Raw genomic sequence first — 72,089 nt, 5'->3', positions numbered from 1 at the left:
AATCCTTCAGAAACTGACAGAAAGCTCAAAATCTACATTGGTTGAACATTTTTCTGTCCAGCCTCTCAATTCAGCGGTTCCAAAAGACTTCATTGAAGATTTTAAGAAGATGAAAGATCTTGGTACTGACCAATTTCAAATCAAGAAACTAAAAGGTGAGAGCGAAGACTTATTTCAGGAAGAACTTGATCTAAAAGTGTTTCCAAATCTTTTCCCGAAAGGCAAATATGGCTTGCGTGACAAGGCAAGACCATTTCGGATTACGAATGCAGAATATTTTAAATCAAGGCTTCTTAGCAGACATACTAAGTTTCGTCTTGACAAACAGTTTCTTTTTCACAGCTTCCAATTGCAAGAATTCTCTTACATGTGTAATAGCGTCGGTCATATGTTGCGGACTGTGAAACCAAATCAAAATGCTCGTCAGTTTATAGACAGGCTTCATTCCCGTGATGGAGAGATGGAAGCGACTTTGTTTTCTGTTCAATCAAAAATCAGAGGATCTCAGCAGTATTTTCAATCTCTTTCCTATAAAGTAAAGTCAATGACTGAGCAATTGGGTCCACCGACTTTGCTTCTGACAGTTTCATGTGCTGAGTGGTACTCTCCTGAATTTATTGACTATTTACGGACTCTCCATAAGAACTTACCTGGTGTAGCAAAAATTACCCTAGCAGAGTTGACGTGTCTAGATCCAGTTGCAGTTTCCATGCACTTTGACAAAAAAATGGACACCTATATTTAATGAGCTAATTTGTTCAAAGACAGATCCTTTGTTTGGTAAGATTATGGATCATTTCTGGCGTATCGCGTATCAGAAACAAGGTGCACCTCATGTTCATTGTGTATTGCGGATTGAAGATGCTCATATTATTGGGAAATCAATAGTGTCTGAAGTGATTCAGTATATCAATAGTATTATAACTTGTGAAATACCAAATAGATTAACCAGTCCAACTCTTCACAAACTGGTCAAAGACCATCAAGTGCACCACTGTAATAAATACTGTCAAAGAAAATATAAGAGAAAAAGAGGGAGATGGGTTACGTATTGTAAGTTTGGATTTCCTCGTCCTACAAAGGAACGAACAGAATTATATGACATCCTTGACTGCTTGGCTCATGGTACAAACCGTAAAAAGCCAAGAAAAAGAATATATCATCTGCTTCGAAGAGATGACGAGCGTTATATAAATGACTATTCTCCTGCGTTACTTATTGCTAATCGAGCAAACATTGATGTTCAATATATTGGCCATTTGGGCTCTAAATTACCGTATTACATTACCGATTACATGACTAAAGCAGAGAGTGTCGAAATAGAAGTAATGTGGGAGGAAGTAAATAATGCATGCAAAAGTCTTGGTCAACGAACTATGTCCTACTTGTTGAAGTCCATAAAAACCCGTCAAGTTGGAGCAGTTGAAGCTGCTGATAGGCTTCTTGGTACTAAATTGTATATTATTTCTAGGCAATTTAGATATATTGACCTTGCGAAAAAGAGCGAGGTGAAGAAGGCACAGAGAAGGTATGAAGAGCTTGAAAAGCTTGCTAAAAATGATCCACAGAGTAGTGATTTGTACATTGCACACTGGGTTATTGATATCTACCCTAAAAGACCGGAACATATGGAAAATATCAGTCTTTTTCAGTTATTGTCTTGGTACGAACGGGAGCGTAATGGTTCTGATGATAATGTGATATTAACTGCCGGGTCCTTCTACCTCAGAAAATGGCTTTTTAAACCGAATATCATACAGCACAGAAAGGTAAACCCATTTGAAACGGAAGAGAAGAAAAAGGCTTACTATGGAGATCTTTTAGACTTGTTTAAACCTTGGAGAAATGAAAATGAACTAGTAGTCAGTGGAAATAGAAACTACGAAACCTACTGTGTTGAAAGTGTAAACTATCCCGACATGGTAGTTTACCACGAAAAATTTGTTGTTAAGAGGAAAAGCGATATAGAATTTGAAGAAAGGGTCCGAGAACGTGCAAAAGAAATTCTGAAGGCAGAAAATATTGATGAAAACATTGAAGATGACCCAGAAAATGCAATTCAGGGAGGAGTCATTGACAGAGCAGCAGATGCTATGGATGATTTGTTAGACGCAAAAAAACAGATTTTAAATGGTGACACCGAAGACAGGTTGAAAAATGGTTATGAGTCACTCAATATTGATCAAAAGAGAATTGTTGACAAAATTTTAGACTCAGTTACCAAGCGCAATGGTGCAACATCTTTGAAGTTGATTGTATCTGGATGTGGGGGTACAGGAAAATCTAGGGTTATCAGTGTCGTGAGAAGACTACTTTGCAACAAGTTCAAGAATGAAGATTGTCCCGTTGTAGTTATGGCACCTACTGGTATTGCTGCACATAGCATAAATGGTTTAACAATACATAGTTGTTTAAGTTTAGCTATTGATCAGGAAAACACCACAAAATACACACCTCTCTCATACGCTAACTGCGTATTTTTGGGAGATTTTCTTCAATTAAGACCAGTAAGTGTTATTCCTCCTTATATACCTCTCACACGACTAGAAGTAAAAAACAGGATCGGATAATTTGGTACTTTCGACATCTGGCATCTATTTGAGCATGAGGAACTAAGCATAAATGTGAGACAAAAGATGGATAAGAGCTATGCTAATACACTTGCTGAAATTAGACAGGGATTTTGCACTGGTGAAAATTTGAATAGTCTTTACAAGAGAAAAATTGGGAACTCCTACAGAGCTTCAAATGACGAAATAATAGATCTTTACTCAAAATTGTATGAAGAGGGAAATAGACCTGTCATTCTTATGCCCACCAATTAAAATTGTATGGTAATTAGCGAGTTGCTTCTTACAAAAAGCTGCACAGACTACGTTAAACTTTCTGCAGTTGATCGACTCTCTTCAGTTGTTGACGACAAACGAATCGAACACAAAGCAGCAAACACTGTTTTAAACTTTGGCAACGACAGAAAAAGAACAGCCGGTTCTTTCATGAGCTTTTTGCTTGCAGTAGGTGCACGTGTAATGCTCCAAAGAAATATTTGTGTTGCTAAGGGGCTAGTAAATGGATCAATGGGAACAGTAACAAGCTTCAAGTTGCTACCAAACAGAGAAATAATTGGAGTTCTTGTAAAATTTGATGGACTGGAACTTCCGGTTGAAATTGGCAGAGAACCGTGCGCTTTGAAGTTTTGACGCAAGTCTGTTACGCGTGAAGACAGTTTCCTCTTCAACTGGCCTTTGTCATTACAATACACAAGTCCCAAGGACTAATTTTAAAGTGTGCAATTGTTGACACGAGTAATTTTTGCCTTTGTTCAGGTATGATGTACGTTGCTCTTTCCCGTGTGACCACTAGTGCAGGTTTACATCTAGTGGAATTTGATAAGACAAACATTTATTGCGATGTTGATGCTTTAATTGAGTACAACCGTTTGAGAGAAATTTATAGAACAGATCTTCCATTGTTTGAGTTCCCAGAAAGGCAACTCAGAGGTACACCAGATGAAGTATGTATAGCAAATGAAGTAAACTCTAAAGGACAACAGACTCAAGGAAAAAAAATTTCAATTGTTGGAGGTCCCAGAAAAAGAATGAAAAGCCCTTCAGTTGAAGAACCCTTATTAATAGAAATTTATCCCAAAAATAAGAAAAGGATAACTAGTGTCGGACCGGTGGTGTCAACAAAAGAGAAAAAATTAAATATTAATGCGAAACTTGATCACAATAATATATTTCGTGTCATTAAACCGGCCCAAGATCGTCAATAGAAAGGTATCAAGAATTATACATGCTGATTGGAATCAAGCAGAAGCTAATACTCGTATATTTCTATCTGGATACGCAGGCAGCCAATACTTTGCCATGGTACTCGCAAATATTGTCCGAGCTGCTCTCCAAGGCAATTGAATAAAAATATTCTGAACAGAAACATGATTGAAGGGGATACTATTTATGGTCTCATACGTGAAAATAATAATAATAGAAATCCAAGAATTTTTCCGCTTCCTCCTAGTGGCTATTTGGTATTGAAAAATTTAGATGTCATCAAGGACGATTTTCTAATGTATGACGCAGTATTTTCCCTAAATTATGACGATAATTGGTTGTGCAGCGGAAGCTTATTGGATTCTATAAATAATGGAGAATTAGGAATTACATTATTGGCTGCTTTAAAATATAGTAAAGAACGACCCTTAACCGGTGTTAATTGATCCGGGTTGCTGTTACATTATTGCATACATTGGACTTAATTAGCTACTTGATTGTTTGAGGTTCGTCTCTTACTATTTCAAAGAAGAAAAAGTAGGCTTTTTCCTGTTTGTAATCAGGTTCGATAATAATCCGGGTTGCAGCGGTAGCTAGTAACCTAGTTAGAGACGATCACGTCCAATGTTAATCCGGGTTGCAGCGGTAGCTAGCAACCTAGTAAGAGACGATCACGTCCAATGTTAAGAAATATAAAAACCCCTAACTCCTGAGAAAAGAGTCAGATCAAAACAAAATTACACCTATAGAACCACCTTGTCCAAAACCCCTATTAAGGAAACTTATCACTCTTTGGCTTGAATAACAAAGAAAATATATTGGCTTGAAAATCAAGAAAATTGACTTTAACCACGTTATTCTCCACAAACGGGATATTTTTTTCTTTCCGCTTGATTTTCCTCCTCAACTAGCTGGGCACTGGAAAATCATAGAGAGCTGTATAGCAGCTCATTTTAAAGGAAATTGCAACATCTAGTCACTTTTGTAATTAAAAATAAAATACTTTTTAAAGTAGAATCAATTTTGTCAAAAAAATTGCATTTTTGATGTATTTTCATACTGCAGTCTTTTCAAAGATCCGGGTTGCAGCGGTAGCTAGCAACCTAGTAAGAGACGATCACGTCCAATGTTAAGAAATATAAAACCCCCCAACTCCTAAAAAAAGAGTCAGATCAAAACAAAAAGTACACCATTAGAACCGCCTTGTCCGAATCCTCTATAAAGGAAACTTACCGCCCTTTGGCTTGAATAACAAAGAAAATATATTGGCTTGAAAATCAAGAAAATTGACTTTTACCACGTTATTCTCCACAAACGGGATATTTTTTTCTTTCCGCTATTTTTTCCTGCTCAGCTAGCTGGGCACTGGAAAATCATAGAGAGCTGTATAATAGCTCATTTTATAGGAAATTGCAACATCCAGTCACTTTTGTATTTAAAAATAAAATACTTTTTAAAGTAGAATCAATTTTGTCAAAAAAATTGCATTTTTGATGTATTTTCATACTGTAGTCTTTTCAAAGATATTTGAATTTTGAAGCAATAAAACAGTCCATGTAATGAACTCTATAGTAATAATAGCTACTTGTCTCAATAGTAACCGAAAATCCTGGAACCAAAATTTTCTTTTTTGGCTTAATCTCTAAAATTATTATGTAAACTGCAAAAATATTTATGATGCCTAATCAGTGATAGTAATTTTTTAATTTAAACAACAAAAATACATGAAAATTCTAAAATTAGTTTTGCTTTTTGTCTCCTGGAAGAAAAATTTTTTTCATCTCAGTTCAAATTTATTATTGTATCCTGGAACCAAACTTTTTTTGGTTTTTAACCCGTAAAGTACATATCTCCATATTATTGTCTCATCATTGCAATGATTTTAGTTTTAAGTCCAGAATCGCTAAACTTATTATGTAAACTGCAAAAATATTTATGGTGTCTAACCAATAATACTAATTTTGTAATTCAAACAAGATAAATACCTGAATCACAGACAGAGAATGAATCTATGACATCCTCTTTCCAACCTGTACATTGAATTAGTTGTTCTCTGTCATCTTTGGGTATGTCCTGGTGTAGGTGTTCTAAAATCGTGGCCATCATTATATCAAAACCTTTCTTATTTGAAAGGGATCTTAGACTCTTCAATTGGTATTTTGTCTTTATCTGCTCGCAACTGTCACAATACATTGTGGGGTATACATCCCTGATGTTAGCTACCTTATCAAGGCTCTCACCAAATAATTTTATTATTGTATTTTCATCCACAGAAACTCTAATATTGCTATCATCGTAGATGAAGTCTTGACTGTTATTACGACAGAGTCTACTTGACACTTCTTCTATATAATGACTTAGTTCCTTGTACGAGCCCTCGACTTTTAGTTGATTAATATGTTGTATAATCTTACATTTTGATACTGCCTTATATACGCTATTAATGAAACAGTTCAAGACAGGAAAATGTGGAGCTAGTGCCCTTAGAGAACGCAAATAGCTCTGACGTCCCTCATTTGGGCTACAGTATAACGAATGCCCATGCTTTCTTGTGTCCCTGTAATTGATTTCACAATAATCCAAGCCGCCAAGGTAGAAATTAACCACTTTGTCAGTTGAAAATTTTAATGCTATATTATTTTCAAGGATATCAAAAAGAATTTGACATAATTCAATATCCGTCGGATAGAGCTTGCAGGATGACATTGCCAAGTAACCTGCTGCCCAAGTTTTGGTTTTGAATGTTTACTCAGATTGTTATAGGTGACTTCAGCCATCATAATTTCCTTGTCAGATCTAGATTCAGAGCATTTTTCAATAGTTGTCTCGTACTTTTCAGGACGGTTTGTTCTACTACACAGAAAATTTTTTTGCCAAATATTCAGTAGAACTAAAAGAACTGTTTAAAACACAGTTAGAAATGCTTTTTTCTTGAGTCGGTGTTCCAGGAATTTGTTCTAAATCATTAGTCTTACAAACACATTTACCAATAACCCTAAAAGGCTCGTTTTCGCCATAATTGAAAAACATTGCTTTTCCTTCGCTGTTGATAGATATGCTTGTATATATATTTTTATTGCTGCTACATAAACTGCAATTGCTTCTTCCAAAATTAATATACGAATTTTCTAAGAAGTACACCTCCGTATATTCACTGTGTTGTCGAACATTTTCCATTGCATCTATAAACTGTTCTGCAGTTGCCAATCCATACCTTGGAAGCTTTTCATTAAACTGACAATATTTCTTTTGGATATTACTATGAAGCTTTGCCAAAGCATTTCTAACCGACTTTTCAACAGCATCCGCTCTTTCAAAGAGAATTTTAATCTGTAATTTTGAATACAATTCGTGATCCCGATAAAACATGCGTAAAATGTTTCTCAATTTACGAAAATCAGCCTGCATTTTTGCCATCTTCTTGTATTTCTGAATGTAATTTTTCCCTTTGTCCTTATGCGTTCTTCGGTACAACCTCGCAGAGAATTTAATTTTTTCATTATAGCTTTTGTCACCCCAGTATTTACCCATTATTCTGGTAGCAACTTTTTTCTTATGTTTGTTTCGGTAATCTATATTTTTATCATACCGTTCCTTGCTCTTTTGTTTAGCTGTCTCAATTTTCGCATGTCTATAAACTACACCATTATAATAACGCAGTTTATCACTATCAATTTTCGCATCTCGATACGCCTGGTCAGTTGAATACCTTTGCTTTTCTCTTTTCAAGATGCTATCTCTGTGTTTTTGGTAGTACTCTTTTTTTAACTTGCGTGTAGCTTGCTTGATTGAAACCATTATGTAACCATTAGTTGAATTTTTATGTCCCGTATCAAGTATCAAGAACCTAACAAAAAATTAAACTAATTTTTAAATTTTCAGGTATTTTTCTAGTCTAAATTAAAAGATTAAAACCATTGTTCAGACACCATAAATATTTTTGCAATTTATAACTTTAGCTATTCTGAACTAAAAACGAAAATAAAATAAAAATTAGTTTTTTAAATTTTTACGTCACGTCCCTCATTAAGTCATATATGGTTATTAGTACACAATAGGTTTTGGATATTACGTCATGTCACTTATTACGTCATATATGGTTATTAGTAGATAATCGGTAAAATATTCGTTCTTTATTATAAAACTATGGACTAAAGTTCGTTCTTTAATGTAAAAATTCGATGATCGAGCCTTTATGTAACCCGGATTAAAAAATTATTATCATATCTTATATGTAACTTTTATTTTATACGTCTTCGATGGTCTAATGGTAAGTATGCCCACTTGTTACCTGGGAGAAGGGGGTTCGATTCCCCATTGGGGAGAACTTATAATATGTTGAATTAAGAGCACTATCTTTTCAATTTAAAATTAAAAAAAGAAACTTGTTTATTTACATTCTAGCTAAAACAATGCAGATAATATGAATGAACCACAGTGTTCAGTTTCTTTGGACTTGAGTTCGTTTTTTAACTATAAATAAAAACAAGAAAAAGCCTACGGCTTTTTCTTCTTTAAAATAGTAAGAGACGAAACTCAAACAATCAAGTAGCTAACAAAGTCCAATGTATGGAATGGTTTGTTATTTCAGTGATCGTCTTTTAATGTAAATGTTAGCCACCAGTCTCTTCGGAGGCGTGGGTTCAAATCTTACCGCTGGTATACGATTATGTTTGAAAGACTGCAGTGTGAAAAGACATCAAAAATGCAGTTTTTGGTGGAAAAATTTACTCTCTTTTAGAAATAATTTATTTTAGTTTCTCTTACTAGGTTGCTAGCTACCGCTGCAACCCGGATTATGTAATACTAACTACATCCAACGACTATGACGTCATTGGTCAATATTGTTTATAAAAAATTAAGTTTTTCGTAAAAAATAATTAATTGAAAAAACAAATTAAGTGCAAAAGTTGCTAGATCTAGAGATTTCCTTTAAAATGAGCCATTGAAAAACTCTCTACGATGTTCCAGTGCCAAGCTATCTGTGGTAAGAAGAAAGAAAAAAATATCCCGTTTAGGCAGAATGTTGTAGTAGCTGCCACTTTTCTTGATTTTCAAGCCAATATATTTCCCTTGCTGTTCAAGCCAAGGGACAGAAAGTTTCCTATACAGGGGTTTCGGACAAGGCGGTTCTAATGGTGTACTTTTTGTTTTGATCTGACTCCTTTTTAGGAACTATGGGTTTTTATATTTCTTAACATTGGACGTGATCGTCTCTTACTAGGTTGCTAGCTACCGCTGCAACCCGGATAACAGGCATGGGTTAGATCCCCGGTGTGGGAAAATTTTTAACTCTATAATCTTCGAATATTTGAACCTTTTATAATTTATAATGATGTATAATATAAATACTGTAATCTTAACTATAGTGAAGTTGCCTATGCAAGTTAGTATAGGGAAGAGCTTGATCCTTATTATAATTATTATATAAATATAAATATTGCATTCACTTATTACGTCACATATGGTTATCTTTTAATGTATTATTACAAACAGGAAAAAGCCTACGGCTTTTTCTTCTTTGAAATAGTAAGAGACGAACCTCAAGGAATCAGGCAGCTAACTAAGTCCAATATAAGAAATTGTTTGTTCTTCGAATGATTATCTTTTAATTTGGCGTTTCTTACTAGGTTGCTAGCTACCACTTAAACCCAGATTATGTAATAGGTTGCTAGCTACCGCTGCAACCTAGATATTCTTATTTCTGCTACTATGGGCTAAGGTTCGTTCTTTCATGTAAAACTAGCAAAACATTTTTTAAGCCTGATGAAGATTTAACTAATGTGTCAAAATTAAGGTTGCAAGTCAACGATTTTGTTTTGGCCTTATTATAATTGGTATGGTGAAATAATAATATGCATTTGGCTCTTAAATCATACTTCTTTATGGTTCCATATGGTCTAGCGGCTAGGATAGTTAACTTTCACTTAACAGGCTTGGGTTCGATTCCCGGTGTGGGAAAACTCTATAATCTTCGAACATTTGAACCTTTTATAATTTATAATGATGTATAATATAAATACTGTAATCTTAACTATAGTGAAGTTGCGTATGCAAGTTAGTATAGGGAAGAGTTCGATCTTTATTATAATGCTTGTATATATATTTTTATTGCTGCTACATAAACTGCAATTTCTCCTTCCAAAATTAATATACAAATTTTCTAAGAAGTACACCTCCGTATATTAACTGTGTTGTCGAACATTTTCCATTGCATCTATAAACTGTTCCACAGCTGCCCATCCATACCTTGGAAGCTTTTCGTTAAACTGACAACATTTCTTTTGGATATTACTATGAAGCTTTGCCAAAGCATTTCTAGCCGACTTTTCAACAGCATCCGCTCTTTCAAAGAGAATTTTAATCTGTAATTTTGAATACTTTTCGTGATCCCGATAAAATATTCGTAAAATGTTTATCAATTTACAAATATAAGCCTGCATTTTTTACATATTATTGTATTTATTAATGTAATTTTTCCCTTTGTCCTTATGCTTTCTTCGTTACAACCTCGCCGAGAATTTAATTTTTTCATTATATATTTTGTCACCCCAGTAACGCTCCTTGATTTTTTTTTGGCTGTCTCAATTTTTACTTCTCGATACACCTGGACGGTTGAATACCTTTGCTTTTGGTTTTTCTTATATTTGATGCGGTAATTTTCATCATTTTGATAACTCTCCTTGAACTTTTGTTTGGCTGTCTCAACTTTTGCATGTCTATAATCTTCATCATTGTGATAACACATCTTGCTGTTTTGTTTGATTACTTCTCGATACGTCTGGTCGGTTGAATACCTTTGCTTTTTTCTTTTCAAGATACTATCTCTGTTGTTTGTGTAGTACTGTTTTTTCAACTTGCGTGCAGCTTGCTGGATTGAAACCATTATGTAATTATGAATGAGAACATTTACAGTTCTGACGCTTCTTATATAGTAATTATGACGTCACGGCGTAATGATTTTATTTCATGATGACGTAATAGCGCAGTGATATTATTTCATGACGTCTTCAGAAACAACAATATAATTTCGTGTTTTTCTATTCACGTCATAGCTCTAATATAAAACTATGACGACATTCAATATTTATCTAGTAGGGTTTCAGACAAGGTAATTGTAATGATGTACTTTTGTTTTGATTTGACTCTATTTTTAGGAGTTTTGTTAAATTTCTTAGCATTGGACTGATCGTCTCTTACTAGATTGCTAGCTACTGCTGCAACCCAGATTCACATATATAGTTATTTATGAGAGGCAACCTGGCTGAGTGGTCCAAGGCACTGGTGTTAGCCACCAGTCTCTTCGGAGGCGTGGGTTCAAATCTTACCACTGGTATACGATTATGTTTGAAAGACTGCAGTGTGAAAAGACATCAAAAATGCACTTTTTGGTAGAAAAATTTATTCTCTTTTAGAAATAATTTATTTTAGTTACAAAATGTCTTTAACCCAATTAATTTCCTTTAAAATGAGCTATTGAACAACCCTCTACGATGTTCCAGTGCCAAGCTATCTCTGGAAACAAAGAAAAGAGAAAAAAATATCCCGTTTAGGCAGAATGTTGTAGTAGCTGCCACTTTTCTTGATTTTCAAGCCAATATATTTCCCTTGCTGTTCAAGTCAAGGGACAGAAAATTTACTATACAGGGTTTTCGGACAAGGCGGTTCTAATGGTGTCCTTTTTGTTTTGATCTGACTCCTTTTTTAGGAGTTAGGGGTTTTTATATTTTTTTACATTGGACGTGATCGTCTCTTACTAGGTTGCTAGCTACCGCTGCAACCCGGATAAAACTTCAATGTATACAATGGCTTATTATCTTTTAGTGTAACTATATGATCGTCTTATGATCGTCCAATGATCGTGTTTTAGTGTAACTATATCATTACAAACAGGAAAAAGCCTACGGCTTTTTCTTGTTTGAAATAGTAAGTGACGAACCACAAGTAACTACCCCTGGAACCACCATATATCAGTTATTATGCATGAGAGATCGTTCTTTACTTTAAGTTATTATTCTAATGATCGTCTTTTAATGTAAAATAGATTATTTCAGTTAGCATGGTCATGTCGTTCTCTACTGTAATTAGTATAGGCAAGAGGTCGTTCTTTATTGTAAAAAATTTCTTAATATAATAAAAAAAATTTGATTAATTTTAATTACAAAATGTTTTTAACCCCATCAATTTCCTTTAAAATGAGCCATTGAACAACTCTCCACGATGTTCCAGTATCATGCTATCTGTTGAATTACTAACCTAAACTACAATTAAGTGGCGTGTAAAATTTAGTATAGGCAAGAGGTAGTTCTTTATTATAAACTAGCCTCAAACAATCAAGTAGCTAACTACATCAAGTGTATGTAATGTATTTTTATACCAATGATCGTCTTTTAATGGAAAATTTTAATATATTGACCTTAAATATAACTGTACTAGCCTATAATATAGTTACGTGGCGTATAAAATTTATTATAGGCAAGAGGTCGTTCTTTATTATAATTTTGCATGTCTATAATCTTCATCATTGTGATAACACATCTTGCTGTTTTGTTTTGCTCTCTCAATTATTACTTCTCGATACGCCTGGTTGGTTGAATACCTTTGCTTTTTTCTTTTCATGTTATTATCTCTGTTGATTGTGTAGTACTGTTTTTTTTAACATATGTATAGCTTGCTTGGATCTAACCATTATCTAATTATGAATGAGAACATTTACAGTTCTGACGCTTCTTATATAGTAATCATGACGTCACGGAGTAATGATTTTATTTCATGACGTCATGGCGCAATGGAATTATTTCATGACGTCTTCAGAAACAACAATATAATTTCGTGTATTTCTATTCACGTCATAGCTCTAATTTATCTAGTAGGGTTTCAGACAAGGTAGTTCTAATGATGTACTTTTGTTTTGATCTGACTGTACTTTTAGGAGTTTTGGGTTTTTATATTTCTTAGCATTGGACTGATCGTCTCTTGCTAGGTTGCTAGCTACTGCTGCAACCCAAATTATGAGAGGCAGCCTGGCCGAGTGGTCTAAGGCACTGGTGTTAGCCACCAGTCTCTTCGGAGGCGTGGGTTCAAATCTTACCGCTGGTATACGATGTTTGAAAGACTGCAGTGTGAAAAGACATCAAAAATGCAGTTTTTGGTGGAAAAATTTATTCTCTTTTAGAAATAATTTATTTTAGTTACTATAGATTTTTAACCCAATTAATTTCTTTTAAAATGAGCCATTGAACAACTCTCTACGATGCTCCAGTGCCAAGCTATCTCTGGATACAAAAGAAAAAAAAGAAAAAATATCCCGTTTAGGCAGAATGTTGTAGTAGCTGCCACTTTTCTTGATTTTTAAGCCAATATATTTCCCTTGCTGTTCAAGCCAAGGGACAGAAAGTTTCCTATACAGGGGTTTCGGACAAGGCGGTTGTAATGGTGTACTTTTTGTTTTGATCTGACTCTTCTGTTAGGAACTATGGGTTTTTATATTTCTTAACATTGGACGTGATCGTCTCTTACTAGGTATCTAGCTACCGCTGCAACCCGGAGTTGCTAGCTACCGCTGCAACCCGGACTTATATATTATCAGAAAACCTTACTGCAGAGGTTTCGAGCTCCTGTCTACAAATATGTGGAATTTGGTATTTTTTGGCAAAATTGCTTAATAAATCAAATATCTTTGAGAAGACTGCAATATGAAAAGACAATTGATAAAAGTATCACGTGTAACATAATTTTAATTTTTAAACTTTTTTTAATGACGTCATAGTCCATTAGCGAGCACGATCGGCCTTTAACCGAAAGGATAGTGGTTCAAGACAACCGGGATCATTTTCTTTAATTTTTCATTCGGCTATCAATAAAATCATATCATCACTATATCATTAATTAGTATAGGTTTATTTAATATAGGAAATAAATCGTTCTTTATTATAAAATATATTGACCTTAAATATAATAACTGTACTAGCCTATACTATAGTTAAGTGGCCTATAAAATTTAGTATAGGCAAGAGGTCGTTCTTTATTATACCATTATGTACAAAAATCAAATATCTTTGAAAAGACATCAAAAATGCAGTTTTTAGTGGAAAAATGTATTCTCTTTTAGATATAATTTATTTTAGTTACAAAACATTTTTAACTCAATTAATTTCCTTTAAAATGAGTCATTGAACAACTCTCTACGATGTTCCAGTGCCAAGCTATCTGTGGAAAAGAAGAAAGAAAAAAAATATGCCGTTTAGGCAGATAGTTGTAGTAGCCGCCACTTTTCTTGATTTTCAAGCAAATATATTTCCCTTGCTGTTCAAGCCAAGGGACAGAAAGTTTCCTATACAGAGATTTCGGACAAGGCGGTTTTAATGGTGTACTTCTTGTTTTGATCTGAATCTTTTTTCAGGAGTTATGGGTTACTTTAGTTTTTACTATGGGGCGTGATCGTCTCTTACTAGGTTGCTAGCTACCGCTGGAACCCGGATTACTGTGGGTTTCATTTCGTTCCTTATTGTAAAACACTATATGATTACAAACAGGAAAAAGCCTACGGCTTTTTCTTCTTTGAAATAGTAAGAGACGAGCCACAAATAATTAACTAGCTAATTAAGTCTGATGTATGCAATGTTTTTTTATTCTAATGATCGTCTTTTAATGTGTTAATTAATGGCGTCATAGTGCAAGTGTCTAGCATGATCGGCCGTTAATCGAAAGGCTGGTGGTTCAAGGCCATCTGGAGTCGATTTCTTTTATTTTGTAATTCAGCTATAAATAAAACCATAATAACGATGATGCTTACAAAATTCCAATTTACAGTATCGATCTTTTATGTAATTGCGGCTACCCCTGGAACCACCATATATCAGTTACTATGGGCGAGAGATCGTTCTTTACTGTAATAATACATTCTATATGGTCTAGAGGTTGGATAGCTCTCACCCAGTTGGCTTGAGTTCAATTTCCTTATGGGAAATTTTTACTTATGATGATTTTTTAAGGAACATAATTAAAATTTCTTAATGTAATAAAAATAATTTGTTTTCATTACAAATGGTTTTTAACCCCATTAATTTTCTTTAAAATGAGCCATTGAACAACTCTCTACGATGTTCCAGTGCCAAGCTATCTGTTGAATTACTAACCTATACTATAATTAAGTGGCGTATAAAATTTAGTTTAGGCAAGAGGTCGTTCTTTATTATAATTCTATTCACGTCATAGCTCTAATATAAGACTATGATGACATTCATTATTTATCTAGTAGGGTTTCAGACAAGGTAGTTCTAATGATGTACTTTGTTTTGATCTGACTCTATTTTTAGGAGTTTTCAAAAAACCAACAAAGAGAAATCTAAAAAAAAACAAACAAACGAGACTGTGGCCAGTGGAGAGAAAAGAAAAACAACAGAAACAAAACAACGCGGATATTTCGCCTGTATACAAACAAGGCGTCTTCAGTACAAAAGACACAAAAAAACAAGATAAAACTAAAAACCAATAAAACCACCACCAAAAAAAAAACAAAAATGTACAATCGGCGCAAACTAAACCACGTAGTGAAAATATGCTAATATAGATTTAATTAAGTGAGTACACCAGATTAACTGATGAAAAATAAAAAAACTGTAAATTAATTTAATTATTAAGTTGCGAAATAATCCTTTTGTTAGCTATTACTGAAGCAAATCGTTTTGGTCTAACAGGTAAAATAGTCCCCTGGTGATTATTTAAAATCTTTACTCCCTTATTGACAATTGATTCACTCTTTAGAAGGTTATCATAAATTGGGTCAATATTTAAATTACCCGTGTCCCTATTTATGGAAAGGTTAGCAAACATATGTTTTTTAATTTCTATGGCTTCCCTGGCCCATTGGGTGTACCCCTTATCATTAGAAATAGCCAAGGCTTCATCAAATTTTACAAAATGATCTGGTTGAAGCCAAATATGCTCTGCTATAGCTGAAACGAAAGTTTCTGGAGGCTTGCTTAATTGTAGGGTTTTTTCTATTGAATTACGGTGTTTAATAAACCTTTCAACAAATTGTTGGTGAGTCCTACCAATATAGAACTTCCCACAAGAACACGGAATTTTATTCACCCCACTTACTAAAGTTCCCCTATTTAAATCCTTACCATAACTAAAAAAAACTACCCATTGGTCTCAAAGATTGGTAACATGTATCAATACCAAATTTACGTAAAACCCGTGAAAGTTTCTCCCCCAAACCAGGTACATATGGTAGTGAAATGAAACTTTTTGATACAACTAAATCTAAAGACTGAGAAACCTCAATAACCCTACTACTATGTTTGTCCCGTCTATTTTCAATTATTTTATCAATGAAATTAATTGGATAACTATTAAAAAATAAAATATCCCTTAAGTATAACAATTCCGAATCCAGAAATTCCTGGGAGCAGATTTTAAAGGCTCTATCCACTAGTGAAATTACAACCCCCCTTTTCACCGACATAGGGTTGCAAGAATGAAAATTTAAATACCTATCATTGTGCATAGGTTTTCTATAAATCGAGAAAAGTAAATGGAAATCCCTTTTAATTAATAAAATATCCAGAAAAGGTAATTTATTATTATCCTCAAATTCAACTGTAAATTTAATATTATTATCAAAACTATTTAAATGCTTATAAAAAAGGTCTAAGGAGTCCAAACCATGTTTCCAAACGCACACCACATCATCCATGAACCTACCCCAGAAGCAAGGCGAGATTCTAAAACTGTTTATACCGGAGGTTTCAATGGCATCTATGAATAGATTTTCCAATAAAGGAGAAATAGAAGCCCCAATAGGTAACCCAAAAAATTTGTCTATAAAACTCCCCTCGAAAACCAAAATAAAAAAAAAAATTCATTTACCAGAATAATTAGTCTCATAATGACATCAATATCCAAACTGGCTAACGTCACATCCTGTATTAAATCAGTGTTTTTCTAATTTACTTTTTAAAATATCCTCGCACCTTTTTAAATCACAATTTGAATACATGGACACAACATCAACACTGCAAAGAATTGAACTCTCCTCCAGCGTGAAATTGGGCAATTTATTAGTAAGATCAGTCGAATTTTTTAAATATGATTTTTGTGTTCCCAAAAGTGGACGCAAAGCTACCGACAACCATTTTCCTAATTTTGAAAAAGGTGACAGAAAAGTTGACACAATGGGGAGGAGGGGGGAGCCAGTCTGATGAATCTTAGGTAGACCATAGATATTGGAGGCCAAACAACCCCTATGAGAATATTTCTTATAAAACTTTGGTGTAATGTGAAAATTATTTTTAATTGACTCTAAATAATTTATTTTTGATTTTAAAAATTTATATGTAGGATCAAAATCAAGTTTTTTGTATGTAATAGTGTCAGAAATAATGGATTTCATTTGATTATTATAGTCTTCAGACTAATATAGACTCACTGAAGTAAATCTGTTTTAGCATCTTGTCCCTACTGGGTTCTTTTTGGGCCGATTGGAAATTTTTTTTTTTTTTTTGGTGGTGGTTTTATTGGTTTTTAGGTTTTTCTTGTTTTTTTTGTGTGTCTTTCGTGCTGTATTCGCCTTGGTGTTATAAAGGCGAAATATCCGCGTTGTTTTGTTTCTGTTGTTTTTCTTTTCTCTCCACTGGCCACAGTCTCGTTTGTTTGTTTTTTTTAGAGATTCTTCTCTTTGTTGGTTTTTTGTCATGACTGGCCAGTTCGGCTTAAGATCTTTCATTTAGGAGTTTTGGGTTTTTATATTTCTTAGCATTGGACTGATCGTCTTTTACTAGGTTGCTAGCTACTGCTGCAACCCAAATTCACATATATATTATTTATGAGAGGCAGCCTGGCAGAGGGGTCCAAGACACTGGTGTTAGCCACCAGTCTCTTCGGAGGCGTGGGTTCAACTCTTATCGCTGTTATACGATTATGTTTGAAAGAATGCAGTGTGAAAAGACATCAAAAATGCAGTTTTTGGTGGAAAAATTTATTCTCTTTTAGAAAAAATTTATTGTAGTTACTATAGATTTTTAACCCAATTAATTTCCTTTAAAATGAGCTATTGAACAACTCTCTACGATGTTCCAGTGCCAAGCTATCTCTGGATACAAAAGAAAAGAGAAAAAAAAATATCCCGTTTAGGCAGAATGTTGTAGTAGCTGCCACTTTTCTTGATTTTCAAGCCAATATATTTCCCTTGCTGTTCAAGCCAAGGGACTGAAAGTTTCCTATACAGGGGTTTCGGACACGGCGGTTCTAATGGTGTACTTTTTGTTTTGATCTGACTCCTTTGTTAGGAACTATGGGTTTTTATATTTCTTAACATTGGACGTGATCGTCTCTTACTAGGTTGCTAGCTACCGCTGCAACCCGGATTATCTAATCAAGAATGAGAGAATTTACATCTTTGTCGTTCTTAAGTAGTAATTATGACGTCACGGCGTAATGATTTTATTGACGTCATGGCGCAATGATATTATTTCATGACGTCTTCAGAAACAACAATATATTTTCGTGTTTTTCTATTCACGTCACAGCTCTAATATAAAACTATGATGACATTCATTATTTATCTAGTAGGGTTTCAGACAAGGTAGTTCTAATGATATACTTTTGTTTTGATCTGACTCTTTTTTTAGGAGTTTTGGGTTTTTATATTTCTTAGCATTGGACTGATCGTCTCTTACTAGGTTGCTAGCTACTGCTGCAACCCAAATTCACATATATATTTATTTATGAGAGGCAGCCTGGCCGAGTGGTCCAAGGCACTGGTGTTCGCCACCAGTCTCTTCGGAGGCGTGGGTTCAAATCTGACCGCTGGTATACGATTATGTTTGAAAGACTGCAGTGTGAAAAGACATCGAAAATGCAGTTTTTGGTGGAAAAATTTATTCTCTTTTAGAAATAATTTATTTTAGTTACTATAGATTTTTAACCCAATTAATTTCCTTTAAAATGAGCTATTGAACAACCCTCTACGATGTTCCAGTGCCAAGCTATCTCTGGATACAAAAGAAAAGAGAAAAAAATATCCCTCTTAGGCATAATGGTGTAATAGCTGCCACTTTTCTTGATTTTCAAGCCAATATATTTCCCTTGCTGTTCAAGCCAAGGGACAGACAGTTTTCTATACAGGTGTTTCGGACAAGGCGGTTCTAATAGTGTACTTTTTGTTTTGATCTGACTCCTTTTTTAGAAACTATGGGTTTTTATATTTCTTAACATTGGACGTGATCGTCTCTTACTAGGTTGCTAGCTACCGCTGGAACCCGGATAACTTTGAACTGAGATGAAAAAAATTTTTCTTCCAGGAGACAAAAAGTAAAACTAATTATAAAATTTTTATGTATTTTTGTTGTTTAAATTAAGAAATTACTATTACTGATTAGGCATCATAAATGTTTTTGCAGTTTACATAATAATTTTAGCGATTAAGCCAAAAAAGAAAAATTTTGGTTCCAGGAGTTTCGGTTACTATTGAGACAAGTAGCTATTATTACTATAGAGTTCATTACCATGAACTGCTTGATTGCCTCAAAATTCAAATATCTTTGAAGCTACTGCAGCATGAAAATACATAAATAATGCACTTTTTTTTGACAAAATTGATTCTACTTAAAAAACTATTTTATTCTTAATTACAAAAGGCACTACATTTAGCAATTGCCTTTAAAATAAACAATTATATAGCTCTTTATGATTTTCCAGTGCCCAGCTAGCTGAGTAGGAAAATCAAGCGGAAAGAAAAAAATATCCCGTTTGTGGAGAATAACGTGGTAAAATTAAATTTTCTTGATTTTCAAGCCAATATATTTTCTTTGTTATTCAAGCCAAAGGGCGGTAAGTATCCTTTATAGAGGTTTCAGACAAGGTGGTTCTAATGGTGTACTTTTTGTTTAGATCTGACTCTTTTTCTAGGAGTTGGGGGGTTTTATATTTCTTAACATTGGAGGTGATCGTCTCTTACTAGGTTGCTAGCTACCACTGCAACCCGGATCCCTTGCTTTTCAAGCCAAATGACAGAAAGTTTCCTATACAGGGGTTTTGGACAAGGCGGTTCTAATGGTGTACCTTTTGTTTTGATCTGACTCCTGTTTTAGGAGCTATGGGTTTTTATATTTCTTAACATTTCTTAACATTTCTTAACATTTTTAACATAAACTTGTTAAAAGACAAGTGTGTTACATCATCATGCTTATGATGATTTATTAAAATATTTCATGCTTATTAAGATTATTATAACAACCCGGATAATAACCTGATTACAAACAGGAAAAAGCCTACGGCTTTTTCTTCTTTGAAATAATAAGAGACGAACCTCAAACCATCAAGTAGCTAACTAATTCCTATGTATGCAATTGTTTGTTATTCCAATGATCGTTTTTTAATGTAACAAATTTTTTAATTTTCAGGCATTTCGCTAATTTGAATGAAAAGATTAAAATTATTGCTCAGATATCATAAATATTTTTGCAGTTTACATAATAACTTTAGCGATTCTAAACTGAAAAATAAAATATATAAAAAATTGAATTTTTTGGTCTGAAAATACATAGTAAATCCCATATAGGGTAGTTAGAACCTAACCAAAAATAAAACTAATCTTAACATTTCAAGGTATTTTTCTAGCTTGAATTGAAATATTATTATAACTATTACTCGGATACCATGAATATTTTTGCAGTTTACACAAGCTGCAAAGAACGCACAGGCTGATCTTTGTAAATTGAGAAAAATCTTACGAATGTTTTACCGGGATTACGAAAAATATTCAAAATTAAAGATTAAAATTATCTCTGAAAGAATAGATTTGGTTGAAAAGTCAGGTTGAAAGCTATTCTCTCCACTCTAGAGTCTCCTAATTAGGCACGTTGGATAAATCTGGCGTTCAACGGGCCTTAGTCAAGGGAGATGTTTTTCTCAACACTTCACTTACTGAAGCCTTTTGCATAGCCATTTTAGAAGCAGCTGCCTTTGGGCTGCAAGTAGTTGGTACGAAGGTTGGAGGGATACCTGAAGTTTTGCCAGATCCTCTAATCACTCTAGTCGAACCAACTGTTGAAGCTATTGTTTCTGGGGTAGGAAAGGCCATTGATCTTGAAAGACAAGGATTTCAGCGATCTTTGGATGAGTGCTACTTAAAGATTCGTAATGCTTGTAGTTGGGAACGGGTTGTGGATAAGACTTGTAAGGTTTATGACAAAGTTATGAACAAGCCTCAATACAGCATCAAAGAAATCTTTTATAGGTATTATGACTCTGGTCCAATTGCTGGCAAAATATTCCTTCTTCCCGTAGCAGCTGCTTATATTCTTCTTCGATCTCTGATTGGCTTCGACCCAGACAGGTTATTTTACCGGTAGAAGACAAAAATTCAGAAGCACATAAAATAAGTCTTGTTGCACCCGATAAATCTTACCCAGAATTGAATACGTCTTGACTAGTGCCTTGAAACCTCATGTTGAAGAAAATCTATTAAATCTTTGTATGTTTTCATCTGTTGCTTTTTTTCAATTAGTATTTTTTTTTGTTTTCTTTATTTAAACTTTATTTCCTTTATTTTCTTTATTTAAACTTTATTTATTTTTATTTTCTTTATTTTTTTTTGTCAACCTAAAAAAAAAAAATCCAACCTCGACCATATTATTGTGTCTACGTCCGGTCTAATTAAATCCGAGGTGTTTGTTGATGAAGATAAAATCAATAATGACCATCTCCCTATTTCGTGCCTAATTGAGCCTCCTGATGTTCAAGCCCACTTTAAGGGTCCCCATTCAAAATGGTATCAAAAGCCCAATTGGAATCGTATAAACGTTGAGATGTGTATTACTACTTTATGCACTCTACTCTCAACTATTAAAGACCCGTTTCACTTGCTCCAGACTTCAATAAAGTGCCCTGACTCTAAGGAAGATCCGGGTTGCAGCAGTAGCTAGCAGCCTAGTAAGAGACGATCACGTCCAATGTTAAGAAATATAAAAACCCATAGCTCCTAAAAAACGAGTCAGATCAAAACAAAAAGTACACCATTAGAACTGCCTTGTCTGAAACCCCTGTATAGTAAAATTTCTGTCCTTTGGCTTGAACAGCAAGGGAAATATATTGGCTTGAAAATCAAGAAAAGTGGCAGCTACTACAACATTCTGCCTAAACGGGATATTTTTTATTATTATTATTATTTTCTTTGTTTCCAGAGATAGCTTGGCACTGGAACATCGTAGATAGTTGTTCAATGGCTCATTTTAAAGGAAATTAATTGGGTTACAAATCTGTAGTAACTAAAATAAATTATTTCTAAAAGAGAATAAATTTTTCCACCAAAAACTGCATTTTCGATATCTTTTCACTCTGCAGTCTTTCAAACATAATCCAGCGGTAAGATTTGAACCCACGCCTCCGAAGAGACTGGTGGCTAACACCAGTGCCTTGGACCACTCGGCCAGGCTGCCTCTCATAAATAAATATATATGTGAATTTGGGTTGCAGCAGTAGCTAGGAACCTAGTAAGAGACGATCAGTCCAATGCTAAGAAATATGAAAACCCAAAACTCCTAAAAATAGAGTCAGATCAAAACAGAAGTACATCATTAGAACTACCTTGTCTGAAACCCTACTAGATAAATAATGAATGTCATCATAGTTTTATAAAAGAGCTATGACGTGAATAGAAAAACACGAGATTATATTGTTGTTTCTGAAGACGTCATGAAATAATACCATTGCGCCATGACGTCATGAAATAAAATCATTACGCCTTGACGTCCTAATTACTATATAAGAAACGTCAAAACTGTAAATGGACTCATTCATGAATAAATAATGGTTAGATCAAAGCAAGCTACACGCAAGTTAAAAAAACAGTACTACAAAAAAAGCAGAGGTAAACGAAAAAGCAGAGGTAAAAAAGCAGAGGTTCTAACCATTATCTAATCAAGAATGAGAGAATTTACAGTTTTGACTTTTCTTATATACTAATTATGACATCACGGCGTATAACGTCATGGCGCAATGGTATTATTTCATGATGTCTTCAGAAACAACAATATAATTTCGTGTTTTTCTATTCACGTCATAGCTCTTATATAAAACTATGATGACATTCATTATTTATCTAGTAGGGTTACAGACAAGGTTTATATATTGGCTTGAAAATCAAGAAAAGTGGCAGCTACTACAACATTCTGCCTAAACGGGATATTTTTTTTCTTTCTTTTCCACAGATAGTTTGGCACTGGAACATCGTAGAGAGTTGTTCAATGGCTCATTTTAAAGGAAATTAATTGGGTTAAATATCTATAGTAACTAAAATAAATTATTTCTAAAAGAGAATAAATTTTTCCACCAAAAACTGCATTTTTTGATGTCTTTTCACACTGCAGTCTTTCAAACATAATCGTATACCAGCGGTAAGATTTGAACCCACGCCTCCGAAGAGACTGGTGGCTAACACCAGTGCCTTGGACCACTCGGCCAGGCTGCCTCTCATAAATAAATATATATGTGAATTTGGGTTGCAGCAGTAGCTAGCAACCTAGTAAGAGACGATCAGTCCAATGCTAAGAAATATAAAAACCCATAGCTCCTAAAAAAGGAGTCAGATCAAAACAAAAAGTACACCATTAGAACCGCCTTATCCGAAGCCCCTGCATATTACCCCTGCATTCCACAGATAGCTTAGTATCCGGGTTGCAGCAGTAGCTAGCAACCTAGTAAGAGACGATCACGTCCAATGTTAAGAAATATGAAAACCCATAGCTCCTAAAAAAGGAGTCAGATCAAAACAAAAAGTACACCATTAGAACCGCCTTATCCGAAACCCCTGCATATTAAACTTTCTGTTCCTTAGCTTGAACAGCAAGGGAAATATATTGGCTTGAAAATAAAGAAAAGTGGCAGCTAGTACAACATTCTGCCTAAACGGGATATTTTTTTTTCTTTCTTTCTTTTCCAGAGATAGCTTGGCACTGGAACATCGTAGAGAGTTGTTCAATAGCTAATTTTAAAGGAAATTATTGGGTTACAAATCTATAGTAACTAAAATAAATTATTTCTTAAAGAGAATACATTTTTCCACCAAATCTGCATTTTAGTAACTAAAATAAATTATTTCTAAAAGAGAATAAATTTTTCCACCAAAAACTGCATTTTTGATGTCTTTTCACACAGCAGTCTTTCAAACATAATCCTATACCAGAGGTAAGATTTGAACCCACGCCTCCGAAGAGACTGGTGGCTAACACCAGTGCCTTAGACCACTCGGCCAGGCTGCCTCTCATAATTTGAGTTGCAGCAGTAGCTAGCAACCTAGCAAGAGACGATCAGTCCAATGCTAAGAAATATAAAAACCCAAAACTCCTAAAAATACAGTCAGATCAAAACAAAAGTACATCTTTAGAACTACCTTGTCTGAAACCCTACTAGATAAATTAGAGCTATGACGTGAATAGAAATATACGAAATTATATTGTTGTTTCTGAAGACGTCATGAAATAATACCATTGCACCATGACGTCATGAAATAATATCATTACGCCGTGACGTCATAATTACTATATAAGAAGCGTCAGAACTGTAAATGTTCTCATTCATAATTAGATAATGGTTAGATTAAAGCAAGGTATACGCAAGTTAAAAAAACAGTACTACACAAACAACAGAGATAGTATCTCGAAAAGAAAAAAGCAAAGGTATTCAACCGACCAGGCGTATCGAGAAGTAATAAATGAGAGAGCAAAACAAAACAGCAAGATGTGTTATCACAATGATGAAGATTATAGACATGCAAAAATTGAGACAGCCAAACAAAAGATCAAGGAACGGTATGGTAATGATGAAGATTACCGAATCAAATATAAGAAAAAAGAAAAGCAAAGGTATTCAACCGTCCATGTGTATCGACAAGTAAAAATTGAGACAGCCAAACAAAAGATCAAGGGGCGTTATCAAAATGATGAAGATTACAAAGAAGCAAGAATTGAGCAGGCTAGACAAAAGATCAAGGAGCGTTATCACAATGATAAACTTTATAGAGAAGCAACAATTGAGCAGGCTAGACAAAAGAGCAAGGAACGGTATGATAATGATGAAGATTACCGAAACAAACATAAGAAAAAAGTTGCTACCAGAATAATGGGTAGATACTGGGGTGACATATAATAAAGAACGACCTCTTTCCTATACTAAATTTTATAGGCCACTTAACTATAGTATAGGCTAGTACAGTTATTATATTTAAGGTCAATATATTAAAATTTTCCACTAAAAGGTGGTCATTGGAATAAAAACCCAAAACATACATTTGATTTAGTTAGATAATTGATTGTTTGAGGCTAGTCTCTTACTATTTCAAAGAAGAAAAAGCCGTAGGCTTTTTCCTGTTTGTAATCAATTAGAAAGAGTTCTACCTTTAAAATGAGTTACGTAGTTACATTGAAGGACGATCATTTGAATAACATTACATTAAAGGACGATCATTGGAATAACAAACAATTGCATACATTGGAATTAGTTAGATACTTGATTGTTTGAGGTTCGTCTCTTACATTTTCAAAGAAGAAAAAGTCTTAGGCTTTTTCCCTCTTTTCCAGGTTGCAGCGGTAGCTAGCAACCTAGTTAGAGATGATCACGTCCAATGCTTAGAAATATAAAAATCCGGGTTGCAGCGGTAGCTAGCAACCTAGTAAGAGAAGATCACGTCCAATGTTAAGAAATATAAAACCCATAGTTCCTAAAAAAGGATTCAGATCAAATTGAAAAGTACACCATTAGAACCGCCTTGTCCGAAAACCCTGTATAGGAAACTTTTAGTCCCTTGGCTTGAACAGCAAGGGAAATATATTGGCTTGAACATCAAGAAAAGTGGCAGCTACTACAAAATTCTGCCTGAACAGTATATTTGTTTTCTTTTTTTCTTTTCCACAGATAGCTTGGCACTGGAACATCGTAGAGAGTTGTTCAATGGCTCATTTTAAAGGAAATCCGGGTTGCAGCGGTAGCTAGCAACCTAGTAAGAGACGATCACGTCCAATGTTAAGAAATATAATTACATTAAGAGACGATTATTTGAATAACAAACCATTGCATACTTTGGACTTAGTTAGCTACTTGATTGTTTGAGGTTCGTCTCTTACTATTTCAAAGAAGGAAAAGCCGAAGAAATAAAAAACCCATAGCTCCTAAAAAAGGAGTCAGATCAAAACAAAAAGTACACCATTAGAACCACCTTGTCCGAAAACTATGTATAGGAAACTTTCTGTCATTTGGCTTGAACAGCAAGGGAAATATATTGGCTTGAAAATCAAGAAAGTTGACTTTATCCGGGTTGCAGCGGTAGCTAGCAACCTAGTAAGAGACGATCACGTCCAATGTTAAGAAATATAAAAACCCATAGTTCCTAAAAAAGGAGTCAGATCAAAACAAAAAGTACACCATTAGAACCACCTTGTCCGAAAACTATGTATAGGAAACTTTCTGTCCCTTGGCTTGAACAGCAAGGGAAATATATTGGCTTGAAAATCAAGAAAAGTGGCAGCTACTACAACATTCTGCCTAAACGGGATATTTTTTTCTCTTTTCTGTTTTCTTTGTTTCCAGAGATAGCTTAGCACTGGAACATCGTAGAGGGTTGTTCAATAGCTCATTTTAAAGGAAATTAATTAGGTTAAAAACTTTTTGTAACTAAAATAAATTATTTCTAAAAGAGAATAAATTTTTCCACCAAAAACTGCATTTTCGATGTCTTTGCACACTGCAGTCTTTCAAACATAATCGTATACAAGCGGTAAGATTTGAACCCACGCCTCCGAAGAGACTGGTGGCTAACACCAGTGCCTTGGACCACTCGGCCAGGTTGCATCTCATAAATAACTATATATGTGAATCTTGGTTGCAGCAGTAGCTAGCAATCTAGTAAGAGACGATCAGTCCAATGCTAAGAAATATAACAAAACTCCTAAAAATAGAGTCAAATCAAAACAAAAGTACATCATTAGAATTACCTTGTCTGAAACCCTACTAAATAAATATTGAATGTCGTCATAGTTTAAATTAGAGCTATGACGTGAATAGAAAAACATGAAATTATATTGTTGTTTCTGAAGACGTCATGAAATAATATCATTGCGCTATGACGTCAATAAAATCATTACGCCGTGACGTCATAATTACTATATAAGAAGCGTCAGAACTGTAAATGTTCACATTCATAATTACATAATGGTTTCAATCAAGCAAGCTGCACGCAAATTGAAAAAATAGTACTACACAAACAACAGAGATAGTATCTTGAAAAGAGAAAAGCAAAGGTATTCAACCGACCAGGCGTATCGAGAAGTAATCAAACAAAACAGCAAGATGTGTTATCACAATGATGAAGATTATAGACAAGCAAAAATTGAGACAGCCAAACAAAAGTTCAAGGAGAGTTATCACAATGATGAAGATTACCGCATCAAATATAAGAAAAACCAAAAGCAAAGGTATTCAACCGTCCAGGTGTATCGAGAAGTAGAAATTGAGACAGCCAAACAAAAGTTCAAGGAGAGTTATCACAATGATGAAGAGTACCGCATCAAATATAAGAAAAACCAAAAGCAAAGGTATTCAACCGTCCAGGTGTATCGAGAAGTAAAAATTGAGACAGCCAAACAAAAGATCAAGGAGCGTTACTGGGGTGACAAAATCTATAATGAAAAAATTAAATTCTCTGCGAGGTTGTACCGAAGAACGCATAAGGACAAAGGGAAAAATTACATTCAGAAATACAAGAAGATGGCAAAAATACAGGCTGATCTTTGTAAATTGAGAAACATTTTACGCATGTTTTATCGGGATCACGAAAAGTATTCAAAATTACAGATTAAAATTCTCTTTGAAAGAGCGGATGCTGTTGAAAAGTCGGCTAGAAATTCTTTGGCAAAGCTTCATAGTAATATCCATAAGAAATGTTGTCAGTTTAACGAAAAGCTTCCAAGGTATGGATTGGCAACTGCGGAACAGTTTATAGATGCAATGGAAAATGTTCGACAACACAGTGAATATACGGAGGCGTACTTCTTAGAAAATTCGTATATTAATTTTGGAAGGAGCAATTGCAGTTTATGTAGCAGCAATAAAAATATATATACAAGCATACCTATCAACAGCGAAGGAAAAGCAATGTTTTTCAATTATGGCGAAAACGAGCCTGTTAGGGTTATTAGTAAATGTGTTTGTAAGACTAATGATTTAGAACAAATTCCTGGAACACCGACTCAAGAAAAAAGCATTTCTAACTGTGTTTTAAACAGTTCTTTTAGTTCTACTGAATATTTGGCAAAAAATTCTCTGTGTAGTAGAACAAACTGTCCTGAAAAGTACGAGACAACTATTGAAAATTGCTCTAAAACTAGATCTGACAAGGAAATTATGATGGCTGAAGTCACCTATAACAATCTGAGTAAACATTCAAAACAAAAAATGGGGCAGCAGGTTACTTGGCAATGTCACCCTGATATCTGCAAGCTCTATCCGACGGATATTGAATTATGTCAAATTCTTTTTGATATCCTTGAAAATAATATAGCATTAAAATTTTCAACTGACAAAGTGGTTAATTTCTACCTTGGCGGCTTGGATTATTGTGAAATCAATTACAGGGACACAAGAAAGCATGGGCATTCGTTATACTGTAGCCCAAATGAGGGATGTCAGAGCTATTTGCGTTCTCTAAGGGCACTAGCTCCACATTTTCCTGTCTTGAACTGTTTCATTAATAGCGTATATAAGGCAGTATCAAAATGTAAGATTATACAACATATTAATCTACTAATAGTCGAGGGCTCGTACAAGGAACTAAGTCATTACATAGAAGAAGTGTCAAGTAGACTCTGTCGTAATAATAGTCAAGACTTCATTTACGGTGATAGCAATATTTCCGTGGATGAAAATACAATAATAAAATCATTTGGTGAGAGCCTTGATAAGGTAGCTAACAACAGGGATGTATACCCCACAATGCATTGTGACAGTTGTGAGCAGATAAAGACAAAATACCAATTGAAGAGTCTAAGATCCCTTTCAAATAAGAAAGGTTTTGATGTAATGATGGCCACGATTTTAGAACACCTACACCAGGACATACCCAAAGATGACAGAGAACAACTAATTCAATGTACAGGTTGGAAAGAGGATGTTATAGATTCATTCTCTGTCTGTGATTACTGTACTGGGAAAATGTTGAAAAGTCAGGAGAATGTCCGATCAGTATTAAATATCCTTCATATAGACTATACACCGGAATGTATAAAGTGTTTAAATAATTTTGAAATGGCAATGATTCAATTTGTAATGCCTTGTCTTACGATCGTCAGATTAGGGCAAGTAACTGCATTGAAGAGACCTAGAACAGAACTTGTTGACGCTCTTAAGGGGAGAATAGTATATCTACCTGTTGATGTGCAAGCAAATGCAGATATTCAGCCTGAAAAACTTCTTAACATTGATAGTTTTGTAGTCATTGTCAATGGTCAGCCTACTTACAACAAGAATGTTTGGACTGCACTAATAGATCTGAGAAAAGTCCATGAAGCACTGTTGTGGTTAAGAAAGAACAACAGTCTCTATAAAACAATACATGCATACACCCTAGAAGATTTAAATAAAATACTTGAAGCACGTCTTGCTGAAAAAGCGGTTGGTGTGGATAATTTACCTGAAATACCGGAAGCTGCAATCCTTCAGAAACTGACAGAAAGCGCAAAATCTACATTGGTTGAACATTTTTCTGTCCAGCCTCTCAATTCAGCGGTTCCAAAAGACTTCATTGAAGATTTTAAGCAGATGAAAGATCTTGGTACTGACCAATTTCAAATCAAGAAACTAAAAGGTGAGAGCGAAGACTTATTTCAGGAAGAACTTGATCTAAAAGTGTTTCCAAATCTTTTCCCGAAAGGCAAATATGGCTTGCGTGACAAGGCAAGACCATTTTGGATTAGGAATGCAGAATATTTTAAATCAAGGCTTCTTAGCAGACATACTAAGTTTCGTCTTGAAAAACACTTTCTTTTTCACAGCTTCCAATTGCAAGAATTCTCTTACATGTGTAATAGCGTCGGTCATATGTTGCGGACTGTGAAACCAAATCAATATGCTCGTCAATTTATAGACAGGCTTCATTCCCGTGATGGAGAGATGGAAGTGACTTTGTTTTCTGTTCAATCAAAAATCAGAGGATCTCAGCAGTATTTTCAATCTCTTTCCTATAAATTAAAGTCAATGATTGAACAATTGGGTCCACCGACTTTGTTTCTGACAGTTTCATGTGCTGAGTGGTACTCCCCTGAATTTATTGACTATTTACGGACTGTCCATAAGAACTTACCTGGTGTGGCAAAAATGACCCCAGCAGAGTTGACGTGTCTAGATCCAATTGCAGTTTCCATGCACTTTGACAAAAAATGGACACCTATATTTAATGAGCTAATTTGTTCAAAGACAAATCCTTTGTTTGGTAAAATTAAGGATCATTTCTGGCGTATCGAGTATCAGAAACGAGGTGCGCCTCACGTACACTGTGTGTTGTGGATAGAAGATGCTCCTATTATTGGGAAATCAACAGCGTCTGAAGTGATTCAGTATATCAATAGTATTATAACTTGTGAAATACCAAATAGATTGACTAGTCCAACTCTTCACAAACTGGTCAAAGACCATCAAGTGCACCGCTGTAATAAATACTGTCAAAGAAAGTATAAGAGAAAAAGAGGAAGATGGGTTACGTATTGTAAGTTTGGCTTTCCTAGTCCTACAAAGGAACGAACAGAATTATATGACATCCTTGACTGCTTGGCTTATGGTACAAACCGTAAAAAGCCAAGAAAAGGAATATATCATCTGCTTCGAAGAGATGACGAGCGTTATATAAATGACTATTCTCCTGCGTTACTTATTGCTAATCAAGCAAACATTGATGTTCAATAGATTGGCCATTTGGGCTCTAAATTATCGTATTACATTACCAATTACATGACTAAAGCAGAGAGTGTCGAAATAGAAGCAATGTGGGAGGAAGTAAATAATGCATGCAAAAGTCTTGGTCAACGAACTATGTCCTACTTGTTGAAGTCCATAAAAACCCGTCAAGTTGGAGCAGTTGAAGCTGCTGATAGGCTTCTTGGTACTAAATTTTATAGTATTTCTAGGCAATTTAGATATATTGACCTTGCGAAAAAGAGCGAGGTGAAGAGGACACTGAGAAGGTATGAGGAGCTTGAAAAGCTTGCTAAAAACGATCCACAGAGTAGTGATTTGTACATTGCCCACTGGGTTATTGATATATACCCTAAAAGACCGGAATATATGGAAATTATCAGTCTTTTTCAGTTATTTTCTTGGTATGAACGGGAGCGTAATGGTACTGATGATAATATGATATTAACTGACGGGTCCTTCTACCTCAGAAAAAGGCTTTTAAAACCATATATCATACAGCACAGAAAGGTAAACCCATTTGAAACTGACGAGAAGAAAAATGCTTACTATGGAGATCTTTTAAAATTGTTTAAACCTTGGAGAAATGAAAATGAACTAGTAGTCAGTGGAAATAGCAACTGCGAAGCCTACTGTGTTGAAAGTGTAAACTATCCCAACATGGTAGCTTACCACGAAAAATTTGTTGTTAAGAGGAAAAGCGATATAGAATTTGAAGAAAGGGTCCGAGAACTTGCAAAAGAAATTCTGAAGGCAGAAAATATTGATGAAAACATTGAAAATGACCCAGAAAATGCACTTCAGGGAGGAGTCATTGACAGAGCAGCAGATGCTATGGAGGATTTGTTAGATGCAAACAAACAGATTTTAAATGATGACACCGAAGACAGGCTGAAAAATGATTATGAGTCGCTCAATATTGATCAAAAGAGAGTTGTTGACAAAATTTTAGACTCAGTTACCAAGCGCAATGGTGCAACATCTTTGAAGTTGATTGTATCTGGATGTGGGGGTACAAGAAAATCTAGGGTTATCAGTGTCTTGAGAAGACTACTTTGCAACAAGTTCAAGAATGAAGATTGTCCCGTTGTAGTTATGGCACCTACTGGTATTGCTGCACATAGCATAAATGGTTTAAGAATACATAGTTGTTTAAGTTTAGCTATTGACCAGGAAAACACCACAAAATACACACCTCTCTCCACTGAAAAACATTTCACTTTGAGAAAGACACTTAAGGAGACAAGAGTTTTTATTATTGATGAAATTTGTATGGTTTCGTCTCTTCTTTTAACCTAAATTCATTTAAGATTATCAAAAATATTGGCAGTTGATTTGCCAATGGGTAATGCTAACTGCGTATTTTTGGGAGATTTTCTTCAATTAAGACCAGTAAGTGGTAATCCTCCTTATATGCCTCTCATACGACTAGAAGTAAAAAACAGGATCGAATCAGTTGGTACTTTTAACCTCTGGCATCTATTTGAGTATGAGGAACTAAGCATAAATGTGAGAAAAAAGATGAATAAAAGTTATGCTAATACACTTGCTGAAATTAGACAGGGGTTTTGCACTGGTGAAAATTTGAATAGTCTTTACAAGAGAAAAATTGGGAACTCCTACAGAGCTTCAAATGACGAAATAATAGATCTTTACTCAAAATTGTGTGAAGAGGGAAATAGACCTGTCATTCTTATGCCCACCAATGAAAATTGTATGGTAGTTAACGAGTTACTTCTTACAAAAAGCTGCTAAGACTACGTTAAACTTTCTGCAGCTGATCGACTCTCTTCAGTTGTTGACGACAAACGAATCGAACAGAAAGCAGCAAACACTGTTTTAAACTTTGGCAACGACGAAAAAAGAACAGCCGGTTCTTTCATGAGCTTGTTACTTGCAGTAGGTGCACGTGTAATGCTCCAAAGAAATATTTGTGTTGCTAAGGGGCTAGTAAATGGATAAATGGGAACAGTAACAACCTTCAAGTTGCTACCAAACGGAGAAATAATTGGAGTTCTTGTAAAATTTGATGGACTGGAACTTCCGGTTGAAATTGGCAGAGAAACCGTGCACTTTGAAGTTTTGAAGCAAGTCTTTTTTACGCGAAGACAGTTTCCTCTTCAACTGGCCTTTGCCATTACAATACACAAGTCCCAAGGACTAAGTTTACAGTGTGCAATTGTTGACGCAGGTAATCGTTGCTTCTGTCCAGGTATGTTGTACGTTGCTCTTTCCCGTGTGACCACTAGTGCAGGTTTACATCTAGTAGAATTTGATAAGACAAAGATTTATTGCGATGTTGATGCTTTAATTGAGTACAACCGTTTGAGACAAATTTATAGAACAGATCTTCCATTTTTTGAGTTCCCAGAAAGGCAACTCAGAGGTACACCAGATGAAGTATGTATAACAAATGAAGTAAACTCTAAAGGACAACAGACTCAAGGAAAAAAAATTCCATTGTTGGAGGTCCCAGAACAAGAATGAGAATCCTTTCAGTTGGAGAACCATTATTAATAAAAATTTATCCCAAAAATAACAAAAGTATAAACTAGTGTTAGACTGGTGGTGACAACAAGAGAGAAAAAATTAAATATTAATGCGAAACTTGATCATAGTGATATATTTCGTGTCATTCAACCGGCCCAAGATCGTCAAGAACAACACAAAAATGCTAATAATGCAAATGCACCAGCAAGTGCATATGTTACTCTTGATAGTAATAGAAAGGTATCAAGAATTATACATGCTGACTGGAATCAAGCATAAACTAATATATTTCTATCTGGATACGCAGGCAGCCAATGCTTTGCCATGGTACTCTCAAATATTGTCCGAGCTGCTATTATACCTCCAAGGCAATGGAATAAAAATATTCTCAACAGAAACATGATTGAAGGGGATACTATTTATGCTCTCATACGTGAAAATAATAATAATAGAAATCCAAGAGTTTTTCCGATTCCTCCTAGTGTCTATTTGGTATTGATAAATTTAGATGTCATCAAGGACGATTTTCTAATGTATGATGCAGTATTGTCCCTAAATTATGACGATAATTGGTTGTGCAGCGGAAGCTTATTGGATTCTATAAATAATGGAGAATTAGGAATTACATTATTGGCTGCTTTAAAAAAATTATTTAGAGAACATAATGCTGGAATAATAGTTGCATACTCTAAATCACTGGGTCTTATGCATTATGATGAAAAATACTATTTTACAGATTCTCACTCATGCGGACCCAGAGGAGCACCATTGCAAAATGATTATGGAAAAGCATGTGTCATAGAATCCGATACGATTGAAGAATTATATCGCATTACTCGAAGAGTCTTCAAAGCCAAAAATGAACAATTTACTATTCATTATATTGATGTTACAGTAAGTACATTAAAAGACGAATACTGAAATAACAAATTTATTACTATGTAAGAAGCGTCAGAACTGTAAATGTTCTCATTCATAATTACATAATGGTTTCAAATCAAGCAAGCTGCACGCAAGTTAAAAAAACAGTACTACACAAACAACAGAGATAGTATCTTGAAAAAAAAAAGAAAAGGTATTCAACCGACCAGGCGTATCGAGAAGTAATAATTGAGAGAGCAAAACAAAACAGCAAGATGTGTTATCACAATGATGAAGATTTTAGACATGCAAAAATTGAGACAGCCAAACAAAAGATCAAGGAGCGTTATCAAAATGATAAAGATTACAGAGAAGCAAGAATTGAGCAGGCTAAATAAAAGATCAAGGAGCGTTATCACAATGATAAACTTTATAGAGAAGCAACAATTGAGCAGGCTAGACAAAAGAGCAAGGAACGGTATGATAATGATGAAGATTACCGAAACAAACATAAGAAAAAAGTTGCTACCAGAATAATGGGTAGATACTGGGGTGACAAAAGCTATAATGAAAAAATTAAATTCTCTGCGAGGTTGTACCGAAGAACGCATAAGGACAAAGGGAAAAATTACATTCAGAAATACAAGAAGATGGCAAATTTACAGTAAAGAACGAACCTTAGCCCATAGTAGCAGAAATAAGAATATCTAGGTTGCAGCAGTAGCTAGCAACCTATTAATTACATAATCCGGGTTGCAGTGGTAGCTATATTAGTTAGCTGCCTGATTCTCTGAGGTTCGTCTCTTACTATTCCAAAGAAGAAAAAGCCGTAGGCTTTTTCCTGTTTGTAATAATACATTAAAAGATAACTATATGTGACGTAATAAGTGATCCGGGTTGCAGTGGTAGCTAGTTACATTAAAAGACAATCATTTGAATAACAAACCATTGCATACATTGGATCATACATTAAAGAACGAACTTTAGTCCATAGTAACTAAAGTATTATAAGGAATCATTATGTAGATGATGAATTTTCCTTAAGAATTTTCCGATTTCCCGCCTGACAAGGGGGAATGCTTTCTATTGTATTGTATAAAGGAACAGTCAAGTTAATCTTAGGCAGTTCTTTTTCTTTTCCTGCTCAGACAGACTTGCACTGGAACATCATAGAGCTGTTTAATAACTAATTTTAAAGGAAACTGAAGTGGCTAAAAAACTTTTGAAGGTTGACAAAAATAATTTTTAAAATTTAATCAATTTTTTGCGAAATTTTTATTAGGGACAGTTATCGTTTCTTACTAGGCTTTTAGCTACAGCTGCAACCCGAATTTTGTCAATTACAAAAACACTTAGATAAGACAAATTCCTGATGTTAAAATAATATAGGCTACAACAGTGTTAAAGAAAAATGCAGTTTTTTACATAAAGGATCGATGTGGTTTATAATAAAGAACGACCTCTTTCCTATACTAAATTTTATAGGCCGCTTAACTATAGCATAGGCTAGTACAGTTATTATATTTAAGGCCAATATATTAGAATTTTCCACTAAAAGACGGTCATTGGAATAAAAACCCAATACATACATTTGATTTAGTTAGCTACTTGATTGTTTGAGGCTAGTTATAATAAAGAACGAACTCTTGCCTATAATAACTTATATAGGCATCCCGGTTGCAGCGGTAGCTAGCAACCTACTAAGAGACGATCACGTCCAATGTTAAGAAATATAAAAACCCATAGTTCCTAACAAAGGAGTCAGATCAAAATTATAATAAAGAACGACCTCTTGCCTATACTAAATTTTATACGCCACTTAATTATAGTATATGTTAGTAATTCAACAGATAGCTTGGCACTGAAATATCGTAGAGAGTTGTTCAATGGCTTATTTTAAAGGAAATTAATGGGGTTAAAAACATTTTGTAATTAAAACAAATTATTTTTATTACATTTAGAAACAAATTTAGCCCATTGTATATAATCCGGGTTGCAGAGGTAGCTAGCAACCTAGTAAGGGACGATGAAGTCCAATGTTAAGAAATATAAAAACCCATAACTCCTAGAAAAAGATTCAGATCAAAACGAAGTACACTATTGGAACCGCCTTGTCCAAAACTTCAATATAGTTTATTATAATAGTTTATATAGTTTATTATAGTCTATATAGTATATTCAAACCTTTTTGATTTTATTTTTCATTTTGTTAGTTTTTTTTCATCTTTTATAATAAAGAACAACTTCTTGCCTATACTAAATTTTATACGCCACTTAATTATAGTATAAGTTCAACAGATAGCTTTGCACTGGAACATCGTAGAGAGTTGTTCAATAGCTCATTTTAAAGGATATTGATGGGGTTAAAAACCTTTTGTAATTAAAACAAATTATTTTTATTACATGAAGAAATTCTAATTATATTCCTTAAGAAATCATCATAAGTAAAAATTTCCCATACGGAAATTGAACTCAAGCCAACTGGGTGAGAGCTATTCCAACCTCTAGACCACATAGGATATATTAAAATATCCGATTAATGAATTACATTAAAAGACGATCATTGGAATAGCATAACACTGCATACATTGGACTTAATTAGCTACTTGATTGCTTGAGGTTCGTCTCTTACTATTTTTACAATAAAGAACGACATCCAGCCCAAGCTAACTGAAACATAATTATGGATTATGTAATTTCCATCAGTATCATGGCTGTACAGATGGCTGAAACCTATAAAGGAACAAACCATTACAGTAAAGAACGTTTCATGTTAAAGATTGATCAATGATGTCATAATCATAGTTTGTAGCCAGGTCGTCTCTTACTATTCAAATTAAGAAAAAGCCATAGGCTTTTTCCTGTTTGTAGTTTCGCATCAAACAAAGAAGAGATTTCATCTGGGTTGCAGCGGTAGCTAGCAAACTAGTAATCTGGGTTGCAGCGGTAGCTAGTAACCTATTAAGAGACGATCACGTCCAATGTTAAGAAATATCCGGGTTGCAGCGGTAGCTAGCAACCTAGTAAGAGACGATCACGTCCAATGTTAAGAAATATAAAAACCCCTAACTCCTAGAAAAATAGTCAGATCAAAACAAACAAAGCAAAAAGTACACCATTAGTAAGAGACGATCACGTCCAATATTAAGAAATATAAAAACCCATAGTTCCTAAAAAAAAGGAGTCAAATCAAAACAAAAAGTACACCATTAAAACCGCCTTGTCCGAAACCCCTGCATAGTAAACTTTCTGTCCCTTGGCTTGAACAGCAAGGGAAATGTATTGGCTTGAAAATCAAGAAAAGTGGCAGCTACTACAACATTCTGCCTAAACGGGATATTTTTTTTTATTTTCTTTCTTTTCCACAGATAGCTTGGCACTGGAACATCAAAGATATTTGTTCAATGGCTCATTTTATCCGGGTTGCTACAATAAAGAACGACCACTTGCCTATACTAAATTTTATACGCCATCCGGGTTGCAGCGGTAGCCAGCAACCTAGTAATTACAGTAGAGAACGACATGATCATTCTAATTGAAATAATCTATTTTACATTAAAAGACGATCATTAGAATAATAAACCATTGCATACATTCGACTTAGTTAACTACTTGATTGTTTGAGGTTCGTCTCTTACTATTTCAAAGAAGAAAAAGCCGTAGGCTTTTTCCTGTTTGTTTTATCCGGGTTGCAGCGGTAGCTAGCAACCTAGTTTATAATAAAGAACGATCTCTTACATCTACTAAATTTTATAGGCCACTTAACAATAGTATAGGCTAGTACAGTTATATTTAAAGTCAATATATTAAAATTTTCAATTAAAATTTTTACAATAAGGAACGAACTGTAACCCATAGTAACTTAAGTATTAAATCAAACAGTTCTTGGTCATAATAAAAAACTGTGTAATGGCTCATTTTAAAGGAAACTGCTGTATGTAGAAACCTTTTGTAATTAACAAAATTAATTATTATTATAAAACAAATTAGTACGATATGGTAAAGAACTAACTCTAGGCGATAGTAACTAATTTAATGTTGAAAACAAATAATTACGGCAGAAACCTAATTGGTAGTATCCGGGTTGCAGCGGTAGCTAGCAACCTAGTAAGAGACGATCACGTCCAATGCTAAGAAATATAAAAACCCATAGCTCCTAAAAAAGGAGTCAGATCAAAACAAAAAGTACACCATTAGAACCGCCTTATCCGAACCCCTGTATAGTGGGCTTTGAACCGCCAACCTTTCGGTTAAAGGCCGATCGTGCTTCCCACTTGAACTATGACGTCATCAATTAAAGTTTTAAAATTAACGATATGATAAACATAATACTTTTATCAATTTTCTTTTATATTTTTACAGTAAAGAACGAACCTTAGCCCATAGTAAAATTACATTAAAAGACGGTCATTTTCCAGAGTTGCAGTGGTAGCTAGCAACCTAGTAAGAGACGTATAGTAAAGAACGAACCTTAGCCTATAGTAAAATAATGTTAAAAGAAGATCATTAGAAGAAAAAACCATTGCTTAGGTTGGACATAGGTAGATGCCTGATTCTTTGAGAGTCGTCTCTTACTACATCAAAGAAGAAAAAGTAGTAGGCTTTTTACTGTTTTTAATCAGGTTATATTAAAGAACGAACTTTAATCAATAGTAACCTAAGCGTTAAAATATATATTAAAAAATATTCGGGTTTCAGCGGTAGCTAACATCCGGGTTGCAGCGGTAGCTAGCAACCTATTAAGAGACGTATAGTAGAGAACGAACCTTAGCCTATAGTAAAATAATGTTAAAAGAAGATCATTAGAAGAAAAAACCATTGCTTAGGTTGGACATAGGTAGATGCCTGATTCTTTGAGAGTCGTCTCTTACTACATCAAAGAAGAAAAAGTAGTAGGCTTTTTACTGTTTGTAATCAGGTTATATTAAAGAACGAACTATAATCAATAGTAACCTAAGTGTTAAAATATGTAGTAAAAAATATTCGGGTTTCAGCGGTAGCTAACATCCGGGTTGCAGCGGTAGCTAGTAACCTAGTAAGAGACTGTCACGTCCAATTTTAAGATAATTCAAAAATAGTCTAGCACTGGAACATCGTAGAGAGCTGTTCAATAGCTCATTTTAAAGGAAATTATGGGTTTAAAAACCTTTTGTAATTAAAATAAATTATTTTTATTTGGGTTTCTGCGGTAGCTAGCAACCTAGTAAAAGATGTTAAGAAATATAATAACCCATAGTTCCTAACTTACATTAAGGAACGAACTGTAGCCCATACTAACTGAAGTAATAAAAGGAATAATTATATACAAGATTATTTTGATTATATTTCTTAAGAAATCAACATAAGTAAAAATTTCCCTTACTGGTATTTGAATCCGGTTTGCAGAGGTAGCTAGCAATCTAGTTAGAGACGATCACGTCCAATGTTAAGAAATATAATAACCCATAACTTCTAAAAGTAGAGTCAGATCGAAACACATAGTACACTATTAGGACTGCCTTGTCCAAAACCCCTATATAGGAAACTTATATATGTCATTTGGGTTTAACAGAAAGAGAAATATATCAAGAAAACGAGCCCTTGCTATGTTCAAACCTTTGCTTCAACAGCAAGGGCTTGAAAATCAAGAAAAGTGGCAGCTACTACAGCATTCTGCCTAAAGGCATCTTTTTTCCTTAGATAGCTTGGCACTGGAACATCGTAGATTTGTTAAATGGCTCATTTTAATGGAAACTAATAGATTTAGAGCCATTGGTAATTTATTTATTTAAAATAAAATCAATTTTTCCACTTAAAACTGCATTTTTATGGCCAATTTTGATGAATGACGTCATAATCGTAGGTAGTAACCATATTAAGTTTTAAGTTATAATAAAGAACGACTTCTTGCCTATTCTAAATTATATACGTCACTTAATTATAGTATAGGTTAGTAATTCTACAGATAGCTTGGCACTGGATTATGTAAAGGTTTGATGCAGTACATGGGAATTTTACATAAGGGACCGATATATTTCATCATAAATGGTATTTGTCAATTTGGTTTTTTCATATAATTATCCATTATTATGTAAAATGCAGTAATTTTTGGGGGGTTTTAACAAAAAAATTATTTGTTAACTGAAAATTGAACAATTCCTGAAAATTTTAAATATAATAAGTTTATTTAACTGCAAATTGCAAAAATATTTATGATCTCTGAGGAATAATTTTAATTTTTTTAATTCAAACCAGAAAATACCAAAAAACTTTTAAATTAGTTTAGTTTTTCTTTCGCTTTAAATTACTCGTTACGCCATTTTACCGAGTGTAAATCATAATATTTCCTATACCAGGACTCTCACCCATAATTTTGGGTGAGAGTCAGCTAGGTAGCTAGCAACCAAGTAAGAGACAATTACGTTCAATGTTAAGAAATATAAAAACCCATAACTCCTAAAAAGAGACTGATAAAAGCAAAACGAACACCATTAGAACCGCCTTGTCCGAAATTAGGTTTTTTATATAATTATCCATTATCCGGGTTGCAGCGGTAGCTCTTGCATAACCACGTATGACGTAATAAGTGAATGAAATATTTATACACGGTTATCTTTCGACAAAAATAATTCACTTTATTGTTGTTCTCAGTCCAGTTTCGCTAAAGTTGTTATATGAACTGCAAAAATATTTATGGTCTCTGAGAAATAATTTGAATCTTTTAATTCAAACTAGAAAAATACTTTAAAATTTTAAAATTAGTTTATATTAAAGAAAAAACTATAGTCCATAGTAACTGAAGTATTTTTTTTTACAGTAAGGACCGAAGTCTATCTTATAGTAACTGATGCAACAAGGAAAAGAAGAAGAGGTATGTCATATATGCTAAAATATCTGTATGGTTTCCGATTATTTCCACCCCAATCTGGGAGGAGTGGAATCACACATTTGGGCAATTTCATGGAGTCTCACTCAGAAAGGTCATACTGTGTTAGTTCTTACCCATATGTACGAAGGCTATCTTGGAGTGAGGGAATTTGAAAATGGGATTCGCGCTCACTACTTACCTTTAAAACCGTTCTATGACATTAATACTCTACCAACTGTTTTTGGAGCCTTACCCCTCATTCGTGACGTTCTTTTGGAAGAGCAAATACAGATTGTCCATTGTCACTCTGCCTTTTCCTCCTTAGCTCATGACGCTCTTTTAGTTGGTCGCCTTCTTCAACTGAAGGTTGTATTTACGGACCATTCTCTTTTTGGATTCGCTGATGCTTCTGCCATTGTGATGAACAAGTTTTTGGAGATTTCTCTTGCTGCATGTGATCTCTGCATTTGTGTTTCTCATATCGGCAAAGAAAATATGGTTTTGAGAGCAAAGTATGAAAAATCTGAAGTGTCAGTTATACCAAACGCCTTTGATGCTTCACACTTCAAGCCATATCCAAGTCAAAGAGATCCTTCCAAAATAACAGTGGTTGCAATTAGTCGGTTGGTCTACCGAAAAGGAATTGATCTGCTCGTCAAAGTTATTCTGATTATCTGTGAACAGTTTAAAGAGGTACAGTTTCTAGTGGGAGGAGACGGACCTGGAATGCTTCCCTTAGCAGAAATGGTTGAAAGATATTCTCTCCACTCTAGAGTCTCCTTATTAGGCGCGTTGGATAAATCTGGCGTTCAACGGGCCTTAGTCAAGGGAGATGTATTTCTCAACACTTCACTTACTGAAGCCTTTTGCATAGCCATTTTAGAAGCAGCTGCCTGTGGGCTGCACGTAGTTAGTACAAAGGTTGGAGGGATACCTGAAGTTTTGCCAGATCCTCTAATCACTCTAGTCGAACCAACTGTTGATGCTATTGTTTCTGGGCTAGGAAAGGCCATTGATCTTGAAAGACAAGGATTTCAGCGATCTTTGGATGAGTGCTACTTAAAGATTCGTAATGCTTATAGTTTGGAACGGGTTGTGGATAAGACTTGTAAGGTTTATGACAAAGTTATGAACAAGCCTCAATACAGCATCAAAGAAATCTTTTGGAGGTATTATGACTCTGGTCCAATTGCTGGCAAAATATTCCTTCTTCCCGTAGCAGCTGCTAATATTCTTCTTCGATTTCTTGATTTGCTTCGACCCAGACAGGTTATTTTACCGGTAGAAGACAAAAATTCAGAAGCACATAAAATAAGTCTTGTTGCACCCGATAAATCTTACCCAGAATTGAATACGTCTTGACTAGTGCCTTGAAACCTCTTGTTGAAGAAAATCTATTAAATCTTTGTATGTTTTCATCTGTTGTTTTTTTTCAATTAGTATTTTATTTTTGTTTTCTTTATTTAAACTTTATTTCCTTTATTTTCTTTATTTAAACTTTATTTATTTTTATTTTCTTTAATTTTTTTTGTCAACCCCCCCCCCAAAAAAAAATCCAACCTCGACCATATTATTGTGTCTACGTCCGGTCTAATTAAATCCGAGGTGTTTTTTTTTTATGAGGAGAAAATAAATGATGACCATCTCCCTATTTCGTGCCTAATTGAGCCTCCTAATGTTCAAGTCCACTTTAAGGGTCCCCATTCAAAATGGTATCAAAAGCCCAATTGGAATCGGATAAACGTTGAGATGTATAATACTACTTTATGCACTCTACTCTCAACTATTAAAGTCCCTTTTCACTTGCTCCAGACTTCAATAAAGTGCCCTGATTCTAAGGAAGATCCGGGTTGCAGCGGTAGCTAGCAACCTAGTAAGAGACGATCACGTCCAATGTTAAGAAATATAAAAACCCATAGCTCCTAAAAAGGAGTCAGATCAAAACAAAAAGTAGACCATTAGAACCGCCTTATCCGAAACCCCTGTATAGTAAACTTTCTGTCACTTGGCTTGAACGGCAAGGGAAATATATTGGCTTGAAAATCAAGAAAAGTGGCAGCTACTACAACATTCTGCCTAAACGGAATATTTTTTTTTCTTGTTTTCCAGAGATAGCTTGGCACTGGAACATCGTAGAATGTTAATCAATGGCTCGTTTTAAAGGAAATTAATTGGGTTAAAAATCTTTTGTAACTAAAATAAATTATTTCTAAGAGAGAATAAACTTTTCAATTAAAAACTGCATTTTTGATGTCTTTTCATACTGCAGTCTTTCAAAGATATTTGATTTTTGTACATAAATCATAATCGTATACCAGTGGTAAGATTTGAACCTACGCATCCGAAAAGACTGATGGCTAACGCCAGCATCTTGGACCACTCGGCCAATCAGCCTCTCATAACTAAATATATGTGAATTTTTTATTATTATAATAAAGAACGGCCTCTTACCTATACTAAATTTTATATGCCACATTATAGTATAGGTTAGTAATTCAACAGATAGCATGGCACTGGAAAATTGTAGAGAGTTGTTCAATGGCTCATTTTGTTATAATAAAGAACGACCTCTTACCTATACTAAATTTTATACACCACTTAATTATAGTATAGGTTAGTAATTCAACAGATAGCATGGCACTGGAACATTGCAGAGAGTTGTTCAATGGCTCAATTTGAAGGAAATTAATGGGGTTAAAAACTTTTTGTAATTAAAATAATTATTTTTATTACATTAAGAAATTTTATATGTTCCTTAAGAAATCATCATAAGTAAAAATTTCCCATGCAGAAATTGAGGGGGGATATTTTCTCAAATTAAACGAGAAAACAGGAGATGCTACAGATAACTTAACATTGTGGCAAGGCAGGGACATATCCCCTTGCATATCTACCTAATAAGGTATGACAGTTCTATTATGGAATAAACAGCTGGACAAACTACGATTTTTACACTAGTATAGAGGAACGAAAAATATACAAACATTCTATAAAATATTCATACAGGTAGTCCCAATATACCCTATTGACATTCTCGCACACGTGCAACTGTAATACTATCAGAAATAGCAATCGAGTCAGATTACAAGTATCATATTGCTAGAAAACTTTGAAAGTCAACAGAACAACTTGTTTCCCTCTAGAATAGAAAATGCAATTCTGCAAAATTCCCCTCTGGTAAATTACGCAGCTTTGGTATAGTTATGTTATTTAAGTGTTATAAAATTAAGGAACAATGACACGAAGAAGAGACAATTTGACGCGTTCCTGAATAATTTTAAACAATATTGAAGACATCAGAATTTTCCAAGCGATGGTTCACAAGAAGCGGCTATTTTCCTAGGAACTATCTGAGTATGTCAAATCACTAATTAAATAAAGGTAAGGGCAATCAGGAGCATGGGGGGAAGGGACACCCCTTAATGCTGTCAGCCAGCCGGTAAAAAAATTGAGTCGCTTTGCGCCCGCATTTTACTGTATCATTTTTTTTCTAATTAGGTAAATTGACTAATGGAAATATATGACTTAAATCAGTCTCTGTCGTTATAAAAACGAAAAATGAAGTAATTTTAATGGCAGTATCACCCAAATCAGTCGGCAAAAATAACCAGTCATCCTGTAAAATCCATTGTTCTCCCCCCAAAAAATTTTGGCTAGTAACACTTCTGCGGGCAATACCTCCAAAATTATGAAAAAACTGAAAGACTATGGTGGTTTAGGAAAAACTTTGGAATCTTTCAACCTTGCCATGGATAATCATTTTATGTAAGGTATAAGGATTTAAGCCAGGCACACATGTAAGAGGGGTGGTACTTGGGAACTGTGGTACTCAAAAATCTTGATATATATCTTTTTTTTCTTTGGTACTTATATGTTATAGCACCATTGTTAAGTTCTTCATCCATTGACGCATTGTAGAACCGGTTTCTTTGTTAGTTTCTTTCAGCTTAGCGTCAGAAAAACAGAAACAAGTGACAGAATAGAGCGGAAATATATAATTTGGACTATATATTTACACATTAGGGGGGGGGGTAAAGCGTTTGGACAGTATAAGGTTAGAAAATAATTTAGTATAAAGCTAGGAACAAATTTTGTGAAATTTCATTAGGATTGATCAGAGAAACAGGTCCTACTTTGATAAAGAACTTAACATAGGCGCTATAACAAATAAGTACCTTTTCTTTTTCCAATAATCCCCGTAGTTACATCTTATTTATCTGTCTTCAGAACCTTTTCAGAGTTCTGCACTCCAGAAATAATCCCTATTTCCGATAGAAATTACTGCGTATGTGTGATTCTGCTTTTTTAATATTAGGCTATGACCTTCTTGGTGATTAGGAACATTTTACATGAACTGCATCCCCCCACTCCACCCAATTGACTAGATATTGCCCATGGTAATATGATAGAAAATGTTTGTTGGGTTTTGTTGGTTTGCATAGCCTTGTGTGCTTATTTCTCACTGACAGTTGATTTACAAAAATTCAAAGTTTATTCCGACAGTTGTTTTTTTAGTACATCTTTGCCTTTATGGTAATATATGACTCATTTTTCAGTTTTCATTGTCATTTTCACAAATCCCCTGAGTCTCTGGGGAAGGGGAGGGGAAAGTTATGCAATTGGCCCATTGCTCAGTTAAAGTATTGTTATTAAGAAATATACAGAATTTTCGGGGGGCAGAGGATTGTCTGCTCAGGGATTCCCAGGGAGAGAATATACCGTGGGGAGAAGTTTCCCGGGGACATTTTACACGGGGGAGGGAAAGGAATTTCCTGGGATGATTTGAAAACGGTCAGCAATCAAACAAAAGAATAACAAATTTCCTGGACTGAAAGTAAGGAGTAACATTAAAGATTTAAACGAATAAAAATTATTCCGCATATGAGGGGGGCTACCCCTTCCTCAACCCTCGCTCTTTACGCTAGTCTTGGAAGCTCATTAAAAATACTTCTCATCTGAATTCAACTATTTTTGTGTTTGAGCAGTCTTTCTTACTGAGTTGTGATAAAAAATCCAGCATAAATGTGACGGTTGAGAAAAGGGTAGTCCCCCTCATGTACAGCATAAATTTTGTTCGATTTTTAGTTTTAATACTACTTCTTACTTTCAGTTGGAAAAACTTGTTGTCTTCTGAAATTTAATATGAAGAAAGATATATCTATGGTTGTATTAACTTTGAAAACAAATTACGTTTGACTCAAATTCAACTGCTGCTCACCTGGAGGCAATGGTTTAGGAGATAGCTTCATGGTATTAAGAAGGTTCGAAAGTAAATTTCAGTTACTGTTCACTTAAAAGCTATTTACTAGATTCTTTCTAGCCTTAGGCAGCACAATTAGAGACAAAATGAATGTATGGGGTTGAATTTACACATTTTTAAAACCTTAATTAGGGACTAGATTGCATTGCGGGTCTCTGGAAGTTGTAATCACCTAATACAAAAGGTAAACTTCGCTATAAGATAGAAATCAGATAGACAAAAAAGAAACGCACAACACTATTTGACTCTCCCATTCAATGTTCATTCTAAAAATAATATGTCCTGCTGTCCCCGTAACGGCGTCCCAGTCTCCACCCTCGTAATGTAGCCCTTGCCCAGATACAAATTTTTGCGGGTTTTATCCTATTTTTTGGATGGGGTGGGGTGGGGGTGATTGTGAACAAACGGTAAAGTTCTAGAGCGCCTTCTAATTTAGCTAAGATGAAAGTGGAAACGTTTTTTGATGCCTTTTTTATGCTCTTTTTCAACTCAATAATTGCTTCTGGGGCTAGAGAGGCCCCAAAGGTATTTCATTTTTAGGTACTTTCACATTAAATGGACATTTACAAGGAAACCAGTCATGAAAACCCTGTTTTTGACGGGTTAACCGCTATAGAGTAATACAATGATAGCGTGGTTTTTATTGCGTATACGATATTTAAAAGGTTGTTTTTTGGGGTTTAGGGGGGGGGGGGTACCAAGGGTAGGTTACTTATTTAATATATGCTTTATTTTACCCCCCAGTCTCCCTAATGTACAAATATATAGCCCAAATTTGTTTATAAACTATTATATATTCGTCCTATTTCATTTCATTAGCATTAAACCAAACTTGACTTTTTAGAAATGCCCATATAATGGGAAAGTACCCATTTTTATAACCAAACAAAGAAGTTATCAACACTAGTTAAGTTATTGAAAAGTGGTTAAACAGCGTTAATTTATATATAGGTTGTTCAAGAGTAATATATTCCAAAAATACTTATTTATAACAATTCAAACCTCATTTATTAAGCAACTCAAATATAACCATTTTTCTACAGTTTCACGTTTTTCGAATGCCGTCGACAAAAATAGCGCTGGAAATGCGATTCGAAACTTTGCCGTCAACAATTCAGGGCATATTCCAACTCAGGGTATATATTTGCATAGTAGGGGGTGGGGTGGGTAAATTTCATGGTAAATTTGAAGTGGGCCATGTAATTTAACTAGGATGAAAGTGAAAACATCATTTGATGCTTTTTTTATGCTCTTTCATTATTCATATAAAATACCTTCGGGACCCCTTTAAGGGCTCAAAATGCAATTAGCCCGAAGAGCGATTATTAAATTACGAAAAAGCATAGAAAAGGCATCAAATGACGTCTTCACTATCACCTTGGCTAAATTTATAAGGCCCACTAGAAATTTACCGAGCAAACTAGGCTACAGAAGAGGAACAAGCACAAACAAAAATTATGCGAACGAACATGACCAGCAGCCCCTCCGATATAGATCTATCTTAGGACTATATCTAACCCAGTTAGGGGAGAGGGCTGGGATACAAATGGAAGTGGGTATTACATTTGGAAAAAGCATTGGACGAACCGAAAAGTACATTTTCTTTTTAGTAATTTTGTGCCAAAATTCGGTAAAATTCTACTTTTGGCTATCTTGGAAAGGGTTAGGTTAGGAAAATAAAACTTTCAGGGATGGGTCTACAGGCTAAAGTATGGGTAAAATTCTACTTCAGCTACTTTTGACTCTTGGAAAGGGATTAGGTTAGGACAATGAAACTTTCAGGGATGGGTCTACAGGCTAAAGTATGTCCCACGAAGATATTTTGAGTACCTACATCCACTCCTTCTCCCTCTAGAGGGTCCTGAAATTCGCCTACATGACAGGTCTATACCAACTGAAATTTTGACAAAACAACGTTTATCTTAAATTTCAGTCACCAGTTTCTTTTTCTCTGGGTTTATTTCTGAAAATGCAATTTCTGTTATTTGAGTATAATTTTAAGCCATATCAATGTTTTTTTTTCAAAATTTAGGAAATATGTTTGCATATTAAAACCTTATAAATTGGGATTCAGCAAAGTTGTGAAACCGAAAACAATTTTTTAAGCAGAAAATCTATTTTGCAAGGTTTCACTGTAATAGCACACAATTTTTAAAGGTCATCAAAGGTCAGAACCCTCTAGAGGGAGAAGAAGTGGAGGCAGGTAGCCTACTTCAAAATACCTTCCCGGGACAAACTTGAGCCTGTAGACCCATCCCTGAAAGTTTCATTTTGCTAAAGTAGAATTTTACCCAAAATCCCTTTCCTGATCTAAAGAACATTAAGATAAAAGAGCAGTAGTCTATTATTCGATGGTAGGCCTACGGTTATTTAGACAGCAGAAATCAGATTTGAGGGAGACTGAGATAAAAAAAAGGCTGGTGACAGTAGTCTTCAACCAGAGTTCAACCTGTTAACACCTATTTGGTTTATGCCTTTCTGCATTAAACTCGCATTAAACTCAGTTAATTCAGTGACATAGGTGATTAACTGTAGCCTTACTTCCGGATTTTGCCATCAGGTGAATTGAACTTTTTAACCCTTTATATTAACCAACCAAATGACTTAAGGACAACCAATTCAGTGACAAAGTTAATTAACTGTGACCTAACTTCCGGATTTTGTCACCAGCCATCAGGTGAATTGAATTTTTTAACCCTTTATATTAATCAAATAAATGACTAAAGGACAACCAAAGGACTTTAAGAGAGTGTGTCTAGAGGGTAGATTAAGGACAACAATAAATTGCCTGGTATGTAGTGCATGCAACTCTTCCATTCTTGAGCAATGTGCGGGGATAGAACTTTCCCAGTGGAATAAGAACTGGTTATGTTTGGATTATTCCTCGAAACAAAACATCACCAAAAACCAAGAATATACCACCCCTAATTCTTCGAAAGCTAATGATACCCCACGACGTCGAATGTCAGGAATAAATTCTTCAAAAGCTAGCAATACCCCACGACGCCGATTGTCAGAAATGAATTCTTCCTTAAAAGAAATTTTAGATGATATCAGGTCGTCCCCCCTTGCCCCGACTTGCAAAGGGATGTTAAAGCTTTCATTGCAGCCCAAAGTGAGTGTCAGACTACTCCCCTACCAGTATTAACCAGTGTTGCCAGTTGCCAGACTGATTTTCTGCTAGAAACTAAAGATGCCAGTACCCAGACAGATTTTGAATCTAATGTTGAGCCTTCTAATGATGCCTCCTGCCAGACTGAAAATTTTCCTTGTGGCAATTGTGATTCCAGCCCCCTATGTGACCCTTCCCTTCCCTCCCTTTTAGTGCTTAAAAAAAAACTCAAGTTCATTACCAACGAAATTTCTATTTTCATTGATCTTATGGGGAATATAATTAAGAACACACTTAAGTCTGTGAATACAAATAAAAAAAAAACGCCAATTTGAAACCAACTGCAATTCAATCCACAAGCAATAACTCCCAACAAATGAATATTAATGAAGCAAGTGTGAACCCAAATAAGACTTTAATCGGTCACCTAGTTCCAGAGGTCAGTGACAACTTAATATTCCAGATCCAGAGGTCAGTGACAATTTAAGTGTGAACTCAGCCAATATTCCAGTTCCAGGGGTCAGTGACAACTCGAGTATTATTAGTAAATCGGTTCCTGAAGCCAAATCAGGGAAGAGTTCTATTGCCTGTCGTTTTCACTTGGCCAACAAGTGTATAAAAAAGAGTGATTGTACCTTTGTTCACCCTTGTATGTCCTTTTTAACTACTGGTCACTGTAACGACAATTATTGCTCCCTTTCTTATTCCAAACCCTGCCATAAATTTCAAAGTGGCCTTTGTTTTGAAACTAAGTGCATGATATTACATTTGAAAAACAGGGATTATCGTGCTATAGCCAGGCGCAGTAAAATTTTTAATAGTAAAATAGCTACAAGTACTCAATCAACCCAAAAGTGGAGTCCCCTTCATTCAATTAACAAAATTAGCTCACCAGCGCATACTCTTCCTTTTTTATCCTAAATCTACCCTGCTCACTCAAAAAACTTCCACCTTTACTACCCAGAAAAAATTCCATATTCCCAGCAAAATCACTTCCCTCTTAACACTCCAGTTAACCCCTCCCAAGTTGAACCCCCTGAAAATACCACCGTCTTATTTACCTCGCATTTTTCCCGCCTCCGACTCATGTGTTTAATCCCTCGTGCCCACCCTACCAGGGTGACTCAGGTCTGAGACCTTTTGCATTTAATAATTGTCTTGTATTAAATCCTAATTGTTCGCACTTCCCGACAACTGAAAACAAGTCGCACCTTCCTCATCATGCTTCAGCTGTATCCTCGTCCTTCCCTCCACCTCCAAATCCCCAAGGTAAATCCTTCTCTTACCCTACTTCTCCGCAGCATCATAATATTAAATTGAAACCCGACCCAGGAAATTCTCAAACTCACCAAATATCCCTGTCGAAATTCCCCAATCGGTTTGTTTTTCCCAAACTTTAAGTTACTAGTGCCGAAAGTCTTAATTTTGAAAAGCTTAGTGAACTCGAGGTGCTTTCAGAATCAAATCTAATCGATATTATAGCTATTACGGAAGTACAGTCCTACGACCCAGGGTCTCTGCACCTGAAAAATTATTCAGAGTTTATTAAATTCCGTCCTTTAGACCACCCACTTGGAAAAAAGGTGGCGGTGTTTTGTTCTTTACTAAGAGTAACCTTTACCCAAAGGTTATTCGAGTCCCTAGTTTATCCGAGTACAATGAAATTCTCTGGCTAAGTATTAAACCAAAAGTTCTCCCTCGTCCATTTAATATTATTGCAATAGCCGTTTTCTATTACTCCCAAAATCAAAATATCGAGTCAAAACGTAAATTCGTCCAGCAATTGCAGACAAGTGCTGATTTTGTTATTTATAAATACCCCAATGGGGGTCTTTTTTTAGTTTACGATGCAAACGACTTTAAAATGGATTCATTTTGCTCCTCACTAAAAGTTAAGCAGATTTTAAAAATACCGACTACTCGGGGAAACATCTCTCTTGATGTTATTTTAACTAATATGAATAATTTTTACAACCATCCCTCAGCTCTGCCTCCATTAGGTGGGAGTAACCATCTTTCGATTCTTTTATCCCTTTCCTCAAATTTTAATCATTCTTTCTCAACAACTTATGGCAGTTATCGCCCTCTTAAAAATTCTGGTATTCTTTCTTTTGGTATGTGGCTGAATACTGAAGATTGGTCCGATGTTTATAGTTTAAAAAATATTGATGAGAAAATGGCTTTGTTCCGCAAAAAGCTAATTGACAAATATCAAATTTGCTTCCCGGAAAAAAAATTTAAAAATTGCTCCAGTGACAAACCCTTTATTAACCAAACTATAAAAACACTAATTAGAACCAAATTGAAGCTTTTCAGAAAAGGTAAACCAGATGAAGCCAATAAACAAAGAAAATCAATTAAAAGGGAAATTCGCAAATTGGCACGATCGTACTACAAAAATAAGGTCGAAGTGTTGTTTACAAATAAACCAAAAAACTGGTATTCTGAGGTTAAAAAGCTGTGTGGCAGGAGGCTTGAACAGCTTAACTTCAATCTACCCGAGTCTCCTGATATTACTGCCAATAATCTCAATAAATTCCTCGCTTCCATTGTCCAGAGTCTTCCACCACTGTCCGACCAATTACCATCAGTAGCCCTTTCCCCTTCTTTACCCACTGTTTCTCCGTCTGAGATAGAAAGAAGAATTTAAAAACTAAGAAAGACAAGTATTTGTCCTTTGGATATCCCCTTTCCTCTTATTAGTGCCTTCGAAAATTTCTTGTCTAAGCCCTTGTTGTTCCTGTTTAACAAGATTACCGAGTCTGGTCAAATTCCTACAATTTGGAAACAGGGTTTCATAACCCCTTTGAAAGAGAAAAACGGAAAGCCTGGAATTGAAGGCGTCCGGCCTATTACTCTTACTCCTATTTTCTTGAAACTTTATGAAGGATTACTTGCTGATTGGCTTAAGGAAAAAATCCTACTTCTTACTGACTTGAAACAATTTGGGAACCTAAAATCCATCTCTACTTCCCATTACTTCGTTTCTCTTATTGATCACATCGGGAAAATCCTTGAAAAGCCTACTTCCTGGCTAAATTTAATTTCCATCGACCTTCAGAAGGCATTCGACCTTGTTAACCACAATATTTCAATTGAGAAACTTGTCAACGAGTTCAATATCGATCCCTTACTGGTGAAATTAGTTGCCTCCTTCTTAACAAATAGATCGCAAGTTGTCAAATACCAAAATAATTATTTAAATTCTCTCCCTGTCCACAACGGCACACCCCAAGGTACTCTCCTAGGTCCCCTCCTTTTTTCAGTAATGATCAATAGCCTCGCAAAGGAATTTCCTGACCATTGGAAATTTGTTGATGACCTAACGGTTGTTGAAACTTGCTTCAGAAATATAATAAGTGACCCCATGAGTATCCTCAATGAAATTGGGAACGAGGCCTTAGACTTAGACATGACAGTAAACCCCTCTAAGTCCATGATAACGCCCATTTGTTTCCTCAAATGCTCACCCTATTTTCTTAATCCTATCCCTCCTGAAATTTCTGTGTCCTCATTTAAACTTCTTGACGTCACAATTTCTTCAAATTTAAAGTGGGATATCCACGTTAAAGACATCACCCATAGATCTAATGTGTCTATCGCTCTCCTTAAGTTCCTAAAAAAATTCAGCGTCCCCCTTTCCCACTCCTTAAGAATTTACACGTCTTTTTTCCGCCCGCATCTAGAATATGCTTGTCCAGTTTGGCACCCTGGTATCTCTCGCGAAGAATCGGAAAAAATCGAATCAATTCAAAAAAGGGCCTTTAGAATAATTTTCAAAGAAAGCAAGATGCCATACTCTCTTCTCCTAAAAAAAGCTAGTCTGAAAACCCTGGAGCAAAGGAGGGTTTTGTTGTGCCTCCGTTTTGCAGAAAATGTCATAACAAACACTCGGACGGCAAGTATTTTCCCCAAACGTCTCTCCCCATCCAGATTACGGCCACCTCGAGCTGTTTCTGAGCCTATCCCTGCTTTGTCCCTCATTCGCTGCGTTCCTCCCAGATATGAAAGAACTTTTATCCCCTTCATTACAGAAAAAATGAATAAAATATCTCAATTGTTTCTTTTTTCCCCTCTTTTTTGTTTATTAGCTGATGGTACTGCCCAGTTCCTTGCACACTTTTGCTTGTCCCCCCCCCCCTTTCTTGACCAGTTTTTATTGTTTTTAACTCTTTTATTGATTTACTGTAGTTGAATTATTGACACTTTCTTAGTATCCCTTTTAATTTAAATGCATTTATGTCTCGCTCTAAGTTTAGTTTGACCAGTTTTTACTGCATTTATGTCTCGCTCTAAGTTTAGTTTGACCATTTTTTTTTAATTGACTTTTTACAGTTTTAATTATTGACTTTTAAATGATGTTCATTATGGTTTTTTCTATTTCGTTGTTGTTCTTTTCATTTTTAGTGTAACCATTTATATTGTCGACTCCAAGTCCAAATTCGACCCTTTGTGGGCTTGTGATAGCGATTTTTTTGAAATAAATATCTCATCTCATCTCATAATTATTACATTTTAAAAGAGAAATAAAGAGAATCGAGTGTTTTTTTACTCGTCTGATTTCTGTCCAATTGGCCTAAATAGGCCTAACCCATTCTATTCCTCATACAACACTGTTCCCAAACACAATCCTCAGAAGAATGTGATAACAATTGTGACAGTAGCCTGGCCTAGTAATTATTATATTTTATAAGAGCATTAAATAGGGAATCTAATGTTTTTTTCTAGTTGTCTCATTTCTGTCTAATAGGCTAAGTAGGCCTAGCCTAAAGTTAACTTATTTTATTCCTCATTCAACGTTGTTCCTAAAAAGAATGGTTGCTATTGGGACAATTGCGTCCCAGCCCTTCAATCATAGCTTGGAGGCAATTTCAAGGCTCCATTAGGGGGGGAGGTACAGAAGAGACCATGTAAAATTTTGGGTACTTCCCCATTATGTGGAAACCTCAGCTAGACTGTCGAGTGAATACCGTAATGGAGACTCGTAAAGCGGGTAATTGTTATCTAAATTGATCGAAGAGCGTGGTTTCTCATTATATTTACAATATTTAAACTGTTGTTTTTTGGGGTTTTGGGGGAGAAAAAAGTACTTAGGCTAGGTTACGTATTTAATATATGCAATGCTTTACCCCCGCCGCACCCCCCCCCCCCCCTAATGTGCAAATATGCAGCCCAAATTTGTTTATAAACTATTATATATTTCAGATATTAATAATATTCCCTTATCACAACCAACAAACACCTACACCTGCAAGCAGTTTTTTTATCGTGTTCGGCATCCCTCTTAAGATTTATTTAAAGTTTAACCCTAATATCTTAAGCTTTTTGAAGGCCCAGGACCCAAATTGCTCATTTTTCCAACAAAAAAACAACAATATAATATGTTGCTAATGGACAGTTTACATAGCTTACAGGTCTTGCCCCGGGGGCTAGAGAAATTTCAACGTCAAATGCATTTTAATCTGACCTTCAAACTAGGTCGAACAAACCGATTATCTCAAAAAGTACTTACAGCTGATTTCCAGTCAAATGAGCCCCTTCCAGACTTTTAACGACCATATTTCCATGAAACCCTATATGCCCTCGGGGCATAACATACAACCATTGTGCTGAGGACTGTGACGGGGGGAGGGGGCTGTCATTCTCAAAGATATGATTTCCAGACCTTCCAACAATACTGAAAAAATGGCTATCTAAAAATTTTGATTACATGTGTATTGGGAATTAATGGGCCTGGAGGGGGGGGGGGCTTGTTGCCCTTTGATCACTTCTGACTAATAAAAAGGGCCCTAGCCCTTTCAATTTACAATAAAAGGAGCCTTTTTCGATTTTTCTACAACAAAAATTGGCCATCTCATAATTTCTATCCGATCCATTTCGGAAATATACGAGGTGTGTGTGTGGGGGGGTGGATATCCACCCTCCGATCACCCTGAATCTTAAAAAGGACACTAGAATTTCTGATTACCAATCCAATGATCCCTCTCCTAAGTTTATACGATCGCCATTTCTGTTTAAAATTTATATGCCCTCAGGTCACAACTTACAACCCTTGCACTGAGGGCTGTGGGGAGGGGTCGTCATCCTCAAAGACATAACTTCTGTACCTTTCAACTAGACTAATTTTAACACAATGTATATCTTAAAATTTTGATTGAATGTGCTTGGGAAAATGGTGGGTGTGGGAGGGGGGTTCGTTAACCTCCAATTACTTTTGATTATTAAAAAGGGCACTAGCCCTTTCAATTTCTAATCGAAAGAGCCCTTTTCAAAGTTTCTACAACAACAAATGGCCATCTCAAAATTTCTATTGAATGCATTTCGGGAAGACACGACGTGTGGAGGAGGGGGAGGGGGTCTGCCCTCCTGATCGCTTTGAATCTTAAAAAGGGAACTTGAACTTCTAATTACCAGTCTAATAAGCCCCCTATGAAGCTTATACCACTACCAGTCCATAAGAACCTTATATGCCCAAAGGGCATAATATACAACCCTTGCCTTGAAGGCTGTGTAGGGGGTTCATCCTCAAAGACATAATTTCTGGACCTTTTAACGACACTGAACAAAATAGCTATCGCAAAATTTTTATTGGATGTACTTGGGAAAATGATTGGCGTGGGAGGAGGGGGGGGTTAGTTGCCCTCCAATCATTTTCAACTATTAAAAAAGACACTAGCCCTTTTAATTTCCATTCGAATGAGTTCTTTTTGAAGTTTTTACGACATTCTCTTCGATAGTGCCCTGGTCTAAGAAAAAAGAATAATACATTGTACCCACATTGTTTTTTACATAGGCAGCGCTATTGAACTACCTATGATTTATTTTTATTGTTTTATATACATCATTTTTTTGCAGGCAGAACTGAGATAAACGCTTACATTCAAACAGATCATGGCAACAAACTGTGGGTAAGAAGCGACTCGGCCCAATAATAACTGAAACTTAAGAAAATTGATAAGAATCCAGCAAAATAATTGGCTGTTTATGAAGATCAAAATGAGAAAACAAGTTTTTTTTTCTACTGAAAGTAAGGAACTATGTTAAACTTAAGACGAACAGAAATTATTACGTATACTAGGGGGGTACCCCCTACTCAATATCCCTCTCTTCACATTAAAGTTTTTTAGTACTTTCAAAAAGGTTCTGATTCTAATTCAACGGCCCTTGTGTTTCAGGAATTGTTCTTAAAGAATTAGGACAAAAGGTCAAACTTCAGCGTAAAGAGCGAGGTATTGAGTAGGAGGCAGCCCCCAATATCCACCATAATTTCTATTTGTTTTATGCCTCATGTCATAACCATGTCAGTTGGGTACGATAAGTTTCTTGTGGGAGCATGGGTAACTTTTAAGACTGAAAATTGACGTCAGTCAGGTCAGTGTAAAAAAAAATTACCACGTACCATAGCGTTTGGCTTTTATTTTAAAACTTACAATAAAGCAAAATTAGTCAAATGGTAAGATGTGAATCTCGCTTTGCGAACAAACAAGACAGTATAGAAGTTCGAAAGACACGTCAAGAAACAGCAAATGCTAGATGGCTCTAACAATTTTTCTCGATGCTTGCACCAGCGTCTTCATACTCCTAGGGCAAGCTTGAACATCAAGTCCCATAAAAGATCCACAAAATGGAAAAAATATATGGATCTCGTAAATTTCTATAATAATTATAATAACGTCTTTTTCAATTGTTTCGGTTAGACAATTGCAAATTACAGCATATGTGGTATGACCAGCTTTTCTGGGATCATCTTAAACTATACTCAGTGAATAATTGATCTACCAAAACAAAGTGGAAAATATCACAATTTTTATCGAAATCGGACAACAACTCGGAAAAAAAATTCAGTAGACCTGGTTGGATAGCTATTTTTAGGCTACTTTGCAAGAGGCGGTGGGGTGGGGGAGAGAGAGAACCGTCTTAGGTGGGAGGAAAATGATTTTATACTTAGCTCACACTTGCTCAGGTAATATTCTGAATTCAAAGTAATTCATAAGGTTCAAGCCACATTATTCACCTGTATCCTCTAGTTTTGATCATTCGTAAATTATGAGAATGAGAAACACGCTTCCATTATGTGAACGAAATAGATGAATAAATTTTAAACAAAGACCAAATACTCATCTCGCTCAAAGACTGTCGAAGATAATTTTAATAGCTAATCAGACTGAAACCCCATAATTTAGATTTGCTTAAATTTCTGCAAATTCTAATTAACGAAAAAAAGATAAAAACGAAAAGACAAAAAATGTCAACCGCAATCTCATTATAGTTTCCGACACAACTTTGTTAAATTAAAAAAAAAGACCAACTAACGCAGATAAGAGCCATAGATGAAACTTTATGCTCTCGATTTTTCACGTATTAAAACAAACGTCAATTTTTAAGTTGACGGGGCATTATTAAGAATACCCGTATCACTTCTCCGAATATACTGACTACAAATTTGCAAATGAAACATTTGCATGGTTGCGCATTAAATACGATTTACTCATGGTTGCGCAAACAAAATGCAGTGTAGAAAATAGTGTATTTATTACCAATTTCAAGCTTTATTAAAATATGCTCTATATATATTAAAATATAATCATATAGTTAAGATGTAAAAAATAGAACGGATCTTTGATAAATTCTTGCTGTCTCATAGGCGAAACAAAAAATCTATTTACAATAAAAAAAAAATGAAAATTAGTAAATAATTATAAGATACGATAATTCATTTACGAAATTGTAGAATTTACATCTCAATAATGTTTAAAGGGGATTCATAATTCAGTTACCTTTAACTTGTAGTATTTTTATATGTTTAGTTTTAGTTGTAACTTTTTCTAAATAATTTTCAATTTTAACCAAAAAGTAAAAATTCTACAGAAAATAGGAACAAACTCAATTAAAGTATCTGCAAAATTTTACTATTAGCATTTAACAACAAAATAATAAGAGAAACTTGTGCATTTACCATTATATGGACAAGTAAAGACTTCAATAGTGCAGTATATTAAAAAAAATACTTATTGTACCCACAGACACATTTTGCTTTTCCTCTTCCCAAGGATTTTTGAAGAGGCCCTCCACATCTACTTCAATTAATTCTGGATGTAAATTCTGTAATAAAAACATAACATTTATTTCTTTTCAACATCATCGTATTTGTTTTTTTTAAATCATTTTCAGTATTTTTTAATTTTTCGGTCAAATAGTATAATACCTAAAATCCGAATGCACATGTTGTGCATCCCAGTCAGCATACGTAAAAAGAAAGAATATAATAGCGGGTCTTAATTCAAAATGTACAGTTGGTAACTAGGCTTAATAATAAAAAACAACGGTGTTAATTACAAAATGGAACTCTTACTACTACCAGTGCCGTATCAAGAATTTTGGTTCAGTGGAGGGGGGTATTTTTTTGTTATGGTGGGGGGAGAAGGGCAAATTAAAGAAAACATCAAAAGTGCATTTTATTCATTTTTACCACGTTTTTACAAGTCTGACAAACATTTCAATTGGGAGAATTTAAACCTTTCAATCCTTCCCATGAAGACAGCCTTGACTATTACTACTACTGACAACTTACCACAACACCAAGTCACCTGACATTACCCCAGCTACGCACACTCATCAAGAAATATATTGCAATTATTTAATTACATAGAACAATTTTGGAGTAAAATCAAGCCTTTGGCCGTGTTACAAGAAAAATTTTCAAGTAAATTTATAAATTTCTAGCCAAAATTTGTTAATGATACGTAATTCTATGTAAACTCAATTAAGTTGTAGTTCTAATAGAGCAGTATGTACAGTTTGTAGATGCTTTTGTTTCTTAATGAATTGTTTTTGGTAATCATCAGTTTATTTCTCAATGTGTGTGAACAATTGAACATACAGTCAGTAGTACTATCAAACGGACAGCAGACTTTTCAATAATGAAAATTTTTATAGTAAGATCACATCTTAGTACTTTAAAGCATACACCATACCATATTAATATTATGAAATTGCAAAGAACAATTTTGGAGTAAAATCGAGCCTATGGCCCGTAGATTTCTCAAAGAATTCCATTTGAAAAATCTTCTAATGAGACGTATTACAGGCAAATTTTTAAAATAAATTTATAAATTTCAAGCCAAAATTTGTTAATGATGCATAATCCTATGTAAACTCAATCAAGTGGTAACTCTAATTGAACAGTATATACAGTTTATACATGCTTTTGTTTCTAAATGATTTTTTTTTTTGGTAATCATCAGTTTTTCTCCCAATGTCTATGAACATGCAGTCAGTAACACGATCAAACGGACAGCAAACTTTTCAATAATGGAAAAGTTTTCTATAGTAAGATGACATTTTAGTACTTTAAAGCATACAGCATACCATATTGCTATAAATGGTTCATTTAGCCTTGATAAGTTTGATACATTATTTTCTCTTGTTAAGGTTTTACAAATCGTAATTTTTAGAGGATACAGTGGCTTTTCTTTGGGGACAAGGGGCTAAAAAAATTGCTGTTCAGTCGCGTAATTTTGCGAAAATCCTGAGTGAGGGCAAAGTTGGAACCAGTTTTCCCAAATCAAGTAAAATGACAGGGAAAAATGAAAAGTTCTCTGGATGCTTGAATTGTGCCGACTTATCTTAGATTTGACAGAATTTTTGAAAAAACTAATTTTCAGCTCGAGGGGGAGTGTGGGGAGGCAAACTGTGATCTGGAGGGGGTACTTACCCTCCTGTCCCATTGAAAATCATGCCCATGCTGTAGTTGGTTATACCCATACCTTTGCAGAATATAATTAAATCCTTTTCCATTCTTTGTAACAGAATGATTTCCCAAATAATTTATTATTACGGACTGAAGTATTTTTTTTATATAGCGTTAAAGATTAATTTAATATAATGATACAATAATGAAAATAGAAGCCAAAGATATAATGAAAAATAACTTACAGTTTTTTTTTAATTCCATTGTTTCTATTTCGCACCTTTCGGAAAGCTAGCAAAAGTCTGAAACGAAATAAGGTTTGGCGTGAATGTTTTTCATTGATTACTTTTTCAATATTTTCTGAACAGATTGCCATAGGTCAATGCTCTACATTTGTATTGATTCATACATCAATATCTGATGGTTGAACTATTGTTAACAAAATGATTATCTTAATGTATTTATTGGGTGGGTTTTGGGAAATGAGGGCGTGGAGGGGGGGGGGCTTATTGCCCTTCGATCTCTTTTGGCTCTATAAAAGTGAACTAGAACTTTCAATTTTAAATCAAATGAGCCCTCTGAAGTATATTTAATACTAAGGGGTTTGTCATTTGAGTCCCCTCCAAAGTTTATATAGACCACCTCTTCCATTAAAAACTTTATATGCCCCCACAGCATAAGTGAAGGCCCCTCCCCCGGGTTCTGGGTGGGTATGTTGACCCCGAAGCTTTGGTTATCGGATCATTGGACTACTTCACACAAACTGGCAATCTTAAAATTTTGATCAGACGCATTTTGAAAAAACAGCGTGTGTGTATGTGTGTGGGTGTAGGGGGGGGGGGGTGCCCTCCGATTCATTTTGGCTCCTTTAAAGGTAACAAGAACTTTCAATATCCAATAAAATGAGCCACTTCTGAAGTTTGTATTACCTCTCCTTACATAAAAATAAAAACGTTACATATCTTGGGGCATAACTTAAAACACTTGGCTCCAGGCTCTGGGGGTTTTTGCCAACCTTAGTTTTTATAATTTGATGTTTGAACGATTTTGAACGAAATGGCTATCCCAAAATTTCCATTGGATGGGTTTTGGGAAATAAGGGCGTGGCGACAGAAGGGGGGCTGATTGCCCTTCGATCTCTTTTTACTCTAAAAGTGAACTAGAACTTTTAATTTTAAGTCAAATGAGCCCTCTCTGAAGTTTATACTATTATTCCTTCTAGAAGAACCATATGTCCTCCCAGGGCATAACTTATTACGCCTGTCCCTGGGCCTTGGGTGGTTTTTATCCCCCAGAAGTTTTAATATTTGATGTGTGAACTATTTTTTATTTGATTTTATTAATGCATTAAATTTTTTATTTGTATATTAGGGGAAAATGGGCGTGGAGGGGGGGGGGGCTAGTTGCGCTCCGATCTCTTTTGACTCTAAACGTAAACTACAACTTTCACTAAAAAATGAGCCCTCTCTGAAGTTTATACGATCATCCTTTCCATAAGAACCAATATATATCCCCAGGAAATAACTTAAAACACCTGTTCCCGGGCCTGGAGGGATGTTTAGACAGTGGATTTTTTTTCTAACCCTTGAACTATTACTAAAAAAATGGCCATCTCAAAATTGTTATTTGATGCTTTTGAGGGGAAAAGGACGTGGTGGGGGGGATTAGCTGCCGTCCGATCTCTTTTGACTCTTGAAAAGTGAACTATAGCTTTCATTTCCCAATCTAATGAGCCCTCTCTGAACTTTACACGAGCATTCGTTCCATAACAACCATATACCTCCCAGGTATAACTTACAACGCCTGCCCCCGTGCTCTGTGGGGCTAAGATGTTCAAATGTTTAATCTGAACTTTGAAGTATTTCTAACAAAATGTCTATCTCAATTTTTTTTTATCTTATGCAGATGGGGGAAAAGAGTTGGGGGAGGAGGCTAGCTCCCCTTTGATCACTTTTGACTTGTAAAAAGAGAACTAGAACTTTCAATTACCAATCAAATGAGCCCTCTTTGATGTTTATACAAGAATCCCTTCAATAAGAACCTGATATGCCCCTGGGGCACAGCTTACAAAGCCTGCTCCTGGGCTTTGTGGGGCTGTGTTGACACCGGTGTTATTTTAATCTGAACTAAGAACTATTTCTAACAAAATGTCTATCTCAAAATTTTTCTCTGATACATTTAGGGGAAAAGGGTGGGGGCGGGGGGGGGGAGGGCTAGCATCCCCATTGATCACTTTTTATTTTTAAAAAGCGAACTAGAACCTTAGATTTCCAATCAAATGAGCCCTCTTCGATGTTTATACGAGCCTTCCGTCTATAAGTATTTTATCTGATGCACTGGCTACCTCAAATTTTCTATCAGATATATTTGTGGAAAAAAGGCTTGGAGGGGGGCTAGTTGCCCTTCGATCATCTTTGACTCTTAAAAACGGTCTTAGAACTCTCGATTTCCAATCGAATGAGCCCCCTTCGAAGTTTATACGACGAACCCTTCTGTATGAACTGCTTCTGGGAAAAAAAATAAATGGAGTATGGGGGAGGCTAGCTGCCCTCCGGTCAGTTTTTACTCATAAAAAGTGAATTACAACTTTCAGTTTCCAACCAAATAAGCCCTCAATGAAGTTTCTACGAGAATCCCTTCCATAAAAGCCATATATGCCCCAGAACATAACTTACAGCGCCTACTCCTGGGCCCTGGGGGCTGTATTGAAATCGGAGTTTTCGATATCTGAACTCTGGACTATTTTTAACAAAATGTATATCTCAAAGTTGTCATCTGGTGCTTTTTGGGATGGGTGGGGCAGGGGCTAGTTTTTCTCAGATCTCTTTTGAATCTTGAAAAATGAACAATAACTTTGAATTTCTATTCAAATGAACCCTCTTCGAAGTTTATACGAACATCACTTTGACAATTAAAAAATGAGCTCGAACCTTCAATTTCCAATCAAATGAGCTCTCTCTGAAGTTTATACGAGCGTTACTTTCATAAAAACCATGTACGCCCCAGGGTATAACTTACAGCACCTGTCCCTGGGTCCTGGGGGGTTGTGACGATACCTGAGTTTTTGTTATCTGCGTTTTGAGCAATTTTTAACTTAATGGCAATGTCAAAATTTTAATTGGATTGATTGTGGGAAATGGGGCATTGGGGGAGGGGGGGGGGGGGGCTAGGTGCCCTTCAATCTCTTTTGACTCTGAAAACTGAACTAGAACTTTCAATTTCTAATCAAATGAGCCCTCTGAAATTTTTACCAGCATCCCTTCAATAAGAACCATATATTCCCCCAGGGCATAACTTACAACGCCTATCCCCGGGCCTTGGAAGTTTGTGTCGACACCAGATTTTTTTTGATATGATTTTTGAACTATTTTTAACCAAATAGCTATCACAAAATTTTTAACGGATACATCTGGAAAAAAAAGGCATGGGGGGAGGACCTGGTTACCCTCCGATCTCTTTTGACTTTTAAACAGTGAACTAGAAGTTTCAATTTCCAATCAAATGAGCCCTGTTTGAAGTTTATACGAGCATTCCTTCTATATGAACCATATATAATAGTAATTCATTTTTGACCCACTAACAATTATAAAAAAGTGGAGTAACAAAAGAAAATAAAAGGTAAAGACCTACAAAACAAAACACATTCAAAACAATATCAATATAAAGATCTACAAATGCAAATCAGAACAATCTCACAAGAGGATGAAAAGGACCCAACCACTTGCAGGCCTCATCTTTTAACTTGGAGTCCAACTTATTATATGACGTCAATATATCAGTTGCATTAAACATTCGAATAATATAATGGTTTCTATACCAACGAGGCAAATACAAAAGATATTTACAATAACGGAAATACAAAACTCTAATATCCTGCATATCACTATTATTAAAAAATGGGCGCAAACCTGATAGAAAAAGAATGGAATGGTTACAATATGTTGAATAGAGTTTAGCCAATGCCTTACGAAAATGTCAGCCGCAATTTGGGAGAATTTTAGCATAACCTACTTTAAGCTTATTCTTAATATCTGCAAGTGCACTAGCACGGATAGCTGAAACAGAAGAGCAGATACTAATCCCGAGCCAACGCAACTCAGGAACCAGCTTAACTGAAAAAGAACTACAACTCAAATCAATGCTTGGGTTTTTAGCATTGAAAACTAAATATTCAGATTTTTCAGTATTAAGCACGAGGCCGATTTTTTCCAAATGCTTAGAAACAAACTGGGTAGACTTAGCTAGGGTGAATTTTGAACGGCTAATAAATAATAAATCATCTGCATAAGCAATATAAGATAAATTAGTTAGACCCGTAAAACACGACGGAAAAATACGAGAAAGCACAGGGTATAAACAAGCATTAAAAAGGTAAGGTGACAGAACCCCTCCTTGCCTAAGTCCAGACCAAATAGGAATATTACCAAAAAAGACCTCTCCATACCGAAGTCGAACATATGAATTTGCATACCAAAAACGAAGGACACACATATAACAGATGAATTCACTCCAAGCTGGGTAAGAGAATACCATAGTTGGCTGTGACAAAACGAGTCAAAAGCTTTTGAAATATCTAACGCACATAAACAAACTTCAGATCCATCTTTTTGTGCTTGAATTAAAAAAGAAGTAAGAATTCGACGTGCATGTTGGCATCCTATATTTGGTTTAAACTCAAATTGATTCGACACATAATCAACTTTTGGATCAATTTCAGGAAGCAGGACATATTCAAAAACTTTGCTCAGCAAACAGGCTACCGTAATAGGTCTATATGATGCGCAATTAGTCGGATCTTTCCCTCGCTTAAGAATCGAATTGACATTCCCGCACAAAAAAGAATCAGACACCAAAGACGTACATAGACAAATTTGAAATAATAACTGCAAATGATAAATCAATTCTTTCGAATCAATATGAAGGTGAAAAACATTAATATCATCAATATCACATGATTTAGATTTTAAATTCTTAACACAAGGAATCACAGGGTCAGCAGAAACAGGAGGCACATGGCCTTGGTAAATTTTCGCGGGTAATACATAAGAACTGGTTGTTTGATAGTCTACTAACCTGAAATTTCTCCTGGGAATTTCCTCTTGCTATATATTTTTTGGTCAAATTCTCTGTCATCCAGTCAACCAAATTACTTGCCAATATTGAACCTTTTTTTTTTTGCTTGTCGGTTCAACAGAGCTCTAAAAATTCACTTACAGGCTGATAAGCCATAAGTCTACCCACACTGTTCATTCTAAATGGGCTGATTCTGTCTACTTAGTTGCCTCTCCAGTCATACATCATCTTTAAAGCTTCTAGTGCAATTTCTAAGATAAATCTTTATCAGATCCTCTGTATTCCTTTCCAGAGACTTTTCTTTTTAAATACACATATGTACAAGCTGAGACTGAAGCTACTGCAGGTTGTTTCTTCTGGCTCCCCTGGATTTAGCCTATTAACATAATCTCTGTCTTTGAGGATCAAAATGGAATTATCCTTCTTTGCTCTTGTGCAGTTTTTTTGTGATGAACACTGAGAAAGCTCTGAAAGCCAGCCATCTTCAGTCTTTCTCTTACTCAGGTGAGATAGGAGTGGCTAAAACTATGGTCAAAGCATCAATGAAACAAAAAATATATGCAGTGGAAGTCAGTATAAAAGACAGTGGTGTTCCTAGCGGGAAATGTGAGTGCCCTCGTGGCCAATATAGATGCCACCATATGGCATCAGTGATGCTTCATATAGTCAAGAACTTGACCTGTACAGATACTGTGTGCACATGACAACAAAAAGCTCAAAATTTAGCTGAAAAAAAGGGCTAGTGAAATTTTTGGAGATGATCAAACTAATTTAACATTAATCTACCTGACAATTTCTTGAACAGAGTTTCAGAGCGAATAAAGCCTTTAGCATCAAAAATTTTTTGAATTTTTTGCTCAATACTCCAGAGCCTACACTGGAGACTAACGAACATGAGTTAATTAGCATTATCAACGAAGCCAAAGCTTCAGATCATAATAAAGAAATTAAGTGTAAATATGTTCAGGAAAAGCTTACGGTTGACCAGGAGACAATTGTTAGTGTTGCTACTATGACTAAAGGACAATCAAAAAATAATCTCTGGTGCCGTTTGCGTGAAGGGTGAATAACTGCAAGCATGTTCAGTGAAGTTCTGTCTTGTTGCAGTGAAAAATCAAAAAGTCCAGAAAATAGTTGGTGGAACAAATCATTGGGAATAAACGTCCCAAATCAACCATTGCAGCTCTTGAGTGGGGACGGACCCATGAACCAGTTGCACTTACTGTTTATTGCTCCAAAAAAAAGATGTCTCATTGACAGGTTTGTGGCTTCATAGTTGTAGCACTATTGGTGCCTCTCCTGATAGCCCTATTGGCAATGACGGTATACTTGAAATTAAGTGCCCTTTCTCAGCTAGGAATAGCTCTGTTATGACTTTAGTTGAATCGGACAAGTTTTATATTTGTAAAGACAGCAGTGGTGGTTTCTGCTTCAGAGAAAACAATGCAACTGCGCGGAAATACTACCACCAAATTCAGGGGCAGATGTATATGACAAACAGAAAGTTTTGTGATTTTTTGTTTGGTCGCCTGCTGATTCTGCAACCATGCATATAGAACGAGATGATTCTTGGTGCATGTTTGTACCACACTTTGAAGGTTTTTATGAGCATGAGGTCTTGCCTTCTTTAATGTAATGAGCGCTGGCTGTGTCTAAAATTTTGCCATTTTTTTTATTATATTTTTGTGTTTATTGTTTTAGAGTTGACTAAAGTATTCATATTAATTTGTAATCTTAAAAAAAAATTCGTGAAACTCATCCAAGTTGCATCAGATTGAAATAAAAAGTACACCATTGGAACTGCCATGACTAAAATGCTTCTCTGGAGGTTTACCCTCCCACCCTCCTCCAATATTTGGAATGATATTAATAATTCTTTCTGAAGATGAACGTCAGTGCTAAATACTTTAGAAAGCCTATTACAATTTAATTTGATTGCCTGCAGTATAGAATATCCTGTCAGTACAAACGTGTTAAAAATTTTTCTGAATAAAACAAAATCAAAATTTTTACACAAATATCCTTTATTCACCAACCAATGCTAAGGTACTAATAAAAAAAAACATAGCAGTTTTAAGACCACATAGATGATTTGTGGTGATCCAAATCGAATTTAAGGTACTGACTATTTAAGTAAACAAAGCCTTATAAAAGTTATTGGATAAATGAATTTAAGCCTCATGTCAAAAAGAAAAGATTGACATTAATTCAGAGATCCTTTGACCTTTTTAAGGTAAAATATTATAGGGCTAGAAAGAAAGTGCAAACATCAGTAAAAACTAAAGAGGCACCTAAAATGCATCTGACATAATTAACTAGTTTATAGAAAAAAGCTAATTCTAATAAAAAAAAACCATATTATGTGGGCACTGCTATATACTAACAAGAGACAAAACCCGCCAAACGGGTTATTTGCAAGAGACCATTATAGAAAATGGAATGCAAGTTGTGGTTTTCATTGTGTTTACAATGTTTACACTGTGGTTTTTTGGGGTCTAGGGGGAGGGGAAGGTACCTAGGTTAGGTTACGTGTTTGATATATGCTATGCTTAACCCCCCCCCCCCACCTTCTAATGTGCAAATATATTGACCAAGTTTGTTTCTAAACTATTGCATATTCATCTTATTTTATTTTATTAGCATTAACCAAACTTGAATTCTTTAGCAGTGCCCACATAATGCACCAGTACCAAAAAACACTATTGCAATATTCACAGGGTTACCAGCTGGTGAAAAAAATCACTAGATTCTTATAAAAAAACTAAATCAGCACATAAATCACTAGATTATTGAAGAAAATCACTAAATCAATCAAATAATCCACTAGAAATATTAAACTATTTATCAGTGTAATTAATAGTTATGTTTCTCTACCTTGTTTCTTTACCTATAGGAAGGAGGTGAAATCACTTTCCTCCTAGATGTGAAAAAATACTTTTAGATTTGGGTTTTGTTTTTCATCAAGCGAAAATTACCCTTGAAATTTTTCAAAATGGCTTTTGGCACCTTTATGCAGAGAATAGAACAAAGTCCTTGCTTTGTTCCTCTATTTTCCTGATTTGGTACTCTAGGCTAATCCTCTAATTTCTGGAAATTGGTTATTAATGATCAAATCAAAATATTTACTTTTTTTAATCTTTGTCCATTCAAAACCCCAATTTTTTCCTCAACAAATATAGAAATTATTTCTTTTTTACTCTAGTCGAGCTAATATAATTGATGGGATACCACCAACAATTTTGAAAACGACCTTTTTTATAAGTTCATGTAAAAAATTTGTCCCACCCTTCAAAAATTTCAATAATTTTGGGCTTGTTGTTTCTTTAATAAAAAAGATCCATAGAAAATCTTTTTCTCTCAATACATTTTGTTTATTAGTAACAATTGTACATTCTATTACGTAAGCTATAAAAGAGTCTGGACTGCTCATCTGAATCTACATTACAGTAAAACAACATAGTTTATGTTTTATCACCATAAATTTTTTTTCTATCAATTCCATCCTTACTGAAAATTCCCTACTCCCTTCCATAAAATTTCTTGCAGACAACTCAGCCTGAAAAATTCTCATTAGCATACTTTCATTTCAAAATAACTTTAAGCTTTAATCGTTTTTCTAATCATGCTTAAAGTTTTCTTCTTAAAAAGTTAAGGTTATTGCTGATAAAAGTTAAGTTAGTAAAAAAGTTACTACTGAGCCATGTTGCTCCATGCTTCCAGTTTGTTACTGCCAACTGTTTGATATATTAGTACATGAAGCTAAAACTTGAGCTTATTAGGAATTTGAATCACAAATAATAGAATTTAGAGAATTATTGGAGTTTTGGTCAGATATTAGTAGTAAAGATTAAAACCATTGCTTACATTGAAAAGATTAAAATCACTAAAAATCAGTAGCCAGAAAAATATCCATAGGGAACATTAAAAATCACTAATAAAAGTGATGAATCACTTGGGATGGTAACTCTGGTTTTTTAGAGTTTTGGTTACTATTGAGCCAAGTTGCTCCATTTTTCCAGTTTGTGACCAAAAACTGTTTGATATTTGCATAAATCCAAATTTGGAACATATTAGGAAGTGAAATGGACCACTATTTTCTGTTTTTTTACTAGTTGGCCTCCTGTATGCTTTATTCAACTGAATTATGATTCTACATGCTATATCATGAGAAATCACAAGATTTAGAACAAAAATCACTAGAGAAAACTAATGATCACTAGAAACACTGATAAATCGCTAGGGGTGGTAACCCTGATCATGAATCAACATTCTGTTCCAGGTTGTCAAGAAATATGTTCATTTTCTTTTTCCGCTTTGAAACTTGCTTGTTCAGAAGTAGATTCAGTGCTGGGATTTACGGTTGGTGATTGCATGTTTAACAAACTAGTGCACAGCTGAAATATTGTTGATGAATCACCTCGGAGCTGGTAAGGGATATTAGAGAGAATTTCAAAAGTTTTTATTCTTTGAATCACTCTCTCCACATGCATTCGAGCTCGAGCTATTTTGGTGATCAGCTTAACCTGTTCCTCTGAAAATTGTCTACCAAACAGAAATGGAGGAATATTAAGGTCTACACCACTAGGTAGCATGCCATGGATGGTGAACCCTTTATCAGCAAGGATCGGGTCTCCGCTTGAAACTTATTCTAATACTTTTAACTGGCTTGTCAGTTCCTTGTCACTGACAGACCCAGGAAAAGTTCACTTACAAAAATCACAGCATTGGAAGGGGCTATTCTAACAAGGCCTTTGAATATGTTACGCTGCTTGTAATTTGAAAAAGTAAGTTTGTTTTGGTCAAGATTTTTTGGTATATCAATCTCTACCTCTGTTGCATCTAGTATAATACGGCATTGTGGAAAGGGCTTGAAGCATTCTGGAAGTTGCAAGTTATTTTTGGCAATTGATGGCACTTCTATTTCTCAATGGCCTCAACATAGAAGATCCTGTGCAAAACAACCATCAGTGACTTAAATACATTCTTACAGGTTGTGAAAGACACTCCAAACCGGACAGCAAGGTCTAAAAACTTGAAATTCTGCCTCAACTTCATTAAAGTAAGTAAAAGTTGGTCTTTTAATTTTAAGAGCTACGACACTCCAGTCCATAATATATTTAAACTTACAAAGCTTCGCAACATCAAGAACTGCAACGAATACTTCTGTTGATGGTAATCCTGTATAAAAACATACAAGCCTGTCATCATGATTGATTTTATTAAAAGTCATGTGGTAGGACCTTTATTCTATCTGTTTTATCAGCTCAGTATTTTGAATCTTCAACTGGTCCAGTTCATGCTCTATGATACACTTCTCTACTCTTAGCTTGGACTTTCTTGGAGATGGACCTGGGTTGATCCTTATTACTCCAAGAATACCAGTTGAAGTTGAGGGAGAAGGTGATGTTTCAACTAACTCTGTGCTAGTGGCTTCACTAGGAATGAAGATTATATCCACCACTTCTGACTCCTCTCTTTTTCTCTTGCTTTTTCTCTCTTGATCAGGATAGTTCAACTCAAACCTCTTGTTCAAATTCACTCCAAGATTGTAGGTCCATTACTTTTCTTACCATCAACAAAGTGACAGGAGCACAACCTAGAGTCTTGATTTGGTTTGACACCTTCGCGTCGTGTGGCGCGTTATTAGAGCTTGTATGAAGCATTGTCCTCTTTAGGGAATCGATAAAAGCTGCAGCTGAAATACCATGAATGGTGTGTGCATTTAGGATCAAAACAATGAGGAATCCTGAAAATAAAAGGCCAATTAGAATCAAATAGTCTCTATGACAGTCTCTGTACATCTTATGTTTAGTTTCTTTACAGGATTCTGTACATCCCCTGAACAAAGTAAAAGTATAATTTTGTGAACAAAGTAAAAGCATAATTTTGTGATTTTTACCAAATCACCCAGGACAAATCCTCTGATACACACCCATCTATGAATTAGACCTCTTATGACTTCCACCTATCTTGCATTTCTTATACCTTTATCCCCTAATGGAGACTGGTTGCCAATCCATTTGCTGATTATAAGAAATTAGCAGGGACCTGATACTGGCAGAGCTGTATTGGATTTACTTTTAGTTAAAACCAATTAGTATAGAATTCAAAAAAATAACAGTAGTTTTATACAGTTAAATAAAAAGTCCATACCATGGTAAACCAAAGAGGTATTTTATCAAACAAAAAATAAAATGTCTAAAAACACCTTGACAGTTTTCTTGCCAAAATATTTTTTTCGGCACTTGCCATCTAGTATTTGTAAATTTTGGTGTTTAATCCATAAAATAAATCAGAAAATAGTCATATAACAACTGTACGATAAAACTCGTCCAAGAAAAATATAATTTCATTCCATAATCTGGCCTCCAAAATTGCAGTTAAGAATGTTCCATAAAAATTAAAATACACTAGTAGAGAATCCCAAAACACTCTTGAGTAAGGGAGTATTGTGTTGGTATTTTATTTTATTTATTTATTTATTTATTTTATTTATAACCCACTGTACAATAAATGTAAAATAGTGTAGTAATACAAACACACAAAAAAAAAGAAAAAGAACAACGACAATCTAACCACAAATATAATCACCAATAAAAAAAACGGATAAGACTGTGATGTGGGCCCAACCGAAAACTAGCATCCTGACTGATCTTCACTTGCACCATTTCAAGCGAGGACAGAATTTCTGTTGCACCATAACGACCAACAAGGCGCCTATTGCGCACAGCAAGCGGCAAATATAATAGGAACTTACAATATCTAAAATAATTAACCTTCATTTGTTTCAGATCATGCTTAGTAAAAGCGGATACAGCCCAGAAGCGGATAAAATCGCATGGTCACAGAAACTACAGTAGAGTTTAGCAAGACCATGCCTATTAAAACGTCCACGGTTTGCAACAATTTTCCCATAACCAGCTTTAAGCTTATCCTTCGAATCACAAATAAATTTACGTCGGATACTTCCTACGGATTCACAAATGGAAATACCAAGCCATTTAATAACAGGGACCCTA

General features: G+C 35.1%; 1 pseudogene; it reads left to right on the top strand.

Annotated features, from left to right (window-relative positions):
• Positions 1 to 40,953: 40,953 nt before the first annotated feature.
• LOC148943152 (phosphatidylinositol N-acetylglucosaminyltransferase subunit A pseudogene) lies at positions 40,954 to 42,297 on the top strand (annotated as a pseudogene).
• The last annotated feature ends 29,792 nt before the right edge of the window (positions 42,298 to 72,089 follow it).

Source organism: Artemia sp. Qi Xiang Cuo, chromosome 16 (assembly GCF_049724085.1).
Source record: "Artemia sp. Qi Xiang Cuo chromosome 16, ASM4972408v1, whole genome shotgun sequence".
Classification (NCBI taxonomy): domain Eukaryota; kingdom Metazoa; phylum Arthropoda; class Branchiopoda; order Anostraca; family Artemiidae; genus Artemia; species Artemia sp. Qi Xiang Cuo.
This window is presented reverse-complemented; position numbering and strand designations above follow the sequence as displayed.